The sequence below is a fragment of the Argiope bruennichi genome, chromosome 2, assembly GCF_947563725.1.
Source record: "Argiope bruennichi chromosome 2, qqArgBrue1.1, whole genome shotgun sequence".
Lineage (NCBI taxonomy): Eukaryota > Metazoa > Arthropoda > Arachnida > Araneae > Araneidae > Argiope > Argiope bruennichi.
Genome location: NC_079152.1, coordinates 133,456,949 through 133,518,753, shown reverse-complemented (window position 1 = coordinate 133,518,753; position 61,805 = coordinate 133,456,949). Strand labels below are relative to the sequence as shown.

At 31.8% G+C, this 61,805-nt stretch overlaps 2 protein-coding genes across 2 annotated transcripts; both read right to left on the bottom strand.

The window, feature by feature from the left end:
* Positions 1-1,247: 1,247 nt before the first annotated feature.
* Positions 1,248-46,711, bottom strand: LOC129958565 (uncharacterized). The gene is made up of 4 exons (XM_056071120.1): positions 46,341-46,711; positions 11,845-12,018; positions 8,054-8,166; positions 1,248-2,398 (listed from the first exon to the last, which is right to left on the bottom strand). Exons 1-4 carry the CDS (start codon positions 46,618-46,620, stop codon positions 2,315-2,317), a joined length of 651 nt encoding a protein of 216 aa, XP_055927095.1. The 5' UTR covers positions 46,621-46,711; the 3' UTR covers positions 1,248-2,314.
* Positions 22,430-24,893, bottom strand: LOC129958558 (heat shock protein 70 B2-like). The gene has a single exon (XM_056071107.1). It carries the CDS (start codon positions 24,609-24,611, stop codon positions 22,683-22,685), a length of 1,929 nt encoding a protein of 642 aa, XP_055927082.1. The 5' UTR covers positions 24,612-24,893; the 3' UTR covers positions 22,430-22,682.
* Positions 46,712-61,805: the final 15,094 nt, after the last annotated feature.

Genomic DNA, 61,805 nt, shown 5'->3' with positions numbered 1-61,805 from the left:
TTGAAAGCATAAATTCTACGGGAGCTAACAGAAAATTAGAGATATACACATTACTCTATGACTGATTCCCTTTATAATATTATGAGTGAATTATATGACTATGAAAATTTGAGTTTTAAAATATTTTAATAAAGAAGCTATTAAAGTAAGAATTACATAAAATATTTAATTGTTAAAATTTTAACGAGCATTAAGATTGGCGAACCGGCTGGTCGCCGAAGGCGGCTACTAATGAATAAATTTCATGCCGGAAGTCTTTTAATAGTGCATTTACTTAGAAGTTACGAGTAAAAAATTATTTTCAACCCCTTCCTTCAACTATTTTTAGCATGATCTAAGATATAAAAACAGAATAGCATTCGCGTTTGGAATTATTTCGGAATCACCCAGCCACTAGTATTAGAAACTTGAGAATTGGACATGGTTAATCCTTGGATAGTAGAACTTCACTAAGAAAGAAGTTGAATTAAAATTTTAACTAACAAAAATTGGATATGTACATATAACTGTTCACAAACTTATTCGGCGATCTTAGAATTAAGCCTAAATCTCAAAACTTCATTATACATAATATAATCATCTTAGCAATCTATCTTGATTATTTTTATAATGTTTTCTACCTTAATTTTCAAGCATATTATTAAATTAAAATATTTTTAAATCATTTTAAAAATTAAGAAATTAACTTTTTAGTGATATCGATTTCATTTCCATTCTACACTTTCTTTAATTTAATTTTTCAAATATAATTTGTAACAACGATTCTGTTGTAATGAAATTTAATCCAGTTTTACTGTTTCATTAAATAATCTCTGAACTTGCTTTTTCTTCTCTTAAAGTATGATAAAAATTGGCTTTTTGTGGATATTCTGTTGTCAACTATGGTATTAGGATAAAGCTTCATATCTGGTAAACATTTTAATGATTAACAAAAAAAATTGCAAACTTGATGACGGGACAATACAGAGTTCATTACATCTTAACAGAATTTGTTGCTTTTACCTGTGAAGTAATTTTGGGATTTTGCTTATTTTTTGAATTAATTTTGTGTAAGAATAGTCAACTATGACATATAATAAATATACTGAAAGAAACAGAAACGTAGTAAATGATACAAAATTAGAAAAATAAGTTTAAGACAAGTTTTTAAAAAATAAATGGAAATGTTTACACTTAGCAAGCATTTTTCATGGTTGTATTAATGAGTTACATGGGTTATTATAATTATGAGCAAAAAGGTAAAAAAAAAGTACTATTACTATTTAAGGTATCTGAATTTACTCATTCATATATTGATATTTTTATTAATGTAAAATTTCTTAGTTCTGTATATACACACAAACTATAAGATATACATGTTCTTACAAAAATTTATAAAAACAATTTTAAAAAATATTTCTTATTTTATATTAAACAGTATAATCTTCAATTTAAGTATCAATGTGTCATATGAAACGGAGTATGTTAATCTCTGTTAATTAGACATTTGAGTTGAAAGTCCGATTCATAAATATATCTCTATTAGACTACTTGTTGTAGAAGCAATTAATCGTATACGCCAAGCCTATATAGTATCTTTTGAATTGGTCTTGTGTATGGCTATTAGTCAAGAATATTTAAACTTAAAGGACTCACTAAGGTGGCGAATATTTGTAGAAAAAATAATAAGTTTTGGAGCCACTACAAGTATAAATTTAATTTAAAGAATTTTGTTTTTTTACTATTTAAAACTGTTAGTAGATGTTGACTTTCTTATTAGCTGTAAAAAGATGTTTGGAATTCTTAAGTGAAAAATTAACAAGTGTATAAGTATTTATCTTAAGATCCAAAGCTCAAATATTTGTATAAAAGAGAAAATTCCGATGTATTTTTTAACAAGAAATTTCTTGGGGGCTCTTTTAAATCACTACATCACACATAAGAATTTCAGAAATTTCTTCAATTTCAGAAGTAGCACTCAATTCTGTTTGATATTGCAAAATTTGGGAAAACAATACTGTACAATATAGTTTTATAATATTGAAGCAGTGCAAAATATAAAGAGTTTCTTATATAATCACTGTTAAATTCCATTATTGTACAATATAGCTTTTCCGATATACATCAAATTCGCTTCCAATACTATAAATATTCTCAAAATTTATAGGCACATCTATACAGTTGTCAAGAATACAGTCAGTTCAATTCGCTCATCTTGATCTTGAAGAAATAAGTTCGAAGATGATGTTTTTCTTGAGAAGTACGGGGGGGGGATAAATTTCTTCCGTCTGTAAAATCCATTAGGAAGATTTGACAACCTTAGTTTGGCGTGCGTTCAGTTCATCACTGCAGACGTTGTTGGTCGAACAGAATAAGAGTTTATTTCCATGGCTGCTGCCCGTGCAGACATTTCATTAGCCTGTAAGAGAGAATTGATGATCTTAGGGGTAAGATCACACAGTATCTAGAGATGCATAATCCACGATTTTTAGAATAACAAATAATTTTGCTATTGTTATTTTTAAATATTTGTTCCAAATATCTGTTATTTCAATCATATTATGAATTTAAAATTATCAATTAGTATTAAATATGAAATTTATTAATTGTAATTAATATACTAATTTAAGTAACGTGTGATTGAATTAATTTATCTATTTCAGATTTTTAAATTTCATTGTTTTAAAACTATTTGTTTATTATAGTAAAGCATTTTCTGAAAAAGTTGAATTAAAAATACATGTCATTTCCTTAAAATGTTTACTTTAATTCTATATTCTACCAATAGATGGTGCCAGCAGTGAACAGAATATATGCAATCAGAAAGTCATGTCATTGGCAATTAAAAATTATCTTCATGGGACAGTGCATTGTCAAATGCGATCGGAAAGTCAAGGTCGCTACCATTAAGTGGAGGGGTGACTTCACACTTTCCAGTAGAGTCACCTTTCCGATAAATTTCATTGATATGCAATTCAATGATACGATAATTCCAAAAATAACCGGTCCATTTACTTTTCAACCCATTCACAGATTTCTCCCTTTCCCTTTATTCGCGTTAAAGAGATGGGACCCTCAGGACACAAGAGAAGAATGTTTTGTGTTTCTGCAGTTTTCTTTCCACCCCCTGGAGGGTCGGGGATCAGCCGATATCCCTTCTTTTCTTTCAGAGATGTCGCCTCAGGACGCTTAAGTTTTGATAGCATAATGTCAATACGGGGAGTGGTTTCTTTGCTGTTTTAGATTGAAGGGAATCCACGACACTTTTTATTCCTTTTCCACTTACAACATATTTGCCTATTTCCGACTTTAAGATTTTAAATTAATATCGTACATAAAATGGAAATTTACTGATTCCTTCGATGTCTTTGGTCTAATAATGATCGATCGTGTATAAATTTTTAAACATTATGAATTAAATATTTTTTTCAATACATTTTTCAGTATTTCAATTTAAAAATATCAATGCTGAAGAAACTTGAAATTCATTTTACGTGAATTTGTAATTGCAGTTTTTGATAATACAATATCATTTCTGCTGTTTTTGATAACGCTGCATTGTTAGTGTTTATCATGAGGTTTCATGGTACATTAACCTGAGAATAATTGATTTTATATTAATAAAGTGAAAAAAAAATTTCTTTTTTTTAAGTTGATTATTTTTTACTTATTATACAACAAAGAAGTCTTATATTCTTTTTAGTTAAATAAATTTTGAAAAAAATGTTATCGTGTAAATATTTCTCATACAAAATACATACTTTTATGGATGTGGTTTCATAGTTCTTTGTAAAAGAAACCATTCATTTCTTCTATACAATTAGAAAAAATCATTAGATGAATGGATTATTCTAAGCATAACTAATTTTATATTTCTTTTATAGGCTTTTTTTATTCTTTAAAAAGTATTTCGAAAAAATATAAACTTTCTTTTTCTAAGATATCTGTTTTATTTCTAATTTTTAAGGATGGATAATGTTATATATTTAAGCATTGCTCTTAAAAACGATTCTTTTAAAATTAAATTTTTCCATTGTTTATTACTTTCAAGCATCACAAATTGAGCAAAGATATTGCTTTCCCCTTCTGCAGATATTCTGGCCAGTAGGAATGGTAATTAATTCCCAGCCACCCGAAAGCAGTGTCAGTGTTGCTTATCGCGTCTAATTTTTCGCTTCGAGAGAAGAGATCCTTCTTTTTTTTCCATGGTTTCATATAACACAGCATAAAACTGACATAAAAAAAATTATAATTTTTTTGCTTTGATAATATTCTAGTTGTTACAAATTAAATGTGTCCGATCTCATGAATTTTTCAAAAATGTTTAAACTTATTAAAACATTTTTATTACATTTAATTGTAAAATTATTTCTCGAAATTAGGGAGAAAGATTTAATTCCCGAAACCAACAAACAAACAAATATATATATATATATATATATATATATATATATATATATATATATATATATATATATATATATATATATGGGGTGAATTTATTTCTTGGTCTGCTATTAATATATTTGTATCTGTTTTTTTTTTATGTGTGTGTGCATTTTTAAGAATAAGTAGAACTGATTTGATTTCATAGTATCGAAAAAATAATATTGTTAGAATATTTTATAACCATTAATAAATTAAAATACTCTGCGCTTTTATTATATCACATTTCTTCATAATATTCACTAAAATGTTGCGAATACTATGTTTGCTTCACGTAACCTCCAGAAAAAAAATAAGATTTTTACTGTATAATTTTTTTTTTTTCATTAATAGTCTTATTCTACTGCACTGTTCTGTAAGTTTACCGTAGAAGGACTTAGGCTTTGAACTTTTTTCACAAATTTTCTTTGTTAAATTTCCTGCTGCATTGCCAATAATATGAATGCATATATTCTTTTGTGTTCATAAAAATGAAGAAGAGACTTATTTGATTTTACAATAAAATGATAACTAAGTAAGAATCTTATACGATGCACAACTGCATTAAAATTCAAATTATAACAAATGGTATTATACAATAAGCGACAAATTTAATAATTATAATCAGTACTTGGAATGAAGTTTTCAAGCAAATAAAAAATCCCTAGTCCCCATCCAAATGTCATTTAAACACATTTTTGAGAATGCTTTATTAACTTTCTTTTTTGAATAAAATCATATAGTCTCCAGCGGTCTTGCAATTTAGCTTTTTTTTTTTTTACATTAAGTTAGCAAAATTATATTTTGAGAACATTTTGAATTAAAATCTTCTATAATCACAATCAAGATTAGTGAATCAAATATATTCAGTAGCGGTTTTCAAAGGAGATTCTGAAAATATTATCAATTTAGAATTTGGTGAACAATAACATAAAATTATTCTGATTACAATCTTTTTTTAAAAGATGCAAGAAGCCGGAAACAAAATAAAACTGCAAATATCAGAAAGAGTGGTGTAACAAAAACATATTCAAGTCTCCACATGTGTTTAGTAATTGCCTATTTAAATGAAAGATATTGATCCTCTTTTTCACATAGAGCTTTTTCCCAGAATAAATATTTTTCTGTGGAGACTTGAGTGCGAAAGGAAACTTGTTTTCGTATAATGAAACAAGACGCTATAGCTTCCAGCGATAGTCGTTATCATGCGATAGAGAGCTCAGATCTGACTCAGTGAAATAAGAAGCTCTCTGCATGTGATCAATAAGTCCCCGCCGCCCGCGACAACTGTTTGTGGGTGATCTATTCCTGGAAAGTGCATCAGTGGATAAGGGACTTTCCCTATGCATGATTGAACTTTTGTTCGAGAGCTTCCATTGGACAGATCGTGCCAATTGTTACTTTCCAGCGTGATTCAAGACCTTTAATCGAAATATCACCAGTAAGATCGTATCAAGGATTTGAATCACACCAATCTTTGAAAAGTATTGATCACTGGTATTTGCGACTTTTTGATATTGGTTACGTAATAACCGGTCGTAAAATATTCTTCATTCCTAACAGTATCTACGTAGCTGCTATAGAAAGCAATTGTGTAGTGCCGCTTCGATCTCATTGATTTATTGTATCATCATCATCGATTGTATAATTTTCATTAATGTAATTTTAAATAAGTGGAAAAAGTAAATCAACATGGAAACCAAAAAATGCAGATGGTTTTAGTTTTTTTGTTTTGTTTGTTTGGAATGTTCAATACAAATAAACGAAAAGGGAACATTGGAGAGTGTAAATAAAATAAATCGTAAGTAAAATATATCTTATAATTTACTTACTATTCTTAACGAGCAATTCTTGTATCTATAAATCTATTTATTTCGTGTATGGGGAAAACGGCTCAATAACGATTTGGATCAAATTTTATATTTAGATAAAATTTTGTTTTCTAAGTTTATCATGTAGGTGTCTTTCCTGAAAAAATGCGATTTTACACATGCACACACAAATACATTTCTTATAATAATTATTTGAATAAGTATATTCAACTTCCGCTTCGAAGTGTGAGCAGTTCAATATAGTGGTCAGAATATAGTGGACAGAACAACATGAATGATGGGCTCGAGTCGCGCTTTTTCCTTTATTTTTTATTTATGTATTTATATTTAATAATTTTGCTTTTTAAGTTTATCTGTATAAGTGTCTTTCTTTAAAAAACGCGATTTTACACACAAAAATATTTTTTATAACTATTAGAGCCCTTTTCTATCAGTTCTGATGCTGAAAATGTCATATAGTGCCATTTCGAACTCGATTTCACCATGATAAAACTGAATGTAAGTTTAAAAATATAAGTTATGATATATAAACTGTAAAATGAATACTACATGGTGGTTATAATTAAACTTCCCCTACAAACAGCATCCTACAACACAAACGAATGAACGGATTGCAGCGAAATTTGGTATATAGACTATACACAACATGCGCTCACGGAATTTTGTAAAAAAAAATCAGTTCCAAAAAGTCCACCAGAGGGCGCTTTTTCCGGAAAAACATTAATTTTGACACAATAAATGACTAAAACGGAATACAGAAACAATATTAACATTTATTGACTAGTTTCTGATCACCTTGTCATCGAACCACATTAAGTAAGGGTAAGGAAAAAACAACAGTACACTGTCTGAGAAAAATAAACAGTTCAGTTTGCAGAAACAAGAAGAGATTAGGACGAAATTGCACAAGAGGATCAATTATTAATCGTGTCCAGGACGATGTGGGGATTGGTGCACCCTCATTCACCTGCAAAATTTCAAGTCGATGGACAGTGCTCAACAGCAAATCGTAACTGATCAGATGTGATTCTTCGCACATGGAACGTTATGGAGTTCTTTAAGTCAATCAACGTCGCAACAAGATACTGTCATCATTACAGCCGGAAACATCGACATAACGTTTCTTACCCTAACCTATTTTTCATAAAACGTTTCCTCTTCTTCGCATGCACGCAAATCTTGACATTTTTTTCCTAGAATTGACAACTTTTCCCGGTTTTACATTTTATTACTCATAATTCTTGTTCTGGATTGCTAATATTGTTTATGTATTCCGTTTCAGTCGCTTATTGCGTTAAATTTAATGTTTTTTTAATGTAAAAATAATGTTAAAGTCATCTCCTCGTGGACTTTTTGGAACTAAAATTTTTTTTCAAAATTCCGTGAGCGCACTCGTATATAATCCATATACCAAATTTCGCTACAATCTGTTCATTCGTTTTCGTTGTGGAATGCTGATTATAGGGGAAGTTTAATTCTAACCACCATGTATATTAAAACAGATTGTTTTGAATAACATGTTAAACTAAGTGCATTCATGATTTTTTTTTTATTTAAATGACCGATTCATATGTAGGTAAGATTGAAAAATACTCATATGTAATCAGTATGTGATTCGTATCTAAATATTTTCTCCGAAAAAAAAAACCCATAATTTTACAACAACAACAACAAAAAAAAAAATCACCTATCAAGCGAATCTTGGTTTTCCAAATATTTAATATTATTGGTGTCAGGAAAGTGTTGTCATTATTATTTCTCTCCATACAAGACACTTCAGACTGTAATCATAATTCGTCAAAATTATAAATACTCACGTTTATTGCATTTTGATACCACTGAGCGACGATGTAGAGCTCTATGCTGCAGGCCAAACAAATGCCGGCGAAAACAGCTGACGAGAAATAATTCTCTCCGTGCAGATTAAAAGCTGAAACAAAAAAAAATTGTGTACAAAAAAGAAAACTTCTTGGTCGTATATCACATCCTAGACATCAAAATTTCATTATTATTCCAGTCATATATCTGTTCTCTGCACCTACTGCCAAGAACTGCATTGATATTATATTGTACTGACAGGGGGGGGGGTTGGAAAATTGAGTTCGGGATGAAATTTAATATAATTGTAGTATACTACCTTTAGGATGTTCATTCATTGAAATGTTAAAGCGCAATAACCAGACAATTTCGAGAAAATGGCTTCCAAACTTTCAGTGTAGCTTATGTACTAATAATGTGTCACCGGCCATAAGTACTCGCACAAGGCAATCGGTAAGGCGTCAGCTTAGTATTATGATCAAACTTATAGATTTCTATCACATTTTGAACTAAATAATCCATTCACAGAAAGTGTGCCTGTCTGGCTTTTCGAATACAAGTGAACTTGATACTTGCAAAACGCAAAGACTTAGACAAAATTTGGTGCATAGCTTTAGCATGTAAAATATAGATACTTATTAAATTTTTAAACAAATCTATCAAACAGTTGACAGTCTGTCGGTCTGTACTTTAACATGCATGTAAACATAATAACTCCTTAACGCAAAGACTTAAATCTTTGAAATTCGATATGTTAAATTGCAACTACAGCTGTAGATTTATTTCAAATGTTCATGTCAGTCGGCTCTCAAGGGGTCCATATTCTCGCCATAGATTCAGTAAAAATGTTAGATTTAAGTCAAAGATCTATATTTCATAACTATCGTTCGTCAATGCCATGAAAAGGTATTCGTAGCCTTAAACAGGGCCTCTAATTTTATGTGCAGGAAGGCGGTTAAGACCTTTACTGGTGAGTATGCGAGAAAGTTTCGGAGAAACCACCCCCATTAGTTTAATATATATCACAAAATAAAATTTTGATACAGCCACTAATCTCAAGAATCGCGCTCATTTCATCAACTAAATTCGACACTTTGTGTACAGTCATGATGCTTTATTTTTATCGTGTAAGTATAATTTAGAACTGTTTTCTCAATTGGGGTGATAAGATGTAGTTCATCAAAACTAAGAAGATGAAATAAAATTATTAATTAGATAAGAGAAATGGTGCTTGCTAACGGCAGTGTGAATATATACAAGTGTCTCATCATCAGAGTTACAAATTTCTAAGATGGATAGAGTATTCCTAGCCAACTAGCCAAATAACACAACGATGATTACAGATTCTGGTGATGGCCTTGACTTGCATGGATTTCCGAAAGTTTCTTTAGACAATCCTCATTTCAACATTCCATAATAAGATTCAATTAACATACCAATGGCGTCATACTGTCTACATTAACACAGAGCATGATCATTAATCAATGTCGTAGCGATGACATCAGAGTTGATCTCAGCAGATCGAAAATGTATGGTTCATATGAAATTTGAGAAAAACATCTTTAAATTGACTCTTCACTTTATACTTTGACTGGGATGATAATAAAAATCCTGCATAGAGAAGTCCCCCCTACCCCCCCCCCCAAAATAAAGAATTGAAACAAAAAAATTGAAAATCATATTGTTTTCTTTTAATTACAGAACTAATAAATCATGACCTTAAATACCGATAATCATATGTAAAGCGGCGATAGCCTTTTTTTTCCTACACATGGCCTACTTGAATAATGAATAAAATTTTGGGTCTGCTGACAACAACTGCGACGTCATTGCTACGCTTCTAGTAATGATCACTGAATCTGGCAATTGAATACTAATAGGAGATTCTCTTATGAAATACTCGGAAATCTCGTGGACTTGTGATGCTATTTACTATGTCTGGCAAGCATTTTCAACTTAGTATTGCTATGCGTTTCCAAGGCTTAGGTTTATCTTATCTTTCCCAAGAGCTTTTGAAACCTTAGTGCTGAGATATCGAGTTTCACTTAAACTAACAAAGATCTTAGAATATAAAAATATGAATGATTTGATTCAACAATTAAAATAAAATTGTTGAATTAGTTTTCATACTGCTTGGTCTAGCATGTCTCCAAATCAATGAATCATCACGCTTCCTGATTCTCGTGAATGCTTGATTCATGATAAACGGAAAGTGCGGCATTTCCTATTGTTTAAAATCTTGGAGCATCTCAATAGAAGTATTTCTTTCAGGCAAACTTTAAAAAACGCTGCACCCTCCCTCATTTGTGTTTCCTTGGTGCCGAATATAGGGGACATTTCTTTAACGATGTATTTCTGCACTGTTCGTGAGCACATACTATGTGCTCCCGTTTGCAAAAAAATAGAAGATTCTACAAAAGAAAAATCAGACAATAGGATTTCTTGACTAGTCATCCATTTATTCACATCTCATTTTTTATAGAATTTCCGACAAGCAATTCCATGTCACAGTTACGAATATTTCTTAAAGACAATAAAAATTATTTTCATCATAAACGACTAATTTCACAAGAAACTCGCTGGGCTTCCGCGTGATCGTTAAAATAAATTTGCTCTGCTTTTCCTCACGATCTACTGATCGCTCACAATCCACGTGAAAGTCTACTTTTCTTGACTGCCAATCAAACAAAAAATATTTTCTGCATAACTTTCAAGACAACGGGAATACGCTGTCATTTGGGGTTAGGTAGGGGAACTAATCCCGACACTTGGGGAGAAAACAAAACCTCTAAAAGCTAATATGACCTCATTTCTACGCACATTAGCAATTTAAAATAATTCAAGGGCATAATAAAGGGATGAAATATGTAATTATCTTCCTCTGATTCATGTTCGTCGAACCCAACAGAGCAACGTTTATCACCTTGTAGTATATGTATCCCCAGGGGCACGTAAAATGATCTCTTGTGGTGAATTGAAATAATGAAACTTAATTAAGATGTATTAATGGTCATTAATGGATATTTTTTTTAGATTTGTAACACTCTCTAATAATGCTAATGATCGAATCAAGCGCCAACCCCTTCGAACTGTAACACTCTCTAATAATGCTAATGCACGAATCAAGCGCCAACCCCTTCGAACTGTAACACTCTCTAATAATGCTAATGCACCAATCAAGCGCCAACCCCTTCGAACTGTAACACTCTCTAATAATGCTAATGCACCAATCAAGCACCAACCCCTTCCAACTGTAACACTCTCTAATAAGGCTAATGCACCAATCAAGCGCCAACCCCTTCGAACTGTAACATTCTCTAATAATGCCAATGAGCCAATCTCCTTGCTGATCCAAAGTACGGAAATACGATGCGAGCTGCAGGACTGTGAGCATGTAAACCTACCGACTTCGAGAATTAATGATGTTAAGTTGTAAATTTAAGTATCGGCTAAATGTAAAATTTTGCTGTGTAATTGTAAGTGTAATGAATTGTATAACGGGTTGTCTATTAAATTCTTTTAAATTGTTAGAGCCCGTTTTCGAGCATTGCTCTTACAGAATTTAGTAATTATACATCATGGGAGATGGGGATACGTGGAGAGTGATGCAAGGTCAAGGGGTACACAAGTAAAAAAGAAAATGTGAAACATTGCACTAAAGCAATGATAGGCACTAAGTTCATCATTACATACCTAAAGAGTTAAAAGATTTTAACTCCATTATTACAATTACTGAAATTTAAAAAATATATATATATATATGTGTTGTGCATTTACCACAGAATCTTACATTGGGAGTAGAAAAATGCGAAGATGGTGTATACTCCAAGTGAGATTCCGGATCCGACACTCGTGATCATGCCCAGGATTTTGAGGTCTTCAAGAGTACGGTGGTCGTGGTAGGTCTCCAGTTTTCGCAACAGGTGCAAGAGAAACACGGACGCCGATCCCAGAGAGAGGCAAGCTGAAAGATGAGAAAAAAATACTTGTAAATGAAGAGTGCTTCTTTATAATAAAAGTTCGCAGATAAAAAAAAAATCGGATATTTATTATAAATAAATATACCAAAAGCCATAGTAGGAATAAAACAATTAGTTTGACTACAACACAAACACACAGAGAGAAACGATATTCGGTTTCATTAAATATTAATTTGACAAATTGGCTAAAGCGGCGTTCCTACAACCTGTGCATATGCATGCCTTGAGACCGACGCATTTTTGCCCTCTTTCCCTCATCTTGTGATTTCCCGAGGTTTTTTGATGTCTGTTCATTTTACCGACAATTTGAGGGAAGCTCCGGACCGACATCCACCGGCGAGGATGGTCCAACAATAGATCAGTTGGCAGGTTTACGACCATATCAGTAAAGATCACAGATCGTCGGAACCCGGTTTAACACTAATGTACTGAAGCTTCACAGAGATAGGATTAATTCTAAGAGCAGAGTTCGGCCTAAATTTTCGGCCATCTGCTTAACATTTTAAGTGATTGCCTACACTTGAACTTGGAAAAGCGCTTATCAACAGGGATGCCAATGTACACTTATTTCTGTAAATTAATTTCTTCTCTCAGGCTTGTCTATGTATCGTTTGCAATGATAATAGCGAAGGCGAGAGTTTTGTTTAGTTTAGTTTAATTATATTAACGTCCCGTTTTATTTAAGCAACACTAGGGCTATTTTGGCACGAACCTCATCAGTTTGAACCGCGGTCAGATGACGAGGCCGACAAACTTCCACATCACACCAGCGGGAGGACATTTGGTTCCGACTTATTTAACATGCACCAAACCCTCTTACATGGCGAATCTTCGGTGGAATCGAGTCTCAAACATGAAAAACCCTCTGGATCCAAAACCAAGACCTTACCGCCAGGTCACCGCGGCCTAGCGAAGGCCGGAAAAAGCCCTTCAGGAAACTTTAGGCAATGGAATCTCCTCCATAGTTTTCTCCCCAATTTCCGAAACCAAATAAATTTTATTGATTTCTTTCATATTTAATTATATAAAATGTTTTCAAGTAAAAAATAACAACAAACTGAAATTAAAACCTAAGATAATAAATTACTGCAATCGGAAAGATTTAATTGCGGGATACTTTCAAATGAATAGCTTTAATATTACGGTTACAAAAAAATAATTTCAAAAGTAATTTCAAAACAAAAAACAAAATTAGATAGTTTTTCTTTTCTATATAAAAGCCAAATACTCTAACACAATGCTGGCCAGGAAGGTTACCTTATGAGTCAGTCAACGAACTGAAATTAAATTTTAAATTGGAGCAAACAACTACAAGTAAATTAGAAAATATTAAAAGAAATATAATAGTTTGAAATTTAAATACGATACTTAATAATTATGATTTGACTAATTTCGCATACACAACACTTATAAATCAAATAAACGCGAAAAAAAAAAATCTAGAAGTATGACAAAGTAAATCTTGAAGGTCCTATGTCCACTTCATAGGAGCTTCGGAACACAGGCACTGGTGTAAAACTTATTCTGTACTACACACGGTACAGTACATTCAGAAATTGCTAGTATGCTACTGCTCAATAATTCTTTTTTTTTTTTTTTTTTTTTGCGTGACTTGTTTGGAACTTTTTTTTATAATTTTACAATTTCTTCCTGTTGAGGATTCAGGAAAATTAGAAAGATCTTAAAAACAAAAATATCAGTCAAACAAGTTATATCAAAAAATGATTTCAAAACTCATTAAAAATATAGTAAAATAAATTTTTAAAAAACATGCAAATCGTTTTTTTAAACATTGCAGAATTTATTGTTTCATTTATAATTATTTAGAGCATTTAAAGGTAATTTGTATATACATTTTTACTTTATGCAAAATACAAAAAAATACCCAAAGAGACGCTATTGCAAATCACAAAAAATTTGAATTCGAAATTTGAAAAATCTCCACCTAACAGACTTCCCTGAGTTCGAAAAACACATTTTTTTAACTATGTCTCTGGACACAATAGTTCGAAAACGCTTTCCGATAGATAGATGAAATTTGGTATTTGGACATTTCATCAAATTCGTAGATTTCTATCAAATTTTCAGCGAAATTCATTCAGAGAAAATCTATCTATCCGGCTCTCCGAATGTCACGACACCTACAAAATAAAAAGAGAGCTATATGGGTAAAATTTGGTGCATAGATTTAACACCTAAAGGGTAGATACCTATCAAATTTTTAATTTTAAGTCCGTCGAGAAATTGATTTTCTATCAGTTTGTATTTTCACAAGCATGTACAGGGTGTCTCACGTGGTATGCAGCGACTAATATTTACAGATTCAGATAGAATACGTCAAGACGAGTATTATGATGTATAACATGTGGGGTCCCCGAATATGACGTCATAGCCTAATTAAGGTGTGTTATGAAAACTTCAAGAAATTTGAGAGGGAAAAAAAAATGAAAATCAATGTTTATTGAGAAATTTCAATACAACAGATTTTCGAAATATCGGCCGTTCGAACAAGTGACATGGGGAAGTCTAGAATCGAAGTTCGCAATTGTTTTCTGCAAAAAAAAAATCCGTTCCAATTTCTCTTATCTTGGTTTCAGTTACTGCTCTCAAATCGTCCGATGTTGAGGGCTGTGTGAAATACATTGTCTCTTTCAGATGTCCCATAAAAAAGTCGCACGGGCTAAGATCCGGTGAGTAAGATGGCCACTCTATACCATTGTCTGTTTTCGTAATGGAATCCAACACGATCTGTCTATAGTGAAAATGCTCTGTTAAAGAGATCGAAGTTTGGCTGAGTGCGGTGAGGTCTAGCAGCATCATGCATACACTAATAATCGCTTATCTTGTCTATGCTGTGCGACTCATTCTGACCAAATTTGTTTTCTAACCTTATATGCCGAGGCGGGAATTTGCATATCCACAGTTTTCCTCTCACTGATTGCCCCAAATTAGCATAGTTAGTTAGGGAAAGTTCCATGTTTCGTCGCATGCATCGTCATTTGGAATACAAACTGTCGGATTCATAATTAACGTTCTTCGTGCAATTGGATTATGATGCTATATTCGGAGAACCCACATGTTATACATCAAAATACTCGTCTTGAAAAGTAGGCGCTGCATACCTTATGGGACATCCTGTAAATGCGATAACTCAAAAATACAGTGACTTAAATATTTAAAAAATGTTATGTGATTTTGTGTCAACTTTTGATTTCATTCGATTGGAAATAACAAGTCTAAAGCACAAATTCGATTTACGGGCACCTATTGTTAAATACCCGGCATTAATTCATAATTCTATGCAAGGAAAGAGTGATAACACTTTTATTAGAGAGTATGCGAGAGGTTTAGGGAGGCCACTCTCGCTGGTTTATTTATTATTTTTAAAAATCAGGTACGTGTGAAGATTCAGATGAAATTCCTACTGGTTGCTTAGCATTTTATTGGAAACAATCTAAAGATCAAATATTGAAGATATTGAATTTCTCCATTCAGTCTTAAACATTTTAGTTTTTGTCAAAGGATTTATTAAAGTTTTGCAAAGAATGATCAAATACTAAAGTTGAAATAGTTAATTGGAATCATAAATAGAATTCCAAATAGAAACTAGATATTTAAACGCCAAAACGAATGGTGAGTGCTATCAGTTTAAGAAGCAAAACTCATATTCTCTAGAGCAAAACGCTTCCGCATTTGTTGAGTTTCAAAAGATTAAAAAAAAAAAAAAAAAAATTTAAACAGATGTGCAATTAGTGTTTCAAGTCTTTTTCGACATTTCCTTCCAGAAGATTTGAAGATATCAGCAACTTTAAATAAGGCAAATGTGATTTCTATAGGGCGGTGTACAAACAAACTCCGCCTTCTTTTCCTTTCCTCCTTCATAATCTCGCCAATAAGATGGTAAATGAGTGTCGTTACAAATGATGGTCTCATTCAAAACTCAACGTATTTTGAAATCTGCTGGTCATGTTTTTGAAGTAAAGTCAGAAAATAAAAAACAGTCTGCAGGGGTTCTGAAGTTTTAGCGTATTTTCTGAGAATCTATATTCTTACAGTTATAAACAACTAAAAGCTACGATGAGATAAATGAATTACATATACAATTGTAGTATTTATTAACAAAATATTCTTTTTTTTTTCAAAGTGATAAGTATTTTAGCATGAATGTAATCTTTACCTCTAATAATAATAATAATAAAAAATATTCGAGGTAAGTTCGATTCAATTTCAAAATGCATTATTTCCGCAGTTATGTATCCACTTCATCTTTGATTGAAGGTAGTGAGTGTAAAGGAACCAAAGTTTCTTCAGAGTCAAGAACTTTTATTTTTATCGTATTGGTGCTTCGGAATGGCGTTCCCATTTAAAATTTAATCCTTTCTGTGCTTCTGAAAACAACAGGTAAGTCTCTTTTTTTTTAAGGGGGTGGGATCAAATTAAGTGACGTGGAAGTGATCATCAAAGACTTAGATTGTACTTTTAAAATAGCAAATAAATGTTTATCTTGGAACAAGAATATTCGGCAAACTGGATTTTTCTTTAAAAGTGATAAACCAATAAATGAGGTTGTGACCTTTCTCGTCTAGACAGTACAAGTAAATTAATATGTTATCTATCATACAGAAAATGAACCCAAAATTGCTGTTTGAATCCAGTTTTACTACAATGTTAAATTATGCAAATTATCAATTGGCATATAAACATTTTAAATATGAAATTCACCAAGGGGAAAAAAGTCTTCTTCACTTCCGATCCAATAGAGCATATCCTCCGATTAAAAAAAATAATAATAATTCCAAAATATTTCCTCTGTGCTTTTTATTTTTGAAATTCCTTTCACAGTTTCAATTGAAAAATTATCATAAAAACTTAAATTTATGTCATGAAAATCATTCAAATAAGGCGCTTTATTAGTCAACACTCTAATCAGGAAAACTCGTCTAAAACCGAGCATGGATTTATCAAAATCAGTCAAAATTTGGTTCATCGACAAAATACTGTATTTTCGGCTTCGGAACTGGAGAGATTGGTTCGAGACCCGATTCTACCGAAGAACCGTCGTGTAAGCGGGTATGGTGCGTGTTAAATCCGTCAGGGCCAAACGTCACCCTCTTGGTGTGGTGTGGAAGTTTGGAGAGGGAGATGCTAGCTGAGGTGTCGTCTTCGTCATCTGACCTCGGTTAAAAATTACTAAGTCCGTCCCAAAATAGCCCTAGTGTTGCTTTAAAAAATCGGGACTAATAATAATAAAAATGGGACGTTAATATAACTAAACTAAACTAAACCAAAATGTTTTATAGATAGCCCCAGGTAGTGCAGAAGGTAATTTAGATTTCAACGCTTTACAAGAATATATATTTATCAAAGCCCTTTACTGCAGTTCATGTGGCACCATTCAGGCTGGATTTTTTTTTCAAAGTCCTAGAAATAGAAAAATAGCTTCATTATACTGGGCTATTCTTATTTTCATTTTAATATGTACTTACCATAACCAGCGGAAGCGGTGTTCCCAAAACTCTTGCATATTCTCTAATAAAGGTGCCATCACAATCCCACCCTCCCTGCATAGAATAATGGATAAAACCACCATGGGTATGCCTTATAAGGCACTGGCGAAAAATGGATAAGAAATATTGGCATTTAGCCTCAATTTGGCATCTTCAATGAATTTATCATGTGATCCCTGTAGGCCTTTTTTAGATATTAATCTCTGAAGGCGGTTAAAGTACTCGAAAACAAAATTTGTATTTTAAACGCGTTTTCACCAACGAATTGAAGTTAAAATTTAACATACAACTACAATTGCAGTTACAAAATCATATGCCATATTTCATAGCCAAAAATCATTGGTATTTTGAGTTATCGAGTTTACATGCTTATAGAGGCAAATAGAAAGCCAACGTCTTGACGGATTTGGTTGCAAATCTGATACCTACACTTTAGATGTTAAATTTGTGTACCAAATGTTATTTTTGCTCTATTCGTTCTACTGTTGCGTTAACTTATATTCGGACAGCTGGACATTCGCAAGAAATTTGTTGTAAAGACCACATACCAAACTTCATTCGTATAGCTCAGAGCATTTTCGAGTTATCATGTTCGCAAACAGACCAACCGACTAAATGACAAAATGCAAAAAAAAAAAAAAAAAAAAAAAAAAAAAAGTATTTTTCGAAATTGGGCTGATTTGTAAAAAAAATTTCATTCCGGGTTTATTTTTTTTCAGGAGAAGCGGGTGGGGGAGGCAAGTACTTTGTATACCAAAAAACTTTTTAAAAATTCAGCAATCGTTGAAATATTCCCTATTTTATGAAGCTAAAATTGAAAACGAAATCAATTTTTTGCGAATACAGATTATCCTCGTTCCCTTAATTGTCAAGGCGCCCGCATTGCTACCTCGAAAGTTGTCCAAAAAAACATAAAATACAAAAATTTGTTAAAAACAGATTTGGATTAATTTATAGCCCATAGGATTACTTTTTAATGGATTTTAGTTTATTTTTGAACTATTTTTAATGCAATAATATTTTTGATTATGCAAGTTATTTGTTGTAAGTGTGATCAGCGTGTGTTTCAGACGTATGTCTCCCAGCATATTCTCCAATTAACTCTGAAATCAGTCAATGGATAGCAGTTTGACTTTGAATGCTGATTGGCTAAAAACATTTTGGATTTGTAAGATGCACCGCTTCATCTACTACCAGTGTTTTTAAATGCATTCCAAAGTCAACTCGATTTCGGTCAAAATCAATTTTCTAAACAATTGAAACATGCTATAATTATATTGATTTTCATTCTAAATAAAGAGGGAAATTAAAACTGATTCCTATCTTTTGTTTCTATCCTGCGTCCTAGCGTGACCTTACTAAGGTATGGTAGACAAGGTAAGTGTCTTGAGAATCATTAACAGGAAACGAAAAATTTAAAATGGTTTCAATCATTCATGAAAAAAAGCACTGCTCGTTACTTGAAGTGGGTAAACCTTTGTTCCAAATTAGCAAACAATGAAATATTTCCTCACTCTTTTAAATGACCAAAATCATGAAAAACAAAACTAAACTTGCAGACAATGAAGTACTTCAAAATTTATTAACTGCAATTGCATTGATCTGAGGATGCTGCTGCTCAGAATGCTTTTACCTTTCTGAGAAAATTTACAATATCAAATGTGTGCACTTCAATTTTTTAATAATATATTAACCGACTATTTAATGAGGAAAAATTTCAATGTAATTTAAATTTTTTTTTTCAGTACATATTTATGAAGTAAAATGCCGGTTTGTATCATTTACAATATTTTTAATAAAGTATATTGATTAACTTATTAGTTACATAATAACATTAAAATAAAAAGGAAATAATCTCATCAAGGTAAAATCATGAATAAATTTGTTATTCCATATGTTTTATAATTTTTGTAAGATATGAAATTAACACAGCTAATAAAAAAAAGCTAAATTATTTAAATTCATTTATAATTTTTTTAAAAACATCCCTAGCCGACATGTTTAAAAATTAGCTGCCATTAACGGATGCCAGCCTTTGCTGCTAAAAATCCCAATTTATCCATTTCAATAAAATAATAAATTAAAAATAAGTCAGCGTTGAGCCTATTGGTCTGATTTATTTTTCTAATGCGTTTCATATTTTATTTGTTGGTATTTTTCGGTTAGCCGGGCGCAAGCGAAAAGTCGCCAGATAAGTTAGACTTGCGGAACCCAAAAAAATGTTTTTCGGTTAGGTTTGCATGCAAGTTGGCATGGCAGTAAAGATTTGTTTTGATTAATCAACAGTATTAATCAACTATAGATAAAAAGCAATAATTTTGATAAATAATTTTAATTAACAGTATGTAGTTTTTTTTTTTTTTAATATAGCAATTGCACATTAAAACATCCAAACAAATATTCAAGTCACATTTATAGTGTTTCAGTCATTCACATATGCCCCTTCATTTTTTAAAAAAGATGTTTACTATTACTTTTTATTTATTTTTTAGATATTTACTTTTTTAGAGCTGTCAAGTCTTTGCTTGGATTAAAGGCTTAAATAATTCTACATTCACATAAAATGCTTTTTTATTTATTTATTTTTTTGCATTTGACTGATAATATAAACAAATCAAAAATAAAAAGTTTTTTATTTTAAATTTGATTAAATTAAATTTTAATTATAGACAATAATATAACAAAGCATTAATAGAACAAATTTTGAACTTTTGACACACTTGAATTAAAATTGTGCAATTATTAATGTTCCACTTATAATTTTGCGGAATAGATTTTTTTTTCATTCCAATTAATATGATTTTAAAATATTTAAATCAATTTAGGTTTATTCTGATATCTGCTAGTTTACAAAAGTAGGGAGGCAGTTATATATTATTCAGAAAATGTCATTTTAAATAGAATATTTAATTCTTATTTTCAATTTGTAAGTTAATTTTTCTGTACAATATAACATATGGAGCTATAAATTAGTATATTTTTCTAAAGATATAGATGTGATACTAAAACTTAAAATCTGTGAATTAGCAAGTGCTTTGATGTTAAATTCTGTAATGATAGGAATTTAACAATATTAGATATGCATTAAAATTTTTATACAAAAAACTAATTAATTTGTGATTGAAATTGTCTAAAAAGCATAAAATGTTTTGACATCGTGATCAAGTAATATCATCATTATTTCATACGTTATGCTAACAAAATGCATTTACGGAAGAAATTTAAAATAATGAATGAATTTTAATTTGGATGAGACAATAAAGAATGAAAAATTAGTTCATTTATCCATTAAAAGTATCAGTTGATGAATAAAAATTCATGCTATGTAAAGAAAAATTTTTAAAATATCCCTATATATAATTTTGTGCTATTTAAAATTTTAGAACAATAGTGTTTAATATTTCCTGTTTAATTGTGAAAATATAAAAATAAGAACAGATTAATCTTTATAAATTTTTATTGTTAATTTTATTATAATTATGAAATAAAGCAAAGCATATATTAAAATTCTAACTGTTTAAAATGCTTTTGCTTATGATTATTCACATGCTAATTTTTTACTTTAATTCACTTTCAAAGTTTAAGAATTATATATAAACCTATAATTTAAGATTAACTATGTATGAAATTAGCATCTCACTCTGAAACATTCTGAATTTTATACTAATTATAAATCTGAGTTTTTTATTATTAATTCAACTTTCCATTCTGTTTATATTTAAGACTTTTATAATGTAAACAGAATCAATTCAAAACAGGCAACTTTTATTTTAATCTTTTGTATAACTGTATTGAGTCTGACTTGTTATAAAAAATAATACATTACTTTAATTCTTATAAAAGAGTTTTTATAAAAAATGTGTAACAGTGAAAATCCTCCAATAAATTTTTAATAATGAAAACAAATAACTATGTTCTTTAATTTCTTATGCATTAAATTGAATCCTTTCTCCCATATATTTTTAGCATCTTATTTTTCCCAACTGCTATATTAATAACTTACAAAATATTTCAATATATATATAATTTACGTTCTATTCTTCATTTTGTGAATTCATTTATTTTTTATTTGAATTTTTAAGTCAAGAGAAAATCAAATGCTTAAAATTTCAAAGCATGTTATACATTTAGTTAAGCTTTAACACTTTTATAAAGTAAAAAATTATAACATATTATCTAGCAGACATACAAGATTATTAAATATAGTTCGTATCTACTACTTTTCATATAATTCTTTGTTTTATTGCTAGTGTGAGAAATTTGTTATCATAAAAATGCTCAATTTCTCATATTTAGTAGATAAAATACATATAAACACTTCCTGATGTGTGAATTAATGTAATAAATATTCTCATCATACTTTTTATTCTTCTTAATCAATGATCAAAGAATTTTCTCATTTCAAATAATTGTATAATTAAACAATAAACTACTATACTGATAAATATATCATTTTTTTCTATTAAAAAGTCGTCAAATCAGCATTTTGAAATATTTAATATTTCAATTTAATCAGGTTCTTTTAAGACTTTCTTTATTCAGCACTGTTAAGATTCACTTTTATTCTTGTATATAAGAGTAATTATTTGTTAATAGAGTTTAATGATTTTAATAGTTTCTAATTTTTTAATAATAGTTCTGTTTTATCTAGTGCAATAAAAATGAGGTGCATTCCTAGTATTAGAAAAATGAAACTATAAATTAATTCAAGAAGAACTTTTAAATCTATTATGTGATATCAATTATTTCCAAACATTCTCAGTAAGTCAAACAGAAAATCTTAAAAATTACTTAATAGTGATATATGGATAAATGAAAAATTAGCTAAATACATCATGGTTAAAATTAGGTAAATCTGAATTTAACAAGTAAATAATGCAACACAGTATTGGATGCCAATAAATTTTATTGGAATGTTAATACTTTACAAAGATATAAATTACTTTATATTCACATGACATGCATATACAAATTTAACAACAATTGCTGCGAAAGCAAGGACAAAAGACAATACTCACATTAGTCCACGATATTAACATCTGCATACATGGTAGAACAACATTATCACATCACATAATATGGGTTTTAATAATAAATAGTAATGAGAATAAAACTAACAGTCTATAAAGTCCTCAGAAAGTTTAGTCTACTTCCTCAATTGTAGGACCACCAGCAGTTCCTGTTGTTTGTTGTCCCATTCCACCAGATTGATTAGAGCCGCCTGCAGCTTGATGCATTTTGGTCATAATGGGACTAAGCTCCGATTGTACCTCCCTCATCTTATGTTCAATTTCATCTTTCTCGGCCAGTGTGTTGTTGTCTAACCAGCGAATGACATTTTCACAGGTTTCTTTCACCTTGGCTTTATCTGAGGAGCTGAGTTTTTCATCAGGGACCGATTCAGCTGTTTGCTTCATCCGATAAACATAGCTTTCTAGACTGTTTCTAGCTGCAACCTTTTCCCTTTGTTCTTGATCGTCTTTCTCATATTTCTTAGCCTCATTTAGCATCCTTTCGATCTCTTCTTTAGAAAGACGACCTTTGTCATTTGTGATTGTGATGCTTCGAGAATTACCAGAGCTTTTATCCATAGCAGAAACATTGAGGATTCCATTAGCATCCATATCGAAGGTCACTTCTATCTGAGGAACTCCTCTAGGTGCAGGTGGGATTCCAGAAAGTTCAAATCTGCCCAGCAGATGATTATCTTTAGTCATGGCTCTCTCACCCTCATATACTTGGATGTCAACACCTGGCTGGTTATCTGAATAGGTAGTGAATACCTGAGAAGTCTTGCATGGGATCCGTGAATTCCTTTCGATAATCTTGGTCATAACTCCACCTGCTGTTTCTATACCAAGTGATAGTGGAGCTACATCAACAAGTAATACATCTTTGATTTTATCATCTGTGCTGCCTGTTAATACTGCAGCTTGGACTGCTGCACCATATGCTACAGCTTCATCTGGGTTGATAGACATGCAAAGTTCTTTACCATTGAAGAAATCACGCAGCATCTTCTGGATTTTTGGTATTCGAGTGGATCCTCCAACAAGAACTACATCATGAATACTACTTTTGTCTAATTTGGCATCTTTAAGTGCACGTTCAACAGGTTCGAGGGTGGAACGGAAGAGATCCATGCACAATTCTTCAAATCTTGCTCTGGTAATCTTGGAATAGAAGTCAATTCCTTCAAAGAGAGCATCTATTTCAATGCTAGCTTCCGAGCTGCTTGATAATGTACGCTTGGCTCTCTCGCAAGCAGTTCTCAATCTTCGAACAGCTCTTGCATTTGATCTCATGTCTTTACGATGTTTACGTTTGAATTCTTCGATGAAATGATTCACCATTCGGTTGTCAAAGTCTTCACCTCCTAGATGTGTATCACCAGCTGTTGATCGAACTTCAAACAATGAACCTTCATCAATTGTTAGAATTGACACATCAAAGGTTCCACCACCAAGATCAAAGATAAGTACATTTTTCTCACCTTTTAAATTCTTATCGAGTCCATATGCTAAGGCTGCAGCTGTTGGTTCATTAATGATTCTGAGTACATTAAGTCCAGCAATCTTGCCTGCATCTTTTGTAGCTTGCCTCTGAGAATCATTGAAGTATGCAGGAACAGTGACGACAGCATCAGTAATCTTTTGACCCAAGTACATCTCAGCTGTCTCCTTCATCTTGGTCAACACCATAGCACTTATTTCTTCTGGATTAAAGAGTTTTCGTTCGCCTTTGAATTCCACTGATATCTTTGGCTTCCCTCCTTGATTTACAACCTTGAAGGGCCAATGCTTCAGGTCTTGCTGGATTTTAGGATCATCGTATTTGCGTCCGATGAGTCGTTTTGCATCGAAAACGGTGTTCTCAGGATTCATTGCCACTTGGGATTTTGCAGGATCACCAATCAGTCTCTCTGTTTCTGTGAAGGCAACATAACTGGGTGTTGTTCTATTGCCTTGGTCATTAGCAATAATTTCCACATTTCCATGTTGGAAAACACCTACACAAGAGTAGGTTGTTCCCAAATCAATGCCAATTGCTGGTGCTTTGCCACTCGGCATATTTGAAGTTCAGTCTTTAGAATTCGAAGTCCAATTCAATCAAAACTCGGTCCAATAAATAGTATTTGATAGCACAAAATTCACTCACAAAACTTTCAGCACAGCAGTAAATTGAAAACTGGAGTAAGAGCAGTTGATAGCGCAGTAAGAAATAGCACTTCGTTTATCGCTTTCTGAATCGAATCTGAGCTGCTCCGGTCGCGCACAGATATTTAAACAGTCGGAGGAAACATCGAGAGACTTCTCTCTCTTTCTATGACCTTGCTCGTGCTGCCATCTAGGATAGAAAAGACGCGAATGTTCTGGAAGCGCATTGTACTTCTAGAATGTTCGTTGAGTGGGAGAAATAGAGAATTTAATGATCGAGGTGAAAAATAGAGAACTTTCTCGAAGTATGTAGTTGATACTACTGGGATGATTCAGAAATTTCTAGTAGTGGTGCCATCTACGACGCAACTTATCAGAAATTTCTCGTAGGTGAATGCTTCGTAGAACTTTTAATCGTGCTAATAAAAAAGAAAAGATTGGAAGTTCGTGAAAAGTAGGAAACCGGAATTTTGATTTTTTTAGATGCCTTTAATTTCTTTTTAATTTAGAATAGAATTTAAGGATTTTTTCGATAAGGATTTATTTATTCGTTGAATATGTTTATAAATTTTGTATTATTATGCGTTCATCTTGAAATAAGTTTGCTTTTGCAAATTAACATTGCATTTTATTTTAAAATGACTTTAAATCGATAATATCCTTTACCGTTTATAAAAGGAAGGTTTTTCTTAAAATTTTGAGATAGTGAAACGAATGGTGCAAATAATAATCTTGTGAAAAATTTAGAAACTTTTCTTAGTATACAATTTTATAGCATATTTAATTTACTCATATAGACATGTATACAAGTACGGGTTAGATTCTTATTGTTTAAAACTTTCGGTGAAATATATACAAGATTCCTCGACTTACAGGCGATTTTATTCCAGATTTGCAGAGTCGTAAGTGAAATACTATATATCTTTTCGACACATTTTCAGTCAGAAGAATTACAAAAATTAGTCATTATATACATATATTCAGCCTCTGTGTCATATATATAATTATTATATATAATATGGAAAAATGTATAATGTACTCTGTTGTAATTACTATCGTAATCAAAAATATTACCTTATATTACATTTTAGATTAAAACTTTATTTTTCGCGGTCATAAATGCGGATAATTGCAAGTTGTGGAGAAAGTGTATAATAATTACTTTAAATTCTATATTCTTTATAACATTATAAGAAATATCGGTTAAAAAATTCTTTCTTATCAATATTTAAGCTTATTTTCAACATTTGTTTATTCAATGAGGAATCATTTTACAATCGAATCATTTTACTTTATTGTCTAAAAATTAGAGCTTTTATTCAGAAGTGGGGATGGCTGTTGAGGGATTTAAATTTATGATTTGTTTTTCCTTCGTCAAACACTTTTATTCAACACAAATCTTTAAAAAAAATTGTGCATTAAAAAAACTTTCCTTGGATTGACCTAATTAATTATTTGTATGTGAAACTAAGTTCATGTTAGCATTTCAGATTCTGAAAACTTCATTAAATTATTTTCATATTTCTAACTAGCTAAAGTCATTTTGAATTTTTATGTATATATATATATATATATATATATATATAATATAATATTTAGAGACAACATGAGTATATTCCAAGCTTTTTAATTAAATTTATATCAAACCCACATTTTTTTCAACAAAATATATTCTATCTTAAAGTATATAAAATATATTACCAATTATTAGTGTAGTAATTGATAAAATAAGACCTTTTCTTCGGTTGATTAAAATATTCGTAGTAGTACTGTTATTTAATAAAATGATACAACTTAAGTCATAACTAAGCAATATAATAAATCTCTAATAATTAAAACAACTTAAGATTTTTTTTTTTTTTTTTTAGATTTACGAATCTAGTAGCATTTACACAAAATCTAGCATACTACGAAACTGGCATTTTCTGGCCTGCTTTGTAATTGTTTCATATTATAAACATATCAGTTGATTTTATCATAAAAATTTATATTTCCTATTTAATTTTAAAGACAGAAGTTTAAATAATAAAATATTAATTTTCAGAATAAATGTTGTGGACCGCAAACAGTCATTTGCGGTTTTATTTGCGGTTCTAAAACGTTCTAGATTTTTCGCATTATGTTTCGAATACTTTATTATTTGTAAGCAAATATAGAGTTAAAAAGTATTAATTTGTTTAAGTTAAATTAATATTTCATTTTACATAATTATATAAAAAATATGAATTTGGTTAAAAAAACTTCTTAATTTAAATACACATTTTGATTAAATATTTCATTTTTTATCATTTACATATTTTTTTAAAATTTTTTTTAAAAAACGTTTAATTGCAAAGAAATCAATATTATCAAAAAATCAATTAAATATTGCTCAAAAAATGATTTTTAAAACAATGCATTGTCTTGAAACTGCAATATCAGAAGCAATCTCCGTGTGAAATTTTATTCTTTTTGAGGTTAAAAAAAAAAAAAGACTGAAATAATTGTGAAAAATCTATTTTCGGAATTTTCTAGTAGGTATATTCTAGTTGGAAGGAGAAAGAGGGACGCGCGTCTCTTTTCTCTCCTCCTCTCTTTTATTACTATTCCCGAAAACTTACTAAAGTTTGAATTATTTATTTTCTTGATGTTTGCATTGACTTTATATTATAAAAATTTCTTCTACTAATAATTTAGGAAAGTTTGGTTATTTCCTGCCCCCTCCTTTATTCTTTCTACGATAAGCGATTTACGATTTAATATTTCGTTCGAGAAAATGATTATTTTCTAGTATTTGGGTTTGAAATATTTATGGTTAATTTTTTTTGCATTGTAGTAGGATTTCCATTAAAAAATTTGTGTTCATAACTGTAAAATCACTGCAGTGCAGTTTCATATAAAATCTGTGCGGTAGATGCATTGCATGCACTATGTATATGAATTCTACATTATATATGTTATTGGCACATCGCAGCATCTAAAGACCTTTTACATTATGGAAGTTGTTAAACAACAGGAAGTCAACTATTATTTAAATATATATGAACACTTTAATAGATAGTATATAATTATGTTGATTTTTTTATAAAATTAATTTTGTAAAAATTTAGTAATTAATTTTGGAATTATGATTTTCGAATTTTTTTCTATAGTTTTTTACAAAATGAAAATAAGTATTTTAGAATCAGTTCCTGACTGCATTATTGACTGCGTTCTGACTATTTATTTAAATTGCTATAATTTGAAAAATGGAGTGAAAAAGTAACGTCAAAATTGCAAAGCGATTTTATGTTTAAACGATATATAAAGACGATTTTTCAGAAATCGTATTTGTTTGGTACGATTGTACAATTTTTTATAAATTATTTTTGTTTCGTTTTTTAATTTAGTGATAAAATATATTTGCTACCATTTTTATTGTTCAAATGTAGTTATCCCATTTCTATGCGAAACTTGTTCACTTGTTTATGAATGATAATTTTTGTTCTCTCTCTCTCTCTGTGTGTGTGTGTGTGTGTGTGTTTGAGAAAGAGAGGGAGAGAGAGAGAGCGCTACGTTACATTGTTGTATTCAGGTACTGAAATGTGATCTTAATTCATTTTTTTTTATTGTAGATTGAAATTTTTTATTATTTTGCATTTGAAGGAGAATTATCTTAATAACAATTATTTGGGTAGAGAATGTATTGCTATTCTACTGTTCTGATCTTGCAGATTTATTATTTTTTGGATGTTCTGGATACACAGGTCCAGTGTTTCGTTACAACTGCATCCTGAAATGCACCTCACACTTTGCAGAGGAAAAACATGAAGAAAGCGCAGGAACACAACACTGCATAAAGCGACGTGCAGTGGCATATCAGCAACACATTAAGATCGAAAGATAAGATACTGATAAATATCTACATTATTTTAGATAAATCTTGTTGGTTATTTTTTAGTTATAGTAGTTAACCCGTAACTGAAGACGGCTGTCAAAATGTCTCCGCCTTGTTCATTAGCTCTGATTATCACATGGTATTTTGTCCTTGAATACAGTCATTTCCGCAGTACTTTCAAATTGTTATATCCATAGAGCTGAGAATATATCAGCTCTATGGTTATATCAGCAGTATGTTGGCAAAAGTTTAGGCATGAACACGTGCGTATAACCGAGTTATTCTTTTTCAAGGTTTTTGTTGTTATTTATGGAGTCATTATGTCCATGTCTCTGAAACTGCTTTTAATATGAACAATGCAAAAAGAATAAAGAAATATTCTAAAAACAATATTTTAAAATGTTGTATTCTTCATGTGTGTTTGTTAAGTTCTAACAGTTATTAACATTAGTCTAATTCCGTATTATCTAAACAAAGTAAATATACTCATTAAAAGATTGTTTAGGTTTTTCTTATAACATCTTTCCAATATTTAATATTATAGCATTTAACATTTTTAGTATAAATATTTTTGGTAACTACATGATTTCCAGAATGTATTGTTTCCAAAATAAATTCCAATGCTAAGACAAAAAAAGAAAAAGAATAATGGAGTCATTTTGATTCCATGTCTCTGGGTGCATGAGGAAATTCATGTCTCCAGCTACGGATTAAAGAGTTATTTTTCAGATTACAAAAATACCTTATTATTACTAAATATTACGAAAAAATCATTTCCAAAATATACAAAAGAATAGTTTATGGCGACCAATGACTTTCAATGTATATATAAATTTATTTTCATTTTATCAATTTGAAGTTTTGCAGGGCTGAAGAAGAATACTATCAAAAATACATAAAATTCCATTGCAATTCTTTTTTTTTTTTTACTTCTGAGTTATGCTTATAATTGAAATATCTAATAACTATTAATAATTTTTATGATGCATATTCCAGTCCTTTTAAAATGATTCGAACACAATTTAATTTTTTTTTCTCTTTGTTTCTCTTACTATTTTCAAACAAAAGTTGTCATTAAATTTTGTCTTTGAAAAGGAGACTTCAAAATGAATACATATAACACAAAACTTTATTTTGGGTGAAATGTGCCTTTTATTTCTTATGAAAGAAATTATATACATCTTATTTGCAAAATAATTTCAATATGTATAGCAAAATCTCTGCACTAGAAGTCTTCGTATACTTGTATAAAGTTTTAGGGAATTAAAAAAAATGAAGCATCTGGAGCGTTCTGAAGTTTGGAAAAACTTCAATTATCTTGTTGTGAAATAACAACCCTTTTAATAAATAAATGTCTATAAATTTGAATTTAGTCAATAAAATGTTTTATTTATATATTTAATCCTTTTCCATGACACTTCCTCCCCTTTTTTTTTAAACATAACATACACATTTATAAAGTAAAATACGATCAATATATAATTAGAACCCATTTTGCAAGACATGATAGCATCAAAAAGAGATCACAGCACAATCTTAACAGCATGCGCAGTTATGTTATTGAATTATTACGTCACACGAACCGCTACTACATATCAAATATATAGTTTTATAATATTTACCATCCTAGTTTGAAAATATTTCTTATTTTTTTTTAAATGAAAAGAAAATATTGCAGTGGTCAAAAAGTTCGAAATTTAATTGAATTTTAAAGCTTTATATTTTCCTGAGGGAAAAAAAAAAAAATTGGTTGTTTGTGAATACGATAATACAGAAATGTAACAAGCTGGAAGGAATAGAATTTAGCACGTGTTCTTAATATCAAAAATTTAGACTCGTGTTAGAAGATCCATACACCTGTTACATAGCATATGGAGAACCCTCGCCTATATCACCCCCCTTCTTACCCGAGAACCCGCTGTTTCTGTCCTCTCCCTTCTCCCAACTCGAAAGTGCGACGAGGTAGATAAATGAAATTTGTCATAGTTTTCTTTCAATTTGTTGATTATCTTTCGGTCTATTATTTCATCTGTCACAGCTCAAAAGGCGATGAGCTGGATGAATGAAATTTGGTATGTAGCTTTATCGAAATTGTAAATGTCTATAAAATTTTGGCGACAGTCGATCAATGGAAAAAGATTCAAAACTCATTCATATGCGCCGTTTGTTTCACTATTATACGAAGTTCAACACAAATGCCGCTTTATTTTCTAAATATACGAGAAAGTCAAGAGAAGAACACTCGCTTTTTTTATGCTTTACTTTCCTCGATTTTGTTATTTTTATTTTCTCGAATACGAAGTTTGCAAGGAGGAAAGTATTGCAATGATCAAACAATCCAAACTCCATGTTGCAGTCCACTTTGAGGTCGAAAAGAACTTTTTGAAATTATGTTTGTTTGAGAACATAATTCAAAAATACTTTGAACTGAGTGGATAAAATTCAGTAGATGGACTTTAAACGAAATCGGTAGATTTCTATCAGAATTTGAATGTAATCCATTTAGAGGAATTCTGTCTTTCCAACTGTTCGAATATAAGTTAACACGGTAGCTATAAAACAAAGAGAGTTTGATAAAAAAAAAAAAAAAAATTAGTACATAAATCTAGTATCTCAAATGTAAATACTTATCAAATTTTAAATTAAATGTATAAAAAGATTGACAATTTGTAAGCAAGTACTTTCGCAAGCATGTAAATACGATAATTTAAAAATGCAATGAATTAAACATGTGAAATTTTGTTTATGATTTTGTGATTACTGTTGTAATTCCGTGTTAAATTTAATGGGTCGGGTGAGTGAATGTGGGGTTTATTGGCGCAAAAACCATTTTTGATCATACTGCGCCAAACATATGGTGTAATTGAAATAAAGGATACGATATATAAAAGTGATAATTTAAAATCCTATATATAAGCAAATACAAGATTGATTCTATGATAAAATTTTAAAAATGTTCAGGAATATAAGATGCATGGTACAAATATTAAAAAACATCATAAAAGTCAACAAGAAACAGAAAAAGTTCACTTGACAAATGTCAATGTATCAAAATGTAGTAAATTCTGGACTAAATATCAGCTTTTTTTCCTTCTTCGCTTTTTCATAAACTTCGATTTAAGAGCAGGATAAAATTTTGAATTAGCAACTGTTCGACTGGTAGACGGCTGCCGTCGATGGTGATCATCTATAAAATCTTCGTCTATAGATTCTTCTGGATCATAATCAATATAATCCTCAGATTCTGCTGCATCTTGAACATCAGGAAGCAAATTATCTGTCAACATTGATTCTGACACTGAGTTATAAGAAGCTGTCAATTGCATTGTTTCTTGTACGTTAGTTTTATGTGTGGCTCTAAGATGTGTATGAAAATCTACGTTGTTAGAATTTGCTGAATTTCCATTAGAATGAATACTGGTATCCTGTTGGGCTTTTTTCTTCTTCGGAGGTCGTGTTACGTTGCATATTTTATCATCAGTTAGTGTTGAAACAGATTTTTTAAGTGATACATAAGTAACATCTGAATCTGTCTGTGTAAATTTTTCTACAGTGTCAATAGGTTTCTTTTGTTGAACTATTTTTGCAAAGGATGGAACAGCTGTTGGCAGACACAATTTACGTGCTTCCGCGTAGGATATATTCTTCTGTGCTTTCAGTTTCTGAATTTCTTTTTCGTGTTTCCAAGTCGGACAGTATTTTGAGCTGGATTCATGAGGCTGTGCACAATTCGCACACTTAGGCTCTAGTTGACAATCAGTAATAGAATGTCCAACTGATGCACATCTAGCGCACACCATATTTCCTCGACAGGCAGTCCTCAAATGCCCAAACCGTTGGCACTTGGAGCATCGAATTGGATTAGGTATGAAAGGGCGGACACGACAATGCAAGTATCCAGCCTTAATTGATTTCGGTAGCTGAGTTTTATTGAACGTCAAAATTATGTGAATAGTAGGCTGAAACTCTGTACCTTTTCTTACAGTAATGCGGCGAACATGAATTACGCCTTGATCAGAGAAACCCTCAAGGATATCAGAATCGGATGTATTCAACAAGTCAGGTTCAGATATTACTCCACGAACAGAGTTCAAACTTTTATGAGGAGTAACAGAGATGGGAATATCAAGCAGCGTTTTTGCGTTGAGAAATGATTTTGTTTGAGATGATGACAAAGTTTCTATAAGGAAATCTCCAGATTTTAGCTTTTTAACAGATTTTGGTTCTCCTCCAATACCAGTAATAGCTTTATGTATAGCGAAAGGAGAAAACGAAAACAAATTTCTAGATTTATCCGTTGTAGTCAAAATTAAATATCTTACAAATTTACTTAAACAATCAATATTATAACTCTCCAATTCCATAACTTCCACACCAGAAAAATTTGCAAAAGATCCCATGCAAAGAAACAAGTGTAATTCGGACCCCGACGGCACTGCCCACCATGGAGCCCAGCAAGGGAAGGCAGTTACTGGCTCTGGAACTCCCAGCCTCAGCACTTACCTTGGTGCTAGCCGAGGCCTATATGCTCAGAGTCACCTCCAGGAACGTTGACCACCCTTAACGCCAAGCCCCAGAGAATGACCCTTTCGCTTGATCCCTAGCAGACTAACCAAATGGTTAGAATACCAGCCGAATTGATGCACCGGGGACCAACAGTACACCACCCGTCTAATGGGTCGCCACGCACGGCCAACACGTGGGGTTTTTGGCTTTCCATGAGAAGCAGGAAGCAAACAGAGCGGCGACAGCTTCTCATGGAGAGCTCCCTCACTTGCCGTCGAGGGAAGGAAAATATATAGCAGACAGCAGCAGATTTAGGGGAGAATAAATATAAAGGGAGTGAAGAACCCTGGGTACCTCGGGATTGGGACACCCGTACTCACCTATAGTAGGTGAGCCCCTGAGGGGGATTTAATGGGTCGGAAAAAAGCCCTAAAACATATTCGGTTTTCATTGATTCTATATTACCCACGATTAATCATTAACGAAAAAAAAAATGGAATAAATCACACGTGAATAGTTTTTTTTTTTCGTACTATTATTTGCAAATATCATGCGGTTAATAACATGTATGTTTATCAGAGATCGTATAAGAAAGTTTTTGGAAAGCCTCTGCCGCTGGTTGTACTTCTTAGTATAGTGAAGAAAATCAAATATTCAGCATCTTCTTTTCGACAAGTTGAGTGTGAAATTTGATACAGATCTATAAAATTTAATGGGATCGCCTACCAAACTTCATTTATCTAGACCCTTGTGTTTTTATCACTCACACATAGGCTGATTGATATACAGTCAATCCAATCCAATGGTGAATTTTATCCAAAATGTGATTCAAATATGTAATGTGAGTGTTAATTTTATAAGCCAAATGTATCCATCCAGCTGATACTCCGTTGTCGGTTTATCAGATTCATATGCATAGGGACAGACATATTTCCTACCTATTTCGCCCAAAATTTTAATACAAAACTGCAATTTTGGTGTAAGGCCCAAAAAGCAAATTTCATTTCATTAATACATTCCGTTTTCATGAACAAATTTTCATGCACATTTAAATGTAAAACGGGCAAAATCTTGAAGTCGAATTTCTTGATAATTAAAATATCTTCTGTTTGTTTACTTCGTATTAATAAACCGGCGAGAGTAGTGCCCCCAACATTTTCTCGCATACTCTCTAATAAAGGTGTTTTCACAGGGAACATCTTACTTAGTATTGGCATACAATAGTTATAAAATATGAACCTTTGGTGTGAATTTTGCATTTTTATTGCATCTATCAAGAGATCCTTGGCGAGTTTTTTGGCGATTAATCCCAGGATTGTAGTTACAAATATAGGGCCGGGATAGCCTGGTTGGTAGGGCGTTGGATTCGCATCCCTTGGGTTGTGAGTTCGAACCCCGCTCGTCGAAGACTCCTCGTGTATGTGGTGGCTGCTGCGCGTATAAATCTGCCGTCACAAAGTCCTCCATGTCGACATAAAACCATTAGGGGTACTGGTTCAGAGGTGATCTTTCTCTGATTCATGTCTAAATTACGATCTCTGGATGAGTGAATGAAATGCATGAATGAAGTCCGTCTTAGCTACCCCGTGACGAGTGATTAGCTAAGACGTATTCTTGGCCCTAGATGGCGCTACTGAAAAACAAGAGACGCTCTCTCGGCTTAAAATCTCTTGACTTCGTCAGCGGGATTGTCTATGACAAGTGCCGTTAGAAACAACAACAGTTAGAAATATACGAAAATAGGGTTTTAGGCGCTTTCTTCCAAACCGATTGTAACAGCGATTTGATACATAACTACACTTTTAGTCACAAAATTCCATACCAAATTTGATATATTTAGTCACTGCGTGTTTTGAGTTATCGTGTTTTCATATTTCTGAAAGAACAGACCGACAAACGGTCATTACCCTCGTTGAATTTTACTCAAAATTTGAAAGATGTCTACACTATAGATGTTAAATCTGAGTACCGAATTTCACCTATTTAGCTCTCTTTTGAATTCTATTATAACAGCTAGTCAAACAGGCTGTCTTTGAACGGATTTAACTCAAAATTTAAGAGACATCTACAAATTTGATGCTAAGTTTGTATACCAAATTTCATCCATTTAACTTAAAGTATTTTTGTGTTATCTTTGTCACAGATAGACATTTTCCAAAAATGTATTTTTCGAACTCAAGGAAGTCTAAAACGTGAATATTTGTCAAAATCTCGAATTCCGAATTTTTTGACTATTACTATACTTTTTATATACTTCATATACGAGAGAGTAAAAAGGATTGTATTTCAGCTTTTAGAAAGATATTATCATTTTTAACTTCTATAAATTTTCCGTTTATTGATCATCAGCGACATCCTACAGTCACTATAATAATTGTTCCAATCTGAGAACAATAGATAAAAATAACTTGATAGATCCTATCTGTAATTCAGTTACTGAAGATAAGAGGAATTTTCTAATCGCAGTTCTAATCAGTGGAATGAATACGTAGTTAGAATTATAAATGGAAAGAAATTCCTCACTGTAAACTAGAATCAAATTTAATGTTGATTGACTAGTTTGGTGAGGAATTGTATGAGCAAGCAGTGGCATGCACATTAAAATGCCGTTCCGTACCATCTTTTAACCAGTTAGCTGCTTTTGACAAGTATACTCGTCATGGAAAAAATACAAACTTTTTGCATTATGACGTGTTTATTCAATGGAAATTATTATATTTATATAGCAATTATTAAATTATTATATTTTTTATTAATTATTTATTATATATATATATATATATATATATATATATATATATATATGGTTATAGCAATTTAGATACGCATTTTCCGAAGAGATCGGAACAGTTAACTGGTTAGTGATCAATTTCGAATTAATTTTTTTTTTCAACTTTCTACAGAAATATAACAATATAATATAACATCCCATTTTTTAATTTTGATAATCATTTTTCTTTGCTCACAGATAATTTTTGATATATATAACCCTTAAATGCAATATATTTTGCAAAGTATGTAAAATATTGAAATGAAACATACTTTGCATTGTGATAGATGTTCTATAAAATGGCTGAATTTCGTATATTTCCGGTGAATTTGCAATAATTATATATCCTGAAAAATTGCGCTTTGCAAATTTCATTGAATTTCATATATTTCTAGTGAATTTTCTATAATTAAATGCCCAGCAAAAAGTGTTTCATTTTAGATTTCATAAGTTTACTCCAAGAAAGTAATATAAAATATCGCATTTCATATTCATCAAATTAGTGACATTTATATGTATATAAAACACTAACATCCGTGGCATAGAAATCGATATTATTACTTATTGTGAAATGGTAACAGTCAAATATAAGCAAATTACTGTACTATTATTTCATACTACTTCAATGAATGTTGTGATAGCTGCGCTAAATTCAACGTTTCATTGTCAGGAAAAATATTATTAGAAATGCTCTGGATAAGGCTCACCAAAAACTCTATTCACTCAGAGGAAGGAAAATAGAAAGGAAAAAAAAAAAAAAAAAAAGAAGCAAGAAATAGGCTTGAAATAAAGTTTAATCGAGCGCGAAAATAGGCTTAACCATTTCCAGATAGGTAATCGATGTCACTTACCAATAGAATTTTATGACCATATTTTCTAAAATTATTATATCATAAAAATGGTTTTTGTATCATCTTAAAATTCAATAAGTTTACATTTTTTTTAATGATAATAATTCCAATCCTGTACTATGTTTCCTTTATTTTAAATTAAATGAATTAAAAAAAATTTTTATCTAATAATACAGTTTGTAACAATTTTTATTGCTATGAAATTCAAACTCATTCATCAAAACATGAAGCCGCATGCTTTTACAAATATTAAAGTTGACCTTTAAAAAAATGCCTTCTTTGGATGCTAATTCAGAAGTATGATTTTCACTAGCTCTTTCGTAGTAAATACACTTTTTAATTTACCAGCGTTATAATTTTTTCAACTTATTCAATAAAATTCATGTTTTTCGGTCTCGTCAAATAACAAGGTAAAACTTAAAAAAATATGTATTCCACATTAATATTTGACATATCAAAAAGGTTAATGGTTTGGTCGATGGAAAAATATTAAAAATATTGTGATTTCGCAAAAATCTTTAAAAGTGAATGTTTGCTTATACAATTTTTCTTTGAAGGAAAAGTGAGTTACTGTGAAGTAACATTAACCTTTTGAAGTAATGATAAGCTTTATATGACGTATAAAGATTAGTGTTTGTGGCTCGAAAACTTTCAATAACCGATTTTAATTATCAAACATCTATTTACTAATTTTAAACAAATACGATTCCAATTTCTAGACAAAACTGCGCCTGCGCCAGTTTCCATTGCGACCACAGCAGGAAAAGGGGGAAATGCGTTACAACGCCGGAGCAAAAACATTTACAATCGGAATAAATCTTCTCTCGTATATTTCCAAACGTGCTTCTGTGTTTAGCAGTAGAAAAGAATTGTAGAATTAGCGTGTAATGAAAAGAATCGGATATGCATTTTGGAACTCTGACAGACTGAGAACAAAATCTACAATTTTGTCGTTGAGACTTCGCAGTTCTAGTTTAGTCAATTATTTTAACATCTCGCCTTTGAGGCAACGCTAAGGCTATTTTGGAACTGACCTCATCATTTTGAATCGTGATTAGATGATAAGGGCGGTATCTGAGGTGATATCTCTTTAAGCTTCCACACCACACCAACAGGAGGACATTTAGCTCCAAAGGATGTAGCGTTATATACGCTCTTACATGGCATTTCTTTGGTGGAATTGGGTCTCGAACTGAGGACTCTCTGATCGTTAGGCTGAGACCTTGTCCCCGGGCTCCACTAAAATCAAGTAATATTCCTTTCTAGTTAATTAGGTCCCTTTTTTGAATTATCGTATGCACATACAGTACACTCCCGATTATCCGCGGAATTGGATGGCGCGGCCGCCGCGGATAACAAAAATCGCGGATAATCCGAAAAAAAGCTAAAAACGTGTATAGCAAAAGAGAAAAAAGTCATTCCAACTTTGAAAAATCGTTTTATGTACAATAAAACGTAAAATAAACAGCAGGAAATGTTTAACTAACGCTTAATATTTTAGTATATCACTCAAAACTAACCTAAAATGCATTTTGTTGATGAAAACAGAAAAGTGCTTTGTACTTACGAGAGGCGTCAAGGATACACAGAAAAACTAATACATATGTACTGTTTTAATACTGTAATGTATTATGTAATTACAAAAGCATAACTGTAAAACTACACCTTTTTGAAGAAATCCGTCATTTGCGTTTGCTTCTTGCTTTGGAAGCATTTTCTCTTTGCTTGGAAGCAAAAAAAAAAAAAAAAAAAAAACTTAGTGCGGCAGGCGCGGATAATCGGAAGTCTACTGTATATGCGGACTGTCTACTTGTTGACGAATTACATCTACAGTATCTACAGTTTTGTTTAAATACCAATCCAGTTTTGTGTATTTGAATTATCGCATTCGTATGCCCACGAATGGACATACTGACAGGTAATAAACCGTTTGACGGATTTTGTTCAAAAGTGGATAGAATTCTGTTTTTCTTATGATAAAACCATTGGCAAATTTCATCTGTCTGGCGCATTGCGTTGTTGAATTACCAAGATCATTTTCTCATGGAGAGAAATGCATACTTCCTGCTGTGGGATTCACCTAAAACCTTAACAGAAATCTACCATTTTGTTGTGGCGGCCGTATACCAAATTTCATTCATTCTACTTTAATTCCGTTTTTAAATTATTGCGTTCACTGATAAATAAATTTAAAAAGTGGCTTTTTTTGCTGATGTCAAGGCAGTATAAAAGGTGAAGGTATTTGGATAACAAAAGTTTATTTTTGTCGATTACAGTACTTTCAACAATTAGAAAAAAGAAATAATTATTGATAGTACTGGAAAAATGCAGTTGGTTTTCATTTCTAAACCAAAAAAAAAAAAAAAAAAAAAAAAATAACATGAAATAACTACACTAATAACTAATATGAAATAACGCGGTAGAAAATGAATCCGTTTGGAATCGTGTATTATTCCACTGGTGAGATTTGAAAAAAGAAAGATGCTGTAACGTTGCATCATTTCTCTTCATGTGACCATGATTTGAAATTACAAACTCTGCCTTCAATGAGTCCTAGTATAGCTTCAAATTCAAACATTAAGCTATCACCTTGTATAATTTATTGTTTTAATCCGAAGTTGAATTCTTCAAATAAAATTAATATAAATGAAACTTTATTTGGAAATAAGCCTACTTTGCTTGTCATAATTTGTAGTACTTTTTTTTTGTTGTTGTTTGTTTGTTTCCAGGCTAGGTTGACCTGGTGGTAATGTTTCCGCTTCGGAACCAGAGAATTCCAGGTTCGACATCCGATTTCACGAAAGAAATGCCGTATAAGCGGCCGTCTGGTACACGTTAAATCTATTAGGGCCAAATGCCCTCCTGCTGGGGTGGTGCAAAAGTTTGGAGAGGAGGGGGGTGCCATCTCGGGTGTCGTCCTTGTCATCTGATCGCGGTTCTAAATGATGGGTTCCGTCCCAAAATAGTCCCTAGTATTGCTTTAAAAAGGAGCGTTAACATATCTAAATTAAATCAAATATTTTGTTTCCTTTGCTTAAGCATGGCGTATTACAGTTCATTTTAGAAAATATATAGGATCAGTGACAGATTTCTGACTAGCCAGATTAATTTTTAATTGCCAAATATATAAAATTTGCACACAAAAAATCAAATTGTATAAATTATAAAATATTAACGTAAAATGAACACTTTTTCAAGCTTCATTGATTAGGATCTTAGATGTTCATTAGATTCACTTACAGCATTTATAAACATGGAATATCTGCTTAAAGAATATAGCAGATAAACACGAATACTGTACAATCTTAAGTCACGATAAATTAATAAAAACAAACGCCTTTTCAAGAAGTTAAGAAAATAAAAAATGAATCTGAAGTAAACAATTAAAATGCTGATAAAGTTTTTTTTTAAAGGATTGAAATGTGAACAAAAATGAGTCAGTTTATTAATCGAGAGAGATATCATTAGGGATTGCAATACCGGACTAAAATTTCAATACCGGTATTCGGTATTTTTTAAATCTTAATACCGGGATACCGGTTTTAATACCGGTATTAGAAATTTTAGAAAAAGAAAGAAAACACAGGTGTTTCTTTGTTTTATTTGCCAGTTTTGTTAGAGAGTGTAAATATCACAAAAAATAATTTTTAACTTATAAATTATAACAGTATATAATCACAAAGGAACATCTTATTTATTTAAATCACAAAAAAGAAGTGTCAATATCACTATTCAGTCTGTGGTACTATTGCAAATTTTTGAAATGTGGTCTTAAAAAACATAAGGCATCAATTGTACTGTCATTAAGTCTGAAAAGTAATTTTGTGTAAAAATGACCAGCTGTCGAAAACGCTCTTTCGGCATCTACGCTAGCTGGTGGTACTGTTAGCAATGCGCGATATATTTTTTCAAGTATTTAGCTCTAAATCCCTCATCTTCAAATAAATCGATTTCTCGTCGGATGGTTTTGGATATAGCTGATTTCTGCATTGTATTTTGGTTCGTTGAAATTTTTTTTATTTATCGCTAATTCTAATTTTTGTTCAAAACACAATTCCTTTTCACTATCGACAGTAGTGACATAATAATCTTCGATAATTGAACCGAATTCTGAATGTGGATAGGTTTGTGGGTAAAAAGTTTTAAGAAAATTTACTATAAACTTAATCAGATTTGAATTGGTTCTTTTCTTTTCTTCTTTTTCATTTTCATTTTTAAAATCATTATAATTATTTAAATACCAAAAGACATTTTCTATTTCGGTATGCCTTTCTTCTGTGTGATTTTTCAATGTAATATATAATTCTTTAGATACTAATGTGTACTGTTCTTTCAGTGACTGCATCATGAAATTTATTGTTGCATTAGCTGTTAATAAATTAGAATCTCTCCGACATAATGCCTCAATAGTCAGTTTTATTGGAAGTAGAGCTGATATAGTTCTGGATACTAAGTCGAATTCAGTATCTGAAAAATTAATTTACAGGTTTAAATCGATTATTGCTTTTTGGATTGGATTTCTCAGTTTCAAAAATCGTTCCATCATTAGGAGTAAACTGTTCCAACTTGTTTTAGAATCTAATATTAACATATATTCTGTTTTATTTTCAGTTAGTATATATTTTAGTGATATATCCTTTTTTTATAGGGGAACGTTTAAATATCTTTAATTTCAAACTTTATAAATTATAGGAAGCAATTCTCGATAGGTTAATATTTCATCCTCATTAGCAATAAATATCTTCTTCGACAATTACATTGTCATTATCTTCATTGTCAATATCACTAGCACTCTCTTCAAAGTCTGAATCCGAAGTTTCTATATCCACAGTATTTGGATTCTTCTGTTCTTTAATTTTTTGGTATAAAACATCTATTACTCTTAATTGAATTCCATGAGCAAAGCACAACTGCTGATTTGCACCAATCAACTTTCCAACTTTTTTCATAATTGTTGCTCCATCTGTCGTTATGGATACAATATTTTCTTTCAGGGATAATCCCTGTTTCGCTAATTTAGATTTAAGGAATTAATTAAGCCATTAATAAGCTAATTAATGTCGCCCGTTAGGGAGACATAAAAATAAAAAAGTATGCTATTTTGCCGTGTTGGCGATCCCTGAACATATAGCGGAGACAATTTTAAAAATTTCTAGTAAATACCGAAAAACCGGTATTTAAACTTGTGAATACCGGTATTACAAAACTGTACAAATGGCTCAAAATACCGGTATTCGGTATCCCGGTATACCGGTATTGCAATCCCTAGATATCATAATCTGTGCTGCCAAGATTACAAAATGCCTGAATCCGACATTGCGTAGGATCTCTAAAAACATAAAATTCCATTCCGGTGAATATAATCTGATCGTGTTTTTATCGTTGAGTGGGTTGGTGTTTCGATGAATCGCGAATGGCCGGATGTGAAAGTGATGAAGGTCAATCATCTCAAAGAGAGAAGGATGCACTTACTGTAAAGTTAATATTTGTATGATTGGCTAGGTAGTCTGGATTTATTGCAAATTCATTAAAACTCTCCAACATTCTATAGTCTTCACTAAATCTTTTTTTAGACATGCTAATGAATATAAATTGGTATATTAAGAGTGATTTGCAACATGTGTAATGGAGAAAAAAATCGTTTAAAATACTCTGCAGAATAATCTTTAGGACCTCGAGCTACTAAATTTAGTAAGGGCCGCGATGGCCTGATGGTAAGGTCCCGGCTTTAGAACCGGTGGGTTTCGGGTTGACCCGATTCCATCGAAGGACTATCGTATAGGAGTGTCTGGTGTACGTTAAATCCGTCGAGGCCAAACGTCCTCCCACTGGTGTGGTGTGGAAGTTTGGAGAGGGAGGGTGCCAGTTCAGATGTCGTCCTCGTCATCTGACCGCGGTTCAAAATGACGAGATCCGTCCCAAAATAACACTAGTGTCGCTTTAAAAACGGGACGTTATATAAACAAACTAATTTTAGCAGGTAGTTACATTTTGATGTAAGTGCCCCAAAAGTAGGCTTTTTTTTTTCAAAATTAAAATTAAATACTTAATTCAAAATGAATTGAAAATTTAAATTTTTTTAATAACTTCAGACGATATATTATTGCACAAAAACCATTCTTGCACCTCTGAAATTCTAAAAATAAGTTTTTCTGTGGCATCATTTCTTGTAATTTTCAGAAATTTAACAAAAATATTATCAAGTATATTATACAACAATTTTTTTCTTTGTTTTAGTTATTAGATTTATACTCATGAGCTTTGAAACAATATTAAAATTCATTTTTTGTATGTACTTTCTCACTGCTATATGATCAGGAACAAATTTTAGAAATTAAATAACGTGGGGGGGAGGGGAATGCCAGCTCAAGTGTCCTCTTCGTCCTCTGACCGCGGCTCAAAATGACGAGGTTCGTCCCAAAATAGCCCTATTGCTTTAAAACGGGACGTTAATATAACTAATTTAAACTAAACTAAAAGTTAAATAAACGTATCAGATGTAAAATGTTATAATACTACAATGTTTCGGACTGTAAATTTGTATATCATATACATTTTTTGACATGATGAACGTCATTATTTGCAAACTATAAAGACATTTCATGAAGAAAGGAAGCATTGGAGGCAGATTCTTTACGTTATGTATTACGAAATAATTTCGACCTCTAATCTCATTATTCACATAAACAAGATAGTCACATGCAGAAAAACTATGTAATAATCTAAGTAGATATTTTAATATTTCTCATACCACTCCAAATAAATAAACACTGGATTCTTTCGATATATTATTACTTTATTCCGCGTTCTACTGATGGATATAATTCTGCATTATTGTTTTCCGTTTCTTAAAATTATCACGTTGTGTATTCATATTTAACTAAAAAACATTTGTTTTCGCTCCGTGGCATGTATCCTTTTTCCAAATTCTTAATCAATTTAAACCTCTTTCCCCTTTAATTAGCGTCTTTAAAGTTAATTGCATTTTGGAGGGTGGATGACCGCGATGGTCTAATGATAAAATCTGGAAACCAGGACTGGAGGGTTTCATGTTCGAATCAAGAACACCATTCAAGAATATTCCATTCAAGAACGCCGTGTAAGATGCTATGGAGAAATTCTATCCGACATAGCAAATAACATCTCGCTGGTACACCGACAAAATTCAGGAAGAGAGTGCCACTTTCAGTGTCGGCCTCGTCATTTAACCGCGGTTCAAAATTACTAGATTCACCTTAAGATAGCCCAAGTTTTGCTATGAAACAAGACATTAATATAACCATAAGAATTATGTTCTTCAGATCTCTTTCAAATACATTTAACACTCTTCTTATGAAGATATGTTTCTATTCACAATGATTAAATTCTATGTTTATCTTTAGTCATGTAAAATTAAAAGCTAAATTAAAATTCTCCTATCTATACTGTAAAGAAACTCTTAATATCAAACAGAGCTCTGTAATATCTGTTCCGTCATTTTTGGTATGGCGTGTTTTTGATCCATCATTATTTCTTTTACAAAATACTCGTTAAAGCAGCGGGAATAGTCTCCTAAAAAGTTCTCGCATACTTTCCAGTAAAGATTCGGGTGCATTTCTCCCAACCGATGTTGACCAATAACCAAATTTCCTTCGTAGCTATATTCGATTTTGAATTCGATCAGACAGATATTTTTCAGAAATGTGTTTTTCGAACTGAAAGAGTTATCGTCTGAAGATTCATCAAAATCTCGAGTTCGAATTTTTGGATGATTATAGTGCTTTCTTTATACTTCGCATACGAGAAAATAAAAACCAAACAAAAATCGCACTTGGGTCAGTAAATTTTAAAAATAATAATAAACTAAAGATAAAGGAGATTTTAATTACTAGTTTTTAATTAAAAATCTAATTAAATTTTTAATATTTTAAATTTGCAATTTAAAATATGAAGAAAACGTTTTTTCAAAATTTCATATAAACATTTACTATCCAAAAAGAGACTAGATTTGGTAGATCAAGCCCAATTTATCAGCCCTGTCGATCTATCTTTTATCATGATCTATTTTTTATCATTAAACATCGCAAAATTTACAGATTGTATATTTCATGTATCTGTAAATTCTATTTTTTTTTTCATACTTAAAAAATGGAATCAACAAAAGACTGTTAGTCATTTCAAATTATAGGGGGAAAACATTAAAAATGAACTGCATTCTATTGCAATATCAGGCGCTTTGGCAATCAGCTGGTTCTCCGGGAAAATTGGCTTATAAAAACATAAACTTATTTATTTTTTACATTTTTAAATTTTTAATTAATATTTCTATCGGGAAAGAGTATCTAAATTTTAAATTTTGATAAACATTTAATTCATAATATTTTACAAGCTTTACAGGAATCTGTTGATTGTGCTATGTACCTATCTCTCTTATTGTCCTCCGCTGGTGTGGTGTGGAAGTTTGGAGAGGGAAGTGCCATCTCAGCTATCGTCCTCGTCATCTGACCGCGGTTCAAAATAACGAAGTCCGTCCCAAAATAGCCTTAGTGTTTCTTTAAAACGGGACGTTAATATAACTAAACTAAACTCTTATTGTCCTCTCATCTCATTTGAATTTGAAAAAGATAATGGTAATTTTTGTTAATTCAGTAACTTTCTCGACTTTAATTAATTCAGTAGCATCGAAACAGACTCATAAAAAAATTAATTAGAATTATTCAACATTGAAGTTTTATATGTACTAACGAATATATCTCATAATAAAAGCGAATGTGTGTGTATTGAGACTTTTGGGTCTAAAACTGCCAAATCTAGTATATGCATTTTTTAAAAGGTAGAAATGTATACTTCAAAACATTTTTTATAATTTTAATTAAATTATGATTTTACTTTACATTAAAAAAAATTTAGTGACTGCTTCCAAAAGTCACTACTCATTGAATAATAAGGATTTTTACAATGTTTTAAAATTTAAGAAGAAATTATCTTTTTAAGGATATCAATTTATTTTTTCAGTAATCTTTTATCTAATTACTGATAAACAACAATACTTTTTACATACTAATTACAACAATACTTTTTAAATATTGTAATGAAAAGTCAAACCCATTTTATTGTTTTTCAAATCTTTAAATCGCATATTGCAAATAAAATCGGCTTGCTAATAAAAATGAAAGATATTTTTACCATTTATGTGTAAAAATATATTTAAAATTTTATAAAAATTATTAACAAAAATTAGATAACCAGTAAATTGAAAGTTTTTTTGCATTTTAAAGTATGTAAAGTATAAATATTTTTGTACGGATACTGATTTCAAAAGTTATTGTAAATTTTTTTGAAATATTAATTTTTAATTAATTGAAATTTTGAAAAAAAATCGCTTTGAATTGCATGTTTCCAACATTCAAAATAAATTTATTAGATCAAGCGGTTTTTAATATAAAACGATAATATAAACGATAAAACGATTGCTTCTCACACTTACACTCATTCGTTTTTTTTAACATAAAATTTTTAAGAACATTTTTAAATTAAGAATTTCTTGTTTTATCTTGCCGCATTCATTTTTATATTCAGGTATTTTTAATTCTAATTTTTATTGTGGTCCCATCAGCTTTGAATGATCATTGTAGGAGTTTAAAAGGATGCGTCAATAACAATTTAATTCAGCTTCTTACCTGTGAAAAACGCAACGACTGCAGCATTGTAGTTCCCATCCTCAATGAAAATACTCATAAAGGCTGCTCCAGCAACAAAAGGAACGCAAGTGATAATCAAAAGTCCATAAACCAACATCCGAGCAAATCTCGTATGAGAGATGACACAAGAACTCGAAGAAAAAGTGGACAAAAAACTTCCCTGGTTCTGATTTAGGTTCAACCGGGGTTCCACACCTGCGAAATGGGTCATTTCGTGATTTTCAATTTCAATCGCCTCTGTAGCAAAAGTTTCATCCATAATTTTTAAAACAGCATTGATTGATGTCTTGAACTATACCAGAACCATTGTTTGAAAGTTGAACTCATCAAAGGGGGAGTAGATTTGAATCGGAGAGATAATGGATAGATAAATGCCTTCAATCGTTTATCGACTTACAGACAATGCTCTGTTATCGACATCTTCTGTTTATTTGATTTGTGATGTTTGAACTTAGCTTGTTTTAAAAAGATACATGCATATATATAGGTAGGAGGGGGGGGGGAGTGCATTTAATCAGAAGGATCAATTGCAGATTCGCTTTTTGATTATTTTTTAAACGCTACATTGTCTAACCAAATACTTATTTAAAAAGTGATACTAGAAATTTGTTTAATTTATAAAGGAAATATAATTTAATTTTAACCAGCATATGCTCATTTGTAAACGAATCGAATGATAAATATTAAAATACAGTACACTCCCGAGTATCCGGCCTAATGTGGCGTAAGGGTAGGCCGGAGTTCTATGAGATCATTTCTTTGCCTACCAATTCCAGAATACAAAATTTTTATACCAAAACTCACTGTTATAATACGTATTTTCTCACTTCTTATTGAGTACTAAGCCCCCCATTTATCACAACCCAAGTAGTATGTGAACACGGCCCGGTGAATCATAGAGCAGTTGCCAATTTTTGCTGTTATGCCAGATTCTAGCTCCTATATAGCGCGCGATTTCCCCTCCATGATCAATACAAACTTTTTTACGTTATCACCCATTTTGAAATCTTCATTGTGATACACTTAAAACAACATTAAGCATACTCCAAGAGCAATTTACGAATACTGTACATATTGTGTATTTATAATCAGGAACAGCGACAACAATTGAGGTCCGTTACAACACTTACGAAACAATGAACAACGAGCAGAACGCTGCTCTTTTCCTGTCGCAACTTGTATTTTGAAAATGACACGTAGGAGGGTCATAGCAAACGTCCTCTTCCAATGCCTTGACAATGCAATGCCTTGTCGTAATTAAATGAGGAGGGCAAAAGGAAACTAGGCCGGATAGTATGGAAGCCTGATTATCGCGAACTGGATACTCGGGAGTGTACTGAATTCATATTCAGAGTACTGCAAAACGAGGAGAAACAGTGATCTTTTAAAAACGCCAGATCACGATGGTACGAATTTCTTGCATTTGCAAATAGAGGAAAGAGTGAAACAAAAACAGACAGAAAAAAAAGTGATCGATAAGAAAAGTCAAAGGAGTAATTTTCAATATAAATATCATTCCTTCGTCTTTATAATAATTCAATCAATATCATTATGTATATTACTTACGAAATTTAAGTGTTATATGAATGCAAAAAGTGCCATAAGCCCCCAAATATCAAAATAAGGGATATAAATTTTTAAAATTCTGCTTTTTTTGTTGTTGTTTTTAAAGGTTGATAATAGAGGTCGGCAATTTGTGGCTCTTTTAATGTAAAGCGTTTTAATGTAAGCGTTTTCTTTTAATGTCCAGTTCCATACGAAAAATTAATAATTTATTATCAAAACCTTTAAAAATTAAGAAAATATATTTTTAAGTACCCAATCTCTTAACAGCTTCTATTAACATAATCGGTAATTACAAATCGCTACGCTTAGATTATTAACAGCATCTTGGCAAAAGCACTTGGTCATCGCCAGTTTAAAGATTTCCTAAAGAAATAGATAGCCAGTTTTCTGACCTACTTCAGCACAATAAAGCGCGATGGCTTTCCGGAGGTAACGTATTGCAACGTTTTGCTTAGTGCCTGAGTGAAATAAAAACATTCCTCAATGAAAGAAACATTGAACATCCCGAATTAGAAGAAGACAAATGGCTGCAAAAATTCAACTTTAAAGTAGATACCACAATGAAATTAAATGAACTAAATTTAAAACTGCAAGGAAAGGACAACCCAGCCTTCGCCTTGTTTGATGGAGTGGTTTGTTTCGAAAAAAAAAATATATATATATATATATATTTCTGTTGAAGACATGGAAAGCGGTAAATTATTTCGTTTTAAAAATTTGAATCAATATCGCGATGAGACCAATGCAACTATTGACACGAATTACTTCGGGATAACTTTAAAAAACACGAGGGATCGATTCGCTGAGAAATTCGAGCAATTCAAAACAAACAAAAGTACTCTCGCGTTCATAGTAAATCCTCTCAACACAAATACAAATGAGATCAACATTGAGCCATTTGGAATGGATGCTGGATCGCTTCAAATGCCATTGCTAGATTTGAAAACCAAAAACTTGTGGAGTGGAAAGTTCACAGAATTCAAGAGCAAGTTGGAAGAGTCGGAGGTCCATGGAATAATCTTCCAGAATGTTACAGTGAGATGAAGAAGTTGGCATATGGAGTGCTGACGATCTTCGGGTCGACATATTCGTGTGAGCAAGCGGTCTCTTGCATGAATATAATAAAAAGTAAATTTAGAAGTCAACTATCAAATAAAAATCTAGATTCGTGATTGAAACTTAAAACAACAAGCTACAAGCCAGATTTAATCAAACTTTCAAAAGGCATGCAAAGCCAATACTCCCATTGATTCAATTTTCTATATTTGTGTTTTGTATGTATTTGTTCTATATATATGAATAAAGATTATTCCGTATTTAAAGCCGTTTATTTCAAATCAAATATATATATATATATATATATATATATATATATATATATATATATATATATATATATATATATATATATATATATATATATATATATATATATATATATATATATATATATATATATTTATATATATATATATATTTATTTATATATATATATATATATTTATTTATATATATATATATATTTATTTATATATATATTTATTTATATATATATTTATATATATATATATATATATATATATATATATATATATATATATATATATATATATTTATATATATATTTATTTATATATATATATATATATATATATATATATATATATATAAGCAAATACTATAATATTAAATCGGAAATTTTTAGTGGCCCTTTAAAAACTGGAAAATTTTGTAAATTGTTGCTTTTGACTCTTCCGTTTCAATAGGTTACCGATCCCCTGTACTAAAAGGATTATTTTTCCTTAAATCTTTTTTTTTTTTTAGTCATTTCTGGTTATGAAATTTCGATTATTCTCTATGTATTAAACATTGCTTAGGCTAACTAGTGATAGTGGTCTTACCGGAATTTCCTCTGTTAAAGATGTAATCTTCCTTTTCTACAACACATAAAAATGTGGACCTTGGACAATGCCATAAACGCCGCACGTTCTCAAACTTTTATTTTCTAAGACCTACATATGAGAATTTTGTGCTTTATAATATACAGGTCTGAAAACAAACTTTGTACATCGGACTCTTTTTTTTTCCCTATCTAATTTTAACACATAACTACAAATATAATGACAAGATCTTATACTGAATTTAATTTATCAAAATTCTTGAGTCTTTCAAGTTATTGTCTTTACGTGCTTTTGAAAATACAGACTAATAGACGCTTAACTATTTGATGGATTCATTTGAAAACTTAATAAAAATCTAAACTTAAATACGAAACTTTTATACCAAAATTTATTCACTTAGCTAAAATATATTCACCTTGTTTTTGAGTTATGTTCGCTTGTACTCGGACAGAGTTCATATGAATAAGTGTCAGTTGAAAAATTTGATATAAAGACAACATACCACATTTCGTCCATCTAGCTCAGAGTATTTTTGAACGATCGTATCCACATACAGATTCAAATTCGAAGTTTTTGCCAATTATAATATTTTTTCCTTGCGTAAATAAGGAAGTAAAAATGAAATGTTTGTCTCTAAATACGAAAGCTCAATAATGGAACGAGTTAGAAAAATGAGATTTAATATGTGACGGTCTGTGTTAAATTTTAGATGGAACCCGAAATCAAATTTGGTGCAAATTAATGAAAAAAAAACCGAGCTGGATCGATGACATGTAGTAGATGAAATTTAGATGATTTGCCAAATCATATTTAATTTTTTTTATCATTTGAAATTTAAACCTGTATCAAATTTTGGACTCAATCTATCAACGGGAAGACCAAAATGCATACTCGATTCTGCTGGCTTTACACCGAAGTTAAACACAAAACAGGCCATATTGTGAATATGTAAAACAAAATCGAGGAGGAATACTTTTAATCAGAGCAAAAAAATATTAACAAATTATTATTCTTTTAGATTTTTGTAACTAATTATATCAGCCCTATATATTTTATATTAATACAAATATTAAATAACTGAATTAAAAGTCTTGTAGCAGTTGCATTACTGTATCTTCTCTTTTGGAGAATAGATGGCGATACCTGATTAAGTATGCATCCATAGTGCACTGTGATTGTTATTAAAATGAGATGAGATGCTATTCTATTATGTATGCGCGAGTTAATGTCTTGTCTTATCTTTCGTGTTTGTTTTGTGTGAAATGTGATCATTAAAGAAATGTTTCCGAAAACATACGTCCTCTTGCTTCCACTGCACAGATCATAATGATCTTTATTCCACCACAGTCTTTAGATTTCAAGATCTTCCTTAAAGCTAAACACATTGTGAAAAATTGCATTCTAGCTGTAAGCGTCATACCAGTTGCAACTCAACTCCACGCCAATGTAATTAATTCAGATTTCGTTTCCTCGATGTAAATATGCTTTCGAAACTTTCTATGTAAATATTCGCATTTAAAGTGTTCTCTCATATCACATCCATAGTAATCATTGAAGATATTGTTACAAATTGGCGTCCGCGACAGGACTATGGATTATCTAAAATGGGAGAGAAAACAACTCGAGCGATTATTTACGAAATCGTTGAAAGAAGTTGAAATTGCTGTGAAAGCGGAACCGGTGAGTAAAATTGAATTGATACCTGTATTTAATATTTTAAGTGATAAAGCTGAAAGGTTATTTGAATTAGATGAAAAAGATTAGAATAAAATGGTCCGAAATGGAAAATATTGAAGAAGAATTTTCTAATGACCTTGACATAACAGAAAATTAACGCGATGAGTGGATTGCTATGAAAACGAAAGTCAATTTTGTTTTGGTTACGAAAGAAGGAAATAGCGATACTTCCGGTGTATTAAATGAAACAAAACGAACTTTTCCCTTTCCCAAGTTGGTATTAAAACGTTTTCACAGCGATACAAAGAACTGGCTCGGATTTTGGGGACAATTCAAAAAAATTCAGGATGATGATAGTATTGATTCGGATGATAAATTTCACTGTCTTTTGCAAGCGACGGAAATTGGTTCCTTCGGCAAGAGATTAAGTATAAAGTTTCTCGGACGCGAATTATAATAAAGCTATTGAAATCGCGTTTCACTAAAGATGAGTTGATTCAAATTTATGTTCGTGAACTTTTGAATCTTGCTTTAATGCAAACAAAGAATGGAGAAAATTTCACTTTACGTGCTCTTCATTTTAAATTAGAAACCCAGTTAAGAGCATTAGAGACATTAGGAGTGACATCTGAAAAATACGAAGCAATGTTGTATCCATTAGTAGAGTCAGCTCTTCCAGAAGATCTTATAAACGAGTGTGAACGAACACGTAGCAGAATGAAAAATAAAGGCAAGCCGAATATTTTGGGGAACTTGTTAGAATTTCTTCGATCGAAAGTCGAAAGTGATGAAAGATTACAACTTGCTCGATCCGGTTTTGCGAAGGATCAAGAGTTCCAAAGAATTAAACCGAAAGATAAAATTCCTACGGCAGCTTGCATTGTATCCAATGAAAAGAAAAGAGCTGATAAAAATGACAAGCAATGCATATTTTGTAATAAGTCATTTCATAATACAACAGAATGCTTTAAAGCTCTTGATATGTTACTGGAAGAGAAAAAAGAAATATTAAAAAAGGTGCGTGCTTTATTTGTTTGAAACCAGGTCATAATTCGAAGATTTGTAGGACTTATTTGAAGTGCATTATATGCAAGAAAAAACATCATAATATTATGTGTCCAAATATGAATCAAACAAAACAAAATCCATCACCTGAATTAGATGCTAAGATTCTCTTGTCACCAAGGAATTCATCTACATTATTGTTAACTGTATAGGTGAAAATTATCAATAAAGGCAGATCTTTAATTATCCGAGGATTATTCGATACCGGTGCTCAGAGATCTTTCATAGAAAAAAAAGGATATTGTGGATAAACTGGTTTTGGAGCCAGTAGATCAAGAACTTTTATGTCATGACTTTTGGGGGCAAACTAAACAAAAGTCCCATAATATGTATAACATTACATTGCAAAGCTTGTGTTCAAATTTCAGACACAACATTTCCGTTTTAGATGAAAAGAGAATATGTGGTGCCATTCCTCGTGTAAGTAATCCTGAAATTTTCCCCATTTTGAAGAGAAAAAATGTAGAATTAGGTGATACAGGGGGAGACACTCCTGAAATAGATTTATTAACAGGGGCAGATTATCTTAGTGCATTGCTGACGGGATCAATTGAACACATTGATAAAAATTTAGTAGCCATAAAAACTGCCGCATTTGGCAACCCCAGTGTCAGCGAGAAATCGTTTTTATGAGAGTTTCATCTGGCAACAGATGGAACAAAGGCGTACGAAGTGAACGGTGAATAAAACGTTATGGTGTTTATCTTCTGATTATGGAATTATTTACTTTAATAATTACTCAGAACACATCAGTGGTGAGTTTCGGACTGCTTACGAGTAGAATGAATCGCATTTGGACTCTTGATTATGGAAAATATGCTCATCTAAGCGTTTCCATTTCTTTTGGAGTTACTTTCGTTTGGCGGATTCTTAGTTTCGGTTCTTAAACACTTCTCATTGGGAATTCCACGCAGTTATCTACTTGCTTGGGACTAAAGGATTTCTTGCATCACGTCTGAGGTAAGTGCTGTGCAAATACCGGTCTATAATAGATCGGATCCTACTCTTTGGTTTATTATGTGGAAAGAACATTTAAATTAGCTGTTCCCAAACCCATTACAGAATATGTGACGAAATATAACTACGTTGTTTCCCATTTGCTACCTGAGGTCGCGTCAGTTGTGGGGGATATTTTAATGACGCCTGATACCGAAGATGTGTACTCTCATTTAAAAACGGAACTCATAAATAGATCTGGGAAATCTTCGCAGCAGGAGATTCGTCAGCTCCTCTCAGGCGAAGAATTAAATGACAGGAAACCTTCCGAATTATTGAGGAATATGAAACGTCGGGCAGAAACATTAAAAGTTCCGGAAAAATTCATGCTAGAATTATTTTTACAGCGTCTACCAACATCAGTACAAACAATCTTAGCTGCCGTTATAGACTTAACTTTAGATAAAGCCGCTAAAATTTCTGATAAGATTTTAGAAGTTACACCTGTTCCCATGGAAATCCATGCAGTTAATAAAATCAATTCGAATTCCGTGGAAGAAAAATTACTTCGCGAAATAGAAAAATTAAATGCCCGAATCGATAAACTTGAATTTTCTCGTAGCCGTTCCCCTTTCCGCAGAAACAGATCTAACCACATACGTTTGCTGGTATCACCGTCGTTTCGGAAAAAACTGCAAACCCGAAAAATGCGTTTCGCCTTGCAATTTTCAGGGAAACGAAAATGGCGAAGAATAAATGAGACATATTCTTTGCCGCAGACATCACGTCGCTTGTTCATTAGAGACCAGATATCAAATATTTCCTTTCTAGTCGACACCGGCTCCGACGTGTCTGTAATTCCAGCTAACATCTGTCAAAAACGAAATCCTTCTCAGCAAACAACTTTTGCACCTAATTCGTCCCCAATTAATGTTTACGGACAAAAAAAAAACCCTTTCCTTAGATTTCAAATTAAGAAGAGCATATTCTTGGACATTTCTCATAGGCGATATTACTACGCCTATTTTAGGTGCAGACTTTTTATATTTTCATGAATTAGTACCGAATATGAACAACAAATGTGTAACAGATTTAAAAACAAAATTTCATTCAACGGATCATGTAAAAGAAGCATCTGTGCATTCTGTTAAAACAGTTTCAGGGGATTCTGTGTATCATACACTTTTGTCCGAATTTCCTTCGATTACTAAATTACCCGACCCTAATCAAATAGTGAAACATAATACTCTTCATTTTATAACAACAATAGGTCCTCCAGTCGTAGCGAAACCGCGCAGATTAGCTCCAGTTAGATTAAAAATAGCGAAAGTGGAGTTTCAAAATATGAACCGATTGGGTCATTTAAGACACTCAAAAAGTAATTACTCTTCCCCACTTCATATGGTACCCAAAAAGGGAACGTTAAGAGTGGAGACCAGTTGGAGACTATCGTGCTTTAAATGCGCAGACTGTAAAAGAAAAATACCCTATCCCATGTATATCCGACTTCACATCCGAATTGCATGGGGCAAAAGTACTTAGCCATATTGATTTAATAAAAAACCATCGAATACCTATAAACTCTGATGATATTTCTAAAACAGCGATGTGTACACCCTTTCAGTTATTTGAAAATACCCGCATGCAGTTTGGATTATGCAATGCATCATCTAATCTACATTCCAAAGATTTGTAGATGAGGTGACTAGGGATTTACCTGGTGTTTATGTCTTTGTAGACGATATTTTAATTGCTTCAAAAGATCATAGTGAACATTTGGAACATATCAAAATTTTGTTTTCAAAATTACAAGAATATGGTCTTTGTATTAATGTTGAAAAATTTACTTTTGGTAAAAATTCTCTAAATTTTTTAGGCTTTAAACTTTCCGAAAATTGAATAGAACCCCTTCCTGATAAGGTAAAATGTATTTTAGATTTTCCCCCAACCAAATACTTTGACGCAATTGCGTAGGTTTTTAGGAGTGTTTATAACTTTTATCGACGTTTTATTCCAAAAGGAGAAATATACTTGCTCCAATAATACAATTACTAGAGGGGCGTACTAATAAGAAAAAAATTCATTCCAATGTTCGAAAAAAATCTGAGCAGCTCAATTGGAATGAAAACGCACAACAAGCTTTTATTGCTGCGAAAACCGCGATTATTGAAGCCGCTCTTTTAAGAAATCCCATTCCTGGGGCTCAATTAAGCCTGTGGGTGGACACCTCTGATGTTGCTGTAGGTGGCACCTTATCACAATCATTAGACGGGAAATGGGAACCAATAGCTTTTTACTCAATGAAACTTAACAAAAGCCAAAGAAAATGGTCGACTTATGATAGAGAACTTTTCTCGATTTATTTGGCAATTAAAAAATTTAAACATATGTTAGAAAGTAGGGAATTCCAAATTTATACTGATCAAAAACCATTAATTTATGCCTTCAAACAAAATCCAGATAAATGTTCCCTGAGGTAATTAGGTCATCTTGATTTAATATCCCAATACTCCACTGACATCAGACATGTGCAAGGATCCAAAAGTGTTGTGGCAGACTCACTTTCACGTATAGAATTGGATTCCATAACTAAATTACCTTGTCTGAATTTTAGTGAACTCGCAAAAGCACAACAAAATGATTCTGAAACTCAATGGGTTTTACATGACAAAAGTTCCTCACTTCAACTTGCACTCAAACCTTGTTTGAGCACGAATTCTGACTTAATTTGTGACACTTCAACTGGTTCATCACGACCATTTGTTCCAGAATCTTTTCTCAAACTAATTTTTGAGCATCTGCATAACATTTCACATCCAAGAATAGCAGCAACGACAAAATTAATCAGCTCCAGATATGTTTGGCCATTTATGAAGTGAGATATAAAAGAATGGGTGAGGTGCTGTGAGCCCTTTCAACGGTCAAAAGTTCAGCGCCATACTAAAGCTCCATTAGGGACATTTAGCTTGCCCAATTCTCGTTTGGAAACAAATACATTTCGACATTGTTGGTCCTTTACCTCCATCCAATGGTTGTATCTATTTGTTAACAATGGTCGATAGATTCTCAAGATGGCCAGAAGCTATTCCAATTGCAGACATGCAAGCCAAAACCATTTGTCGAGCCATTTTTCATACTTGGATATCTCGATTCGGATGCCCTTCAATAATAACTACAGATCAAGGCTCACAGATGCGGTCATCTTTATATCGCGAGTTTTCAGAAATGTTAGGCACTAATTGAATCCGCACTACAGCAAACCATCCGATCGCAAATGGCACTGTGGAGAGATTCCATCGTCATTTAAAATCATCAATGAAAGCCCATGAAAACGCTCAATGCATAGAAATTCTACCTATAGTTCTTTTGGGAATCCGCACTGCTGTCAAAGAAGACATCAAGGCTTCTTGTGTTGAACTGGTGTACGGAATAACTCTACAACTTCCCAATGATATAAATGAAACATCTATCATTCCACCTTGTGATAACATCTTTGTCGATCGTCTTCGAAATACGACGCGTGAATTAAATCCTGTAGCGACATGTGCACATGGTAAAACAAAGTTTTATATAAACCCATCTTTAAAAACTTGCTCGCATGTATTGACAGTATGAAACCTCCTTTGTGCCAGCCCTACACAGGTCCTCAAAACGTTTTAAAACGGACACAGAAAAATTTTACCATCGAACTGAATGGCAGGACATCAACCGTCTCCATAGATCATGTCAAGCCAGCGTATTTGATTCCTACTTGTGAAGAAAAGACTCCAATTCTTCATGCAGAAAAAACTGTCTCTCCAACACATTTCCGGTCGGACAAACAACAGTCTGACGATCCAACTGCACCAGATAAAACTGTGACAACTAGATCGGGCAGACGAGTTCATTTCCCATCGAAGCAATCGACATATATCACCTATTAGTATTATCAAATACCTTGATTATATATGCATTCATTCAAAAACTAAAATTGCATCTTATGTCTTGTTTTCAATAATTGTAATAATTACGATTTTAATTATCTGCAATGTAAATAATTAACTTTTATTTGTAACCTTTTCTTATTTTTCATACATGCTCATGTATTTATAATGTATATTGTATCGCTCCATCGTATAATCCTCTGTCACTGGGGGGATACTCTGCAGCATCTGACAACTCCGGTGTGAGCGAGGAATCATTTTTATGAGAGTATTAGGTGCGCAAATTACTCGCACTCAGTTAAATATTTATTCATTAATTTGGTTGCGTGATTTTTAAAATAATTCAACAAAACTTTCAGCATCTACTGGATTTATTCAGCTTGCAAGATCTCACACATCAGTACAGCAACTGTAAGTGGTTCTAAAAACCCACGTTTTTTTTACAAGTACAATTAGGTTTACAGTTAACATTGAACACACAGTTAAACAGATATAAAAGTAAAAATATAAAAACTGAAATATAAATTATGAAAACCATTATAAAAATTAACAATAATTAATTGCTTTTAAATAAAATAAATGTGACATTTGTTACTTTATGAAATAGAATTTATGTGATTTCGTTATGACCATGTCAAACATGGTTCAGCCGATTTGCTGAAAACAACTTGACAGTTGCAGCCATCTAGAGGCCAAAATAACCATTACTTTTGTCCTAACAAGAGTTTCATCTGGCCAACAGATGGAACGAAGTGAGCGGTGAATAAAACGTTATGGTGTTTACCTTCTGATTATGGAATTACTTACTTAAATAATTTCTCAAAACAAAACTCGGATGGATACTTCAAGGTAAACAAACGAAATAGTCAAAATCTTTGGAGAATATTATTTATGCTACCAATTTAGATTTGACGGAATTATGGAGCGTAGATGCCATCGGTATACGAGATCCTGTAGAAATTAAATCAAGGCAGGTAGCCGATGAAGAAGCAGTTGAATTTTTCCGTAAAACTATTAAGAGAAATCAAGACAAGAGATATGAAGTATATTTGCCGTGGAAAAGTGAATATCCAGAGTTAGAAAGCAACAAAGAATTAGTCACTAAGCGTTTGATGTCAGCTACAAAAACTCTTATTCGATCAGGACATTTAAGCGAATATGTTGAAGTGCTTAATAAGTGGATTCGAGAGGGAATTATCGAAGTTGTAGATGAAGATAAGAATAAAGGATACTATTTACCTCATCATCCTGTAATAAAGACTGCAGATACAACTACAGAGATTCGCCCAGTTTTCGATGCCTCAGCAAAAGACTCTAAAGGAAATTGCTTGAATAATTATTTAGAAAAGGGTTCAAATTTATCAGAATTAGTACCAAAATTGATAATGCAATTTCGTAAAAATACTATTGGAATATCATCAGATATTAACAAGGCCTTCTTACAAATCAGCCTGAACCCAATGGATAGAGATTATTTTAAGTTTTTATGATGGAAAGATTTTTCAAGACGAGAGGAATTGATCACCCTGAAACATTGCCGAGTGGTATTTGGTGTTTCTCCTTGCCCATTTTTACTTGAGGCAACGACATCTCATCATCTTGAGAATGTTCCAGATGTTAGGAAGGAAACAGCTCGTCAACTTCAAAAATCTTTTTATGTTGATAATTGCATAACTAGTTTAGAAACTAGGGAAGAGGTAGCCAAATTTATTTCTGAAGATAAAGAACTGATGTCTGCAGCCAAATTTGATTTACGAGGTTGGATTACTTCTGATAAAAATGTAGAGGAAACACAAAAGAGATATATTCCAATATTAGGACTTTCCTGGAATAGTGAAAACGATGAACTTTCTTGTAACAGTGCTATTAAAATTTCAGAAGAAAATATAACAAAACGAACATTATTATCTATTGCTCAACGAATTTACGACCCAATAAGATTTACGAGTCCAACTACTCTAATTCCAAAGATCATTCTACAAAAAACATGGGAAAAAATTAATTGGGATGATGTGCTTCCACCAGATATATGTAATGAATTTTTAGCCTGGTACAAACATGTAAATCTTCTAAAAGATTGCAAAATTCCACGAAGACTCATTGCAAATCCTTTCAAAGATTGTCAGATAAGTCTTCACTGTTTCAGCGACGCCAGTAAAGTCTTTTATGCCGCATGTATTTCCTTACGTGCTAAATATAACGGGAAAATTTCAATTCAGTTAGCAGCAAATAAGCCAAGACTGTCACCAATAAAGGAAATTACAATTTCTCGCCTAGAACTGTTGCGAGCTCTTATTATTATATTGCCAGATGACAGATGGACTTGAGGTAAAATTTAATGAAGCATACTTTTGGACTGACTCGACTGTTGTCTTAATTTGGATTAAACGGGATAGTTCTTGGAATACATTTATAAGAAATAGGATAACTGAAATAAGAAAATATACCAATTCTGATAACTGGCATTTCGTGCCAGGTCATATGAATCCAGCAGACCTTCCTTCAAGAGGTTGTGATGCAAAGCTTTTATTAAAGAGCAAGTGGTGGGAAGGTCCAGAATGGTTATCAAAGTCACAAGAATTCTAGCCTTTGAATGAGAAACAAATTATTGATGAAAATTTAGTGGAAGCGGAGAAAAGGAAAACAATAGTCAGTAATGTGGAGCACGAATCAGTTAACTTTACTGACAATCTACTTTCACTTAACTTTACTGACAATCTACTTAACTTTACTGACAATCTATTTCTCGAAATATACTAAGATTTTTAGAATGCTGGCGTGGATACTACGTTTCATTAAAAACCATCGCCTTAAAGAAAAATGTAAGGAAACCGAACTAACCTATGAAGAAGTCCAATCAGCTGAAAACTGTTTGCTAAAGCTAATTCAAAAGGAAAGTTTTGCAAGAAGCAAGATGAAAGCATTGAAAAATATGAAAACTTTCAAAGATGATTCCGACGTTCTTAAAGTTAGAACTAAGCTCATACTGGGAGATGAAGAAGAGAATTTTAAGTGCCCAATATTGCTGCCGGATAACCATGAAGTAATTCGTCGATTGATACACCAGAAACATTGTGAGTTGCAGTATGCCGGACTTCGAGCTCTCATTTCCAATTTGAGGGAAAATTACTGGATTATTTCTGTCAATAAAATAGCAAAACGAGTAAGCTCTCATTGTATTACTTGTAAAAGATTTAAAGCCAATCCTACGGAGCCACCTTTAATACCTCTTCCTAAAATTAGAATAAAATTTGTTGCAGCATTTGAAAGTCACGGGGATTGATTTGACAGGCCCGTTGTTTTTTCGTTCTGGAGACAAGACATGGATTGTCCTTTTTACCTGTGCGATTTATAGGGCTGTTCATCTTGAGTTAGTCAATTCCTTGTCCACGGAAGCCTTTATAATGGCTTTAAGACGATTTTTTGCTAGGAGAGGTCGAGTTAACAAAATCTACACTGATAACGGCACCAACTTCGTTTGTTCAAGTAATGCCTTAGAAAATCTAGATTGGGAGAAGATCAAGTCGTTTTCCACTATCAAGAAAATTAAATGAAATTTCAACCCTCCAACTGCTGCATGGTGGGAGCGTATGCTCCGTATGCTAAAAGAAATGCTAAGGAGAATTTTAGGCCGAAAGAGTAATAATTATGAAGAATTGGAAACTCTTATCTGTAATTATAAAGCAAAAATAAATTCCAGGCCACTCACATATACTGAAGATGATTCAGAAGGTCTAAGGCCATTGACACCTGCTTTTTTTCTTGCAAGGCATTCCTAGTAGTGATACAACTGATTTAGATGAAATCGACAGTAAAAACCTAAATAGAAATTATTCAAATATTCAAAAACTACGGCATGATTTAAGAACGAGATTTTGCAACGAATACTTAGCAATGTTAGTGCATAAAGGTAGTCGCAACCGAGATTAATCTTTGAATGTTGGAGACATAATTCTCCTTGAAACTGATGGAAAACGCCTTCATTGGCCCTTAGGAATTGTAACTGAAGTCCTCCCTGGAACAGATGGACATTCAAGAGTCGCCAGAGTAAGAACAGCTGAAGGGGAAAAAATTAAGACCATTCCAGAAATTTTATTCCTTGGAAATCAGAAGTTCTGAAAAATTACCATTCATTGCTCAGCAAAAGGATAAAGATACAAACACTCAGCTTCCTGCAACTCCAGTTGTTTCAGATCAAGATTCCAGTGAAGATGATGATTATATAACCAAAGTAGCTCCTGATGTTGTCACTAAAGCTGGTCGACGTATTAAAATTCCTGTAGACTCAATGTATAACTTTTGTTGCAATTTCAGATACTCCATAAAATTGCAAGGTGGGAGATTATGTAAGCGTCATACCAGTTGCAACCCAACTC

What these genes read in the sequence shown, in the direction of transcription:
- LOC129958558 (XM_056071107.1), bottom strand. Translation starts at nt 24,611, where the DNA reads ATGCCGAGTGGCAAAGCACCAGCAATTGGCATTGATTTGGGAACAACC.
- LOC129958565 (XM_056071120.1), bottom strand. Translation starts at nt 46,620, where the DNA reads ATGGATGAAACTTTTGCTACAGAGGCGATTGAAATTGAAAATCACGAA. An exon ending in CGCATTTTTCTACTCCCAAT is followed by an intron (nt 8,167 to 11,844) that starts GTAAGATTCTGT and finishes TTTTTGTTTCAG; the next exon opens with CTTTTAATCTGCACGGAGAG. An exon ending in GGTATCAAAATGCAATAAAC is followed by an intron (nt 2,399 to 8,053) that starts GTGAGTATTTAT and finishes TCTCTCTTACAG; the next exon opens with GCTAATGAAATGTCTGCACG.